The sequence below is a fragment of the Xyrauchen texanus genome, chromosome 1 (assembly GCF_025860055.1).
Source record: "Xyrauchen texanus isolate HMW12.3.18 chromosome 1, RBS_HiC_50CHRs, whole genome shotgun sequence".
NCBI classification, from domain to species: Eukaryota; Metazoa; Chordata; class Actinopteri; order Cypriniformes; family Catostomidae; genus Xyrauchen; species Xyrauchen texanus.
This window is the reverse complement of record NC_068276.1, coordinates 5,592,162-5,664,250: the sequence shown is the minus strand read 5'-3', so window position 1 is coordinate 5,664,250 and position 72,089 is coordinate 5,592,162. Positions and strand designations below refer to the sequence as shown.

Genomic DNA, 72,089 nt, shown 5'->3' with positions numbered 1-72,089 from the left:
GCATCTGTGCATGCGACTAATGCGTTTTGCCTACACCATATCACATGTGGCCGGCAAAGACATTGCAACTGCGGATGTGCTGTCCCGAGCTCCCATCAGTCACATAGCAGAAGGATTGCAAGAGGAGGAAATCAACCTCTATGTTGACTCTGTTGTAGCGAATCTCCCAGCTACAGAAAAGAGGTTAAGAGAAATTCAGAGACACCAGGACGACGACTCCACACTCAAGCACTTGAAGAAATTCTGTGTCGAAGGATGGCCAGATAAATTTCAGTGTTTCAGCCATATCTGCAATTTTCAGGTGAGCTCACAATCCAAGATGGTCTACTGTTGTATGGCAGCAGGATAGTCATCCCAGCATCACTCAGGGCGGACATTCTGTCAAAGCTGCACGAGGGCCACCTGGGAATAACTAAATGCAGAGAGCGAGCTAAGTATTCAGTGTGGTGGCCAGGGCTCAGCAGAGAGCTGACAAACATGATAGAGAAATGTGATGTGTGTAGCCGTGAAAGAGTCAATTTCAAAGAAAAGATGATGTCTACTGAGTTTCCGCCAAGACCATGGTCCACTGTAGAAGCGGATTTATTCCAGATAGACAGCAGACAATACCTGGTCATCGTGGACTATTTCTCCAGATATTTTGAAGTAGCCAAACTGACGTCTACAACATCTGGAGCTGTGATTGATCACGTCAAGTCTATCTTTGCTTGTCATGGTATACCTGAAGTGGTCCGCTCAGACAATGGCCCACAGTTTGCATCAGAGATTTTCAGACAGTTCGCACAGGATTGGGGTTTTAGTCATGTGACATCCAGTCCCCATTTCCCACAGAGCAACGGGGAGGCGGAGCGTGCTGTGAGGACAATCAAAAGTCTTCTCAAGAAATCCAGCGACCCTTATCTAGCCCTGATGGCTTATCGAGCTGCTCCCCTGGCGAATGGATACAGTCCCTCTGAACTTCTGATGGGGAGGAAAATGAGAACGCCAGTTCCTGTCATTCCATCCAAGCTCAACCCAGGGTGCGCAGACATGAATAACCTGAAAAGGACAGAGCAAACGTACAGACAAAAACTGCGACAGAATTATGACCAAAGACACAGAGCACGCGACATGCCGTACCTTCAACCCGGTGATCATGTGTGGGTCAAAGATACATTGCAAAGAGGCACGGTGGTGTCTACTGCCGGCACGCCGAGGTCATACATCATTGAGACGCCTGGGGGCACTCTGCGAAGGAACAGATACCATCTTTCACCAACCCCTGTGGCTCCTGGAGAACCTGCTAACTTAATTGAACCAGCACCCGAGAGCACAGTTCCTGACACACACACTCCTGTCACACCCGGAGCACAGTGTGTAGCCAGTCAGCAGTCTCCTGTGTGCGAAAGACGTTTCCCAGCCCGAATAATGAATCCTCCATCTTACTTGAAAGACTTTGTTCGTTCTTAGGAATGGCACCCGAGAGGTGGGGGAGGGCAGGGAGTAGTTGATAGTCGCCAAATTATGTTGTTGATAAAGTGTTTACAGAAGCACATGTTCATAGTACTTCACAGCCAAACTTATGAAAAAAAAAAGAACCATAAATGTGTGTTACGGCTGTACTGATCTTGATCATCATTTTAGTGATGATATGGGTTATATTTTCAGTATAAGTAATCGGAAGAACCTTCTGTTAAAGTTTAGAAATGCTCTTAATGTTATTAATGTTTCTGCATCTGCACATAGTTTATCCTTTGCTTAGAAAGGGGGATGTAGTATCAGGTTAACTACTGGGGTAGGAACCTTGTGTAGGTGGTTGTAAAATGGGGGAAGAATAAAGCCGTGGGTTCAAGGGACGTACTGTGGTTATCCTTGTGTCGAGCCTCCTTATAGTGTACTATAACCCACATAACAGTTGTAACAGTGAGACAGCAGAAATAGTGAAGAAGTTGTGCTGTGGCAGTAGCAGTGAGGCAGTTGTTTCAGTGAGGTAGCTGTAACAATGAGGTAGATGTAATAACGAGACACTTAAGCAACTAATTTAATTAGCAATTAAACTCTTTCGCCATGCCCGCAAAGCAGAAAGGGAATCATTGCTAAGGTAAAAACAACAGACTAACCACTGGTTCCTCAAAAATTACACGTATAATTCAATTATTACATTAACCCTACTCTGCTCAGACACTCAAGTGATTTCTAGTCTCAAACTCTGCTAAATAACCTGCTCCGCCCCTTCTCTGTCCACTGGCCCATCAAAACAACAAAACACTTGTTGAAAATGTGGCTCATGAAATGAACATTCTCCTCAGTAAAGCATGAGAGCACGTGCTGGTAGGGGCTCTGGCTCAAGACCTTAAAGATTAGTGCTACAAATCTGAGTTAGGGCTCTTTTTGTGGCCTCTGCAGTTATTCAGCGCGCTTAAGCTTCCTGAAGGCCCCATGTGATTTGACCCCTCTCTGTATCTCTATGTGTCTGAGCAAACTGAATAACGTAGTCCAGCTGTATGCAAAAATTAATACATGAGGTTAAAATATTGAGGTTAAATTCGTTTTTCTTTACCCCTAAAGAAATGAATAATTCTGTTGATAAATACATTTAAAATGCTGTGCTTTCACATAAAGAGTTTCCGCATTGGCTGATGTTCATTACCCTCTCGGTTTCACTCATGGGAAAGGTGTCCTATTGTTTTCTTCTTCATTATTCCTTGTACGTTCTCTCGCTGGGGCACATTTACATTTTTCTCAGTGTAAAAAGAGAGGGTATTTGAATTGAGGGTTTGAAATAATTGGACAATCATGGATTGTAATTAATCAGCTGGAGTGAGGCCACGTCACTGACTCGTGCACTCTCTGTCTCTCTTGTGGAGGTTTTGTGTGCACTTGTTTTGCTCCATCTGTCAGCAGACGGATGCAATGAAAGAAGAACATTTAGAGAAGAGCAGAGAGGAAGAATAGAGAGAAATTAATTATGCTTGGAATGAGGGATGACAGTGCCAGTGTTTGAAAGTGTTTAATCAAACCCTTTTACAACTTTAACTGAGCCAACACAAGCACACGACTCCCATCTACCAGAAAGAGACAGAGAGAGAGAGAGAGAAAGAGAGAGAAGCTATATGCTAAAAAAGTGAAAACTTCCTTTTGTTACCTAAAGGATATATTTCTACTTGAACTAACCCATAAAAATTAAGCTTGTCGCTATAACCTAATTTGTCAAGTTGTTTTACTTAGATTAAAAACCAAAATCAATTGTTACTTTTTACTAGATATTACATGAAGTTATGAAATTAAGCATACTTTTTTAGGTTATCATATACAGTGCATCCGGAAAGTATTCACAGCACTTCCACATTTTGTTATGTTACAGCCTTATTCCAAAATGAATTAAATTCATTATTTTCCTCAAAATTCTACAAACAATACCCCATAATGACAACGTGAAAGAAGTTTGTTTCAAATCTTTGCAAATTTATTAAAAATAAAAAACGAAAGAAATCACATGTACATAAGTATTCACAACCTTTGCCATGACACTCAAAATTGAGCTCAGGTGCATCCTGTTTCCACTGATCATCCTTGAGATGTTTCTACAACTTGATTGGAGTCCACCTGTGGTCAATTCAGTTGATTGGACATGATTTGGAAAGGCACACACCTGTCTACACAAGGTCCCACAGTTAACAGTGCATGTCAGAGCACAAACCAAGCCATGAAGTCCAGGAATTGTCCGTAGACCTCTGAGACAGGATTGTAGATTGTATCGAGGCACAGATCTGGGGAAGGGTACAGAAATATTTCTGCAGCATTGAAGGTCCCAATGAGCACAGTGGCCTCCATCATCCGTAAATGGAAGAAGTTTGGAACCACCAGGACTTATTAGAGCTGGCCGTCTGGCCAATCTGAGCGATCGGGGGAGAAGGGCCTTAGTCAGGGAGGTGACCAAGAACCCGATGGTCACTCTGACAGAGCTCCAGCGTTTCTCTGTGGAGAGAGGAGAAGCTTCCAGAAGAACAACCATCTCTGCAGCACTCCAGCAATCAGGCCTGTATGGTAGATTGTCCAGACGTAAGCCACTCCTTAGTAAAAGGCACATGACAGCCTGCCTGGAGTTTGCCAAAACTCTCTGGTCTGATTAAACAAATATTGAACCCTTTGGCCTGAATGGCAAGCGTCATGTCTGGAGGAAACCAGGCACTGCTCATCACCTGGCGAATACCATCCCTATAGTGAAGCATGGTGGTTGCAGCATTATGCTGTGGGGATGTTTTTCAGCGGCAGGAACTGGAAGACTAGTCAGGATCGATGGAAAGATGAATGCAGCAATATACAGAGACATCCTTCCAGAGTACTCTAGACCTCAGACTGGGGCAAAGGTTCATCTTCCAACAGGACAATGACCCTAAGCACACAGCCAAGATAACAAAGGAGTGGCTATGGGTCAACTCTGTGAATGTTCTTGAGTGGCCCACCCAGAGCCCAGATTTGAACCAGATTGAACATCTCTGGAGAGATCTGAAAATGGCTGTGCATGCTCCCCATCCAGCCTGATGGAGCTTGAGAGGTCCTGCAAAGAAGAATTGGAGATACTGCCCAAAAATAGGTGTGCCAAGCTTGTATCATCATACAAAAAAAGACTTGAGGCTGTAATTGGTGCCAAAGGTGCTTCAACAAAGTATTGAGCAAAGGGTGTGAATACTTATGTACATGTGATTTATTTTCATTTTTTATTTTTAATAAATTTGCAAAGATTTCAAACAAACATCTTTCACTTTGTCATTATGGGGTATTGTTTGTAGAATTTTGAGGAAAATAATGAATTTAATCCATTTTGGAATAAGGCTGTAACATAACAAAATGTGGAAAAAGTGAAGCGCTGTGAATACTTTCTGGATGCACTGTATATATGTATGTATATAAAGTATACACTCACCTAAAGGATTATTAGGAACACCTGTTCAATTTCTCATTAATGCAATTATCTAATCAACCAATCGCATGGCAGTTGCTTCAATGCATTTAGGGGTGTGGTCCTGGTCAAGACAATCTCCTGAACTCCACACTGAATGTCAGAATGGGAAAGAAAGGTGATTTAAGCAATTTTGAGTGTGGCATGGTTGTTGGTGCCAGACGGGCCGGTCTGAGTATTTCACAATCTGCTCAGTTACTGGGATTTTCACGCACAACCATTTCTAGGGTTTACAAAGAATGGTGTGAAAAGGAAAAACATCCAGTATGCGGCAGTCCTGTGGGCTGAAAATGCCTTGTTGATGCTAGAGGTCAGAGGAGAATGGGCCGACTGATTCAAGCTGATAGAAGAGCAACTTTGCCTGAAATAACCACTCGTTACAACCGAGGTATGCAGCAAAGCATTTGTGAAGCCACAACACGCACAACCTTGAGGCGGATGGGCTACAACAGCAGAATGACCCACCGGGTACCACTCATCTCCACTACAAATAGGAAAAAGAGGCTACAATTTGCAAGAGCTCACCAAAATTGGACAGTTGAAGACTGGAAAAATGTTGCCTGTTCTGATGAGTCTCGATTTCTGTTGAGACATTCAGATGGTAGAGTCAGAATTTGGCGTAAACAGAATGAGAACATGGATCCATCATGCCTTGTTACCACTGTGCAGGCTGGTGGTGGTGGTGTAATGGTGTGGGGGATGTTTTCTTGGCACACTTTAGGCCAATTGGGCATCGTTTAAATGCCACGGCCTACCTGAGCATTGTTTCTGACCATGTTCATCCCTTTATGGCCACCATGTACCCATCCTCTGATGGCTACTTCCAGCAGGATAATGCACCATGTCACAAAGCTCGAATCTTTTCAAATTGGTTTCTTGAACATGACAATGAGTTCATTGTACTAAAATGGCCCCCACAGTCACCAGATCTCAACCCAATAGAGCATCTTTGGGATGTGGTGGAACGGGAGCTTCGTGCCCTGGATGTGCATCCCACAAATCTCCATCAACTGCAAGATGCTATCCTATCAATATGGGCCAACATTTCTAAAGAATGCTTTTAGCACCTTGTTGAATCAATGCCACGTAGAATTAAGGCAGTTCTGAAGGCAAAAGGGGTCAAACACAGTATTAGTATGGTGTTCCTAATAATCCTTTAGGTGAGTGTATATGCATGATGCAATAATAAACATAATTACAAGCAGCATTTATTAATCTTTGTTAATGTTATATTAACCTTCCTGTGCTTTTTGGTAATTTTTGGCCGATTTCAGATTTATTCTTTATTTATTTATTTTAAAGGTTTCCTCAATCCAAGTGGTAAAAGACTTTAAATTTTCCTAGCCTTGCAATCTGAAAATACCACAAAAAAAAATTTGAATCTGGATTCGAAGAGTCTATGTGGTATTAAGAAAAAGTGACACCTTTGATGTTTGCGGTCAAAATTGTCCGATCATAGGAAATGAATGGGATTGACCCTAAAACATTATTCTTTTTTTTTTTTTTAAGATTTGTCGAATAAAATCAATAAATCAACCACAATGCTGAACAAAAACACAAATAAATGAAGAGGTGTAACTGCATCAAGAGTGCAAAACATACACACACAAACACACTTTCATACACACACATAAATTAATTGATGAGACTAGAACACATATCATTATTATAATTTTTTTATGTCTGAATTGAACGGAACTGAATCGGTGAGACTATCAGCCAGAAGAGACAACTGATCACACACACACACACACACACACACACACACACACACACACACACACACACACACACACACACACACACACACACACACACACACACACACACACACACACACACACACACACACACAGACACACACACACACACACACACACACATCAAAGAAAAAAACAACAATAACAACGTCTGTGTCCAATGTATTTGCTTAGGTGTGGGAGCCACACCGTCCAGACAAAACACTGCATATTTCTGCAATAAAAACAAAGAAAGTACAGTGAAGCAGTAAACTAATTTACTTAAAATACATTTTCACATAATTGCAAAATAGACACTTCAAAACAATTAAAAAAATGCTAAACTTGAATTATGTAATTGAGAAATTTAAAGGTAAATAAGATCTAAATAGCATAAAATCCCAAAGTGCATAATTTTATTGTTTTTACTTTACACCGTTACAATGTAACACCTGTAATAGTGTTACACCTCTCTCTGTCTCTCCCGACAGCAGCTCTGGTTGTGGCTTTATCCCTCACCTGCCAACACCACAATCACCAACAGCTGGGCGAGATCATTCTCCCCAGGTGTCAATCCTAGCTCCACACCGTCGTTGCTCGGTCCTGCCACACTTGCTGTATTCCCTACAGATACCCTCTCTCTCTATCATAAATTGACATACACACTCTCACACATACAATGCACACTTGACAAATCTTGTGTATGTCTGTCTTAGTTTTGATGGAGCTGGTTTGATTCAGGTGGAGAGAGTGACCAATGCTCTGCTCAGTTCTCCTGGATTTGGAACATGCTGCATGAACACCAACACCATACCGTGAGTACACACACTGTAAACACAAGTTGGTCAGCAGTCATTTTGTCAGTCATTATAGGTCAGCAGAGACTGAATTTTGCCGAAACCAATTACTAGCCTGGGAAAACACACCAATAACCGATTAATTGGCCAAAGCTTTTTAAAACCAAAAAATAAAAAGATTTCTCACAATGAAAATAGTGCTGTACTTTAAAAAGAATTACACTAATGACTCAAGCTGCATTCACACTGCCAGCGACACGCAGCGACAAATTGAACTCATCTCATTCATTTTCAGAGCAGGCGACTTTCGGCAACACGAGCGACGGAGACCATTTCACCCAAAAATCTCTCATTAACTCACCCTCATTATATCCCAGGTGGGCATGACTTTCTTGTGCAGAACACATTTGAATGAAAATAAAATGTATGTATATCTATATCTTAGCTCAGTAGTTCCTTAAAATGCAAGTGGTGTCAAGAAGCAAAGATGAGGACCTAAACGCAGAGAAAAAACAAGGGATGTATTTAATACAAAACAATGGCAAAGCCAACATAAAACTCCCACGAGGGGGAAAACAACATAAAAATACCCCGTAGGGGGAAAGTAATCCAGGACTGGGGCAGAGGGTGACGGGGAATCAGGACTGACTGGACCATACAGGACTCAGGGAACCAGATTGACATAAGAACTAACAGAGACAGACTGGAACATGACTAACAAACAAGACTGGAAACAAGCGACTGGAAACGAGATGAACTGGCACTGGTCAGCAAACACGAGGAGACTTAAATAGGGAGAGAAATCAACAGGGTTAACACAGGGCAGGTGTAATAAATGAACTAATAATGGGCAAACAAGGAGGCGGGGTATGACGTAAGACAGAGAGGCACATGGTGATACAGAAACAAAGCCACGTGCTCTCACAAGACAACAAACACCCGAATGGCATGAGGGCAGATCATCAAGACAATAAAGCAATATACGCCCATGCCAACCGACAAACAAGATGAGAGAATGCATAGCAGTGGCAAACTAGACAGGACACCAGTGCGATAGTTCGGCCACACACACACACACACCTGAAACCTCAGACCGAAGTGACTGAACCTCAGCACAATGTGAAGACAGCTCGCAACCCAGGCATGCGGTGCAAAGCGAGTGCAACGCATGTCCACGGTCATGAAAGACAGATTTACATTGGATATAAAAAGTGTACACACCCCTGCCAGGTTCATGTGATGTAAAAGAATGAGACAAATCAAACATGAGTTTGAAATAAAATGTCAACAGTGTTGGATGTAATCAGATTACAAAGTAATTAGTAACTGTAGTGTAATTACTTTTAGTAAAAAAGTAGTTTGACAAATATTAAAAATACTTGTAATCAGATTACAGTTACTGAATTTACTGAAGTACTTTTAAGAACAATACTAGGGATATTTATTTATGTAAAATACATTTAAACATGTATTACTTAAACAATATCACATGAGCAAGAGTGCGATATGACTCTACATCAACGCTGCTGTGAATCGGAGATATGGAGCGTGTGTTATCACTTGTGGATGATGCTGTTGTGGATGTAGTCTGTTAGTCGGCTTTCTGAAAAAAATTTCTGAGTGGAAAAATGGCGTCCAAGTGGGAGAATTCCTCCCTATTTCGCAGTAGCGGTCCGCAAGAGTCTGTCATTATAGAAACTGCAATCTCCTCTGCCATTTTAAACAGTATGTCCTCCCAAATGTGGAAAGTACAATAAGACGTAAGCGCCTTGAGTTGTGTAATTAATCAGTCTGTTGTGTCTCTCAACTGTGATGAGCCTTAATGCTGAAATTGTTATTTTAAAGCCGTTTAAAGCTATTTCCTAGCTTTAGTAGTGTAGTAGTAATACAAGCGATCACAGAGTGCTGTTGAATATAAACACTGACTGATGCTGACTCACATAATTACATATTATTACTCACAAAAATGATCTTTTGCCTCCACCTCCTGGCTAAACTATGTAATGCGACAAAGTTAAATGTAAAGAGACACTTATAGCTCTTAACACATCTGCACTGCTCTTACACTTTAGTTTAGAATGGCACGAACACAAGCAGAGTGATGGAACGTCTCTCGTCCAGTCAGATTTGAGGACCGGAACTAACTGTTGCATGTAGTATTTTTACATCTTCGTTTCTGTTTGTTTTGAATTTGTTATATGGAAAATGTTTTTGGAAGTAACTTTAAGTAAAGTCATTTTGAATGTGAATATATTATCAAAGAAGTAATTAGCAATCTGATTATAATTTGTGGTGGATTACTTTTTGAGTAATTTACCCAAATGCCTGAATGGCAGTGGCTCACTTATCATAAAAAAGTATCATAAGAGCACTTCATGCGACTTGTACATCTTATTCAAAGTCTTCTTAATGCATACGATCGGTTTTGGTGAGAAACAACAGAATGGGTGAACTATTCCTTTAACTCACAACAGTCTTTTAATGTAACTCTACTCAGTGTAAGAGAGACTGAGAGAAAGAGTGTTTGATGGTGCAGATGCAAACAGTATACATTAATATTCGAGTGAACAATGTGTGTGAAATGAAGCACATAAATGATTAAACATCAAGTGATCAATTACAATTTGAGTTTTTTTCCTCATTGAAACAAGAGAACTGAAGTGAGTTAGTGTGTGTACAATACACTCAAACATAAATATAAAACAGTGTGGAAATGATCTTGTTTGTCCAACCTCTCAGAACAGAAAGATTCATCTGTAAGTTTAATGAGCTGTACATTAACTGTAATAGTCAACAAAGTTTTGCAGCATTGCCATCAAATTGAACATTTGATTCAAGTCAGAATACATTAGGTGAAATCATCACAAATTATTTTTGAATCTAAATTCATGGCACATAGGCTACAAACAAAACTTTTTATGTAACATGTCCTTAATATCGGACTTGATGAGTTGTTGTGCCAGCAATATCCTACTTTAGGGGCCTGGGTAGCTCAGTGAGTAAAGACGCTGACTATCACACCTGGAGTCGTGAGTTTGAATCCAAAGCGTGCTGAGTGACTCCAGCCAGGTCTCCTAAGCAACCAAATTGGCCCAGTTGCTAGGGAGGGTAGAGTCACATGTGGTAACCTCCTCGTGGTTGCTATAATGTGGTTCTCGCTCTTGGTGAGGTGCGTGGTGAGTTATGCGTGGATGTCGTTGAGAATAGCGTGGGCCTCCACGTGGTACCCGTGGTAACGTGCTAAACAAACCCTGTGATAAAATGCACTGATTGATGGTCTCAGGCGTGGAGGCAACTGAGATTCGTCCTCCGCCACTCGGATTGAGTCGAGTCACTGCACCACCACGAGGACTTAGAGCGCATTGGGAATTAGGCATCCCATATTGGGGAGAAAAAATGAATAAATCCTCTTTAAAGTTATAATCTCCTCCACTCGTTTATTTAAGATTTCAATCTGTAAGCAAGTGTTCTCTAAGTACACACACAGAGCTGACCAATTTGCAAACATTTACTGAAGGGTAAATGGTTTTAGAAAATTTTGATTAAGTGAAGAGTTCTTCATACACACACACACACACACACACATGCACATACGCACACACATATGCACACCTACGCACACACACACACACACATACATGCGCACACATACACGCACACATACACGGACACACACACGCACATATACATGCGCACACATACACGGACACACACACACATATACATGCGCACACATACACGCACACATACACGGACACACACACGCACATATACATGCGCACACATACACGCACACATACACGGACACACACACACATATACATGCGCACACATACACGCACACATACACGGACACACACACGCACATATACATGCGCACACATACACGCACACATACACGGACACACACACGCACATATACATGCGCACACATACACGCACACATACACGGACACACACGCACACATACATGCGCACACATACACGCACACATACACGGACACACACGCACATATACATGCGCACACATACACGCACACATACACGGACACACACACGCACATATACATGCGCACACATACACGCACACATACACGGACACACACACACACACACATACATGCGCACACATACACACACACATACACGGACACACACGCACATATACATGCGCACACATACACGCACTCACACACATATATGCACACATACGCATACACACATGCACACACATACGTACATGCGCACACATACACGCACACGCACACATACATGCGCACATACATGCACACACACATGCACACATACATTGCCGCACACACATGCGCACACATACACACAAACACACACATATATGCACACGCACGCACACACACACATACATACATGCGCACACATACACGCACACACACACGTGCACACACACATACATGCACACATACAAGCACACAAACATGCACACATACAAGCACACATACATGCACACATACAAGCACACATACATGCACACATACATACATGCACGCACACATACATGCACACATGCACGCACACACACACATGCGCACACATACACGCAAACACACACATATATGCACACGCACGCACGCACACACACACACATACATACATGCGCACACATATACGCACACACACGTACACATGCCATGTTTTTATATAATTGTGGGGACTCTCCATAGACTTCCATGCATTTTATTAAGCACACACACATACACAATGTTGTCGCGGTTATCCTTATAAGGACTCTCCATAGACATAATGATTTTTATACTCTATGAAATATAGACTCTATCCCCTAAACCTAACACTCACAAAAAACTTTCTGCATTTTTACATTTTCAATAAAACATCGTTTAGTATGATTGTTTTAAGCGATTTGAATTATGGGTACACTTGAAATGTCCTCATAAACCACATTTATAGCATAATGCCCTTGTAATTACCAGTTTATAACCTAAAAAATTTCCTCATAAACCACCCAAACCCACCCACACACACACACACACACACACACACACACACACACACACACACACAGAGAGAAGATCTTTCTCTGTTAACACAATCATGGATGTATTTGGTTTGATGGAGGCTGGAGGAATATTATCCACTGCCTGAGGGTTTCAGACACATCAAAATCTGCTTTAATTAGACCAGCGGCGCACAGATACTGTACAAAAGCCCTGAAGGGTTTGGTGGGGGAAAAAAATGAAATATTGTTTCCTGCACAATTACCCGAGGTGAAAAAGCTGCATTATGATGATAAGCAAATGCTTTTAATTAAGTGTCAATCTTACCAAAATATTACTGACAAAAAAAGTCAGTCATGTGTCGGTCAAACAGGACGGGGGTACCGAATTGGATCAGTAGTCGGCACTACCGTACTGCAGAAACACTGGTCTTTTTATTTTAGTATTGTATCAACTTGGTACCAAAGTACTGGATTATTTTACATTGCTAAGAAGAACAATGAGGATTCCATGATTTCAATGTACTGTAGAGTAATGGGGATTCATTGTTAACAATGTAGAAGAACAACAAGTATTCCATGATTACAATGAAGAAGAACTGTGCACCCCCAGTTTTAAAAACGCTGTTCTACATTGCAGTCATAGATTCCTCACTGTTCTTCTGCATTAGGAGGAATGATGATAAATTCACTAAGTAAAAAATAAACAGTGTCAAAAATGGAAATTAGAATATTAAAAATTATTAATAATAATTGGCCCAAAATTGTCAGTTTAAACCATAGCGCTGCCACTTTGAATTTATAGACTCCCTCTGGTCGCGAATGTGGTTTGGTGAAGAGTAAAACGCATAAGGCATTGTTTTCTCTCTCTCCAGAACTCGTGAAAATATGTGAAAATCTGAAAATATACTGAACAAAATCACGACGTGTCAACTGAGAATGGCCAGACTGGTTTGAACTGACAAAGTCTACAGTAACTCAGATAACCGCTCTGTACAATTGTGGTGAGAAGAACATCATCTCAATGTTATCCTGAGATGCGGGTTGTCGCTGTTTTGGCAGCACGAGGGGGACCTACACAATATTAGGTTGATGGTTTTAATGTTGGAGCTGATCGGTGAATATCCAGATTATTGGTGCGATCACTCATTATTATTTCATGCCTGAAAGCCCGCTGACCCCTGTGTATTAGTTGCGCCATTGTATCAAAGTTTTTATTTCGTTTTTATTGTAACTGGAAACCTATTACCTTTGATTAGGTGTAAGATTTAGTCTCAGACGTAGCACTGTGCCTAGAAGGTGCAACAGGTATAAATTCTACTTAAGACTTGAGGTGAATTTTACATCCAGCTGGTGCATCCAGCCCATTGTTTCTCAGGAGCCGACGAGGCATGCTAGTGGGAGAAGAGGGGAGTGGCTTTGGCTTTCAGAGCGAAAGCATTTAGCCGGATACAAAACATGTTGAGTTTCATGTGTTCACCATGAACACAATCAATCTAAACGAGCACTGTGTCAGCGAGGGCTAAGCCCCAGCCATATACAGCGCTCGTACTGAACAATCAAACCGCTCAAAAGACGAGCGGTTTCGGCATTCAGAACGAAAGCCAGCTGCTAACGTTATCAGTTACATGCACTCACATTGAACGCAATCAGTCTCAATTAGCGCTGTTTGAAAACAGCATTCAAGCCCGTTAGTACGAGGGATGTATCGTGTGCCAATCGTGTGGCAGCGGTGCATAAAATCATGTGGATTTACAGGTCAGGAGTTTCAGTTAATTTTCACATCAACCATCAGAATGGGGAAAAACAGTATCTCTGTGTTTTCGCCTGTGGCTTGATTGTTGGTGCCAGACGGGCTGTCATGAGTAATTACATTTAAAGTACTTGCATTTAATTACATTTGCAGTTACACTCTTAACTTTACCCCTAACCCAACCCTTACCCCAAAATCTAACTCTAACCCCTAATCCTAACCCTAAACCTATCCTTACCTCTAAACCTACTTGTACCTCAACCTCAGTAGCAGCAAATGTGAGAATTTTGCCAAACAACATGTAGTTTCACAGTAAATAGATAGTCTTGTATGTTTTTAATGTTAGTACATAGTAGTTAAGGCCACCTAAAATAAAGTGTGACCAGTTTTTCTTTTCCTTTATGTAAAAAGATGGATTTTCTGTACCCATAATCAGTCAATAAAACCCCTTTTCTTCACTTTAAACAACACAAAGTATCAAAACACAAAACCAACATAGAGTTTGTTCGAGAACATTGTCAAATGTCAAATGTTTTGTTTTATATTTGTATAGGGCTCTGGTTGGTATGTAGTAAATATAAATAGATTTATATTAGAATTTCATTTCTAATGTTAATTTAGTTCATTCTAGCATATTGTTCATGTCTATGATATTGTTTGACAGGATATGCAGTGTTTTTACACTCTCTTCTCTTCATGATTGAAGGAATGTTCCGGGTTCAATACAAGTTAAGCTCAATCCACAGCATTTGTTGCATAACGTTGATTACCACCAAAATTATTTTTCACTCATCCCTCTGTGTTACAGTGAGAAACTTACAATGGAAGTGAAAATGGCCATTGTATAAACATTAAAATACTCACTGGTTCAAAAGTTTAGCCAAAACACATAAACAATATGACTTTTAACATGATTTAGTGTGATAAAATCCCTAACTAACATCCAATTTCACAACTAAGTTGCCATGACAACGTTATGCAGTTAACCCTAAAACAACAATGGAAATTAGTTCAAAAGGAAAATATGGTTTATACAAATTATTAAAATACAAAGTAATAAATCACTCATTATATGTGTGTAGGCATGTCTGTGGGTGGTGTGAACTCACAGATCAAACTGAATGAGACCGAGATTGCAGCAAAAATCACAAATCTCAAATCACTTTTGAACATCTCACAGGTGAGAGTGTGTGAGCGCCAAAGAGAGAGAGAGAGAGAGAAAGATAAGAATGATTGAGCCGATTGTCCTCTAAGCAGTGGCTTAACCGTAAGGCCTGGGGTGAGAGTGGGCTTGGAGTTCATCGCTTTTGGTCCCCCAGCCATTTTTATAATTCCCTTTTGGCCAGTGTAGTGCTGAATTTAGACTCCCTAAAATCCTTGTGTTTAAAGGTAGGTGTAGGTATGGGCTTTAGAGGTATGGACCAATGAGGTTAGGGTTAGGTTTGGAAGTAGTGGTGGGCTTAAGGGATAAGGGCCCTAGTAGGTAGTGGGGAGTCCGAATCTGGCAGGCAGTCTCCATAAAGGAAGGCGAAAATGACCTAAGGGGACATTCCCCCCACCCAACTGGTGAAAAGTGGCCCAACAAGTGGTTTCTACTAGGGCCCGTAAGATCCACATTACACCACTGCCTCCGTGACAGTTAGTACATTTGCATGCACTTTAAATATAATGAAATGTCTCGCTAACCTCCACCACTTCTCTGTTTACCATAATATATCTGACAGAATGCTGACTGTTACTTTGACTTATGATGCACTCCAACATTTGGGAAGCAATGATTTTGACCACCTTTCCAATTTGTATTGAAATATGCTAAAGATTTTTCAGCTAATATTGCCGCTGCTCAGCATGTGCAGCACACACTCGCTAGAGAGTGCTGCTCTCTCAATCTGACCGAAGCAGTGAATGCAGATTAAGGCTGCATCCACACTTACACATTTTAGTTTAAATACGCATTCAATACCCTACTTTTACACTTCTCATCAACACTAGAATGAAAACATTACCACATAATTTGGAGAACAATGATGTTAGAAAACTGAAAACTGAGTTTTCTAATGGAAATGGATTAGTGTGGGTGTTCTGCCCTTTGAGTTAACTGTTTTGGGCTCCTCTCATGGGGCTCTTATTTTGATAGAAATTTGTACTGAGCAAGAGAGCAGCCATCTTATTTCATGCTGCACAACTCTCTCAGCAATCAGGTTCCTTGCAACTCCTACGCCATTTTATGCTGCCTTCGGAATTATCCTACTTTCCACTTCTGAAGCGGTAATTACGAGTGCGTTGTTTTTACATGTTTTGTTGTCGGAAAGAACAGGAAACATGGACGACACCAGGTTCATTCATACATATTTCACGAGGAACTTTTATTTTGACACCATTTATTTTGAAACTGTACTCTCCTCCGCCATGTTGAAAGTGTTGTACTCCTCCCGTCTCGTAAACTTAGGTAATAAAATTATCTCTGGGTTTCCCAGTCATAATTACGACTTGAGGGGTCATTCATGTGCAACTTCCGAGTGGGAAACTCGTATTTACTATAGCAGGTGAAGGCAGCATTAAAGTTCATGCCTTCGAAAGCATTGTCTGTGAGTATTGATTTAAAATGTATAAAATTAAGTATTCCATATTTTAAAAAAAATAATCTTATCTACTGTGATTTTGTTAATTAACCGCTCAGCTGTTAACTTAGCTGTTTCAGCCTCGAAAGCACTATGCATGCATTTGTATTTGTGCATTGAAAGCCTTAATTTGTGTGTTTCTTTAATAGTTTCAATCTCATTCAATTGAAAGTGGAGTAAACAAGGAGTTTTTGGAAAACTACATCCTGGCTCCAGTCTTTATCTGAACGGAGTTTCCGCTAGTGGTGAACCTCCGGCTAACCTTTGGCAACAATGTACAATTTGCCATAAGTTATCAAAGGTCATTTGCATGTGAAAATTATCTGAAAATTTGCAGTGAACTCTCAGTTTTTATGTTGTGTTCACAACAATATACACCCTTAAGGAGAGCAGTACAGTGGGCGTGGCCTAAAACACAGCTTTTTACGGTTTGGCGTTATCTTGATTTGATCATGTTTGTGCTGCTGTAATGGATGCCATAACGATGCCTCCGAGGTCAATGTCTGCAGTTTTCAAAGTGTTTGGGATTACTTTTCCTATATTCATGTCCATTTTTGTCATGTTGGTAATGCAACTTTATTTCCCATTCTTAACTGTTAATAAACAAACATTATCTAGCCTGATTTTATTTTTTACAAAAAGTAATTTATTTTTATTTGTTATATTTACTTATATACTCCGCATAAAAAAAAAGTTAAATTGCAACTGAAAGAGATACAGCAGTATCACAAACACAAAGATCTTCCTATTGTAACCCGCACACACTCACACCAGATGAGACAGTCACAATGTATATCAAAACTGCGTTTATTTGCAGGCAAACAAAAGTACAGCACGGAAAATCCAGAGGGAGAATGGTCAGGGTAGCGTAGGGTCAAAAGCCGGGGAAACAAAGTCGAGTAAGGGGCAAATCCGGGAGAGAGTGGTCAACGAGAGTGGGGAGGTCGAAGCCGGGAAACAGGATCAGAGTAGACGGGACTAGTGGGAGCAAAAGACAGGGGAACAAGGGGAGCTGGCAAGCTAAGAGGAGGACAAGAGGAGATCAAAACTAGATGAGACTAGCGGGGGGCAAAGACACGGGAAACTAAATACAATAACCAACACCCATGCAGCGAAAGGGTGGTGATATATATAGGGGCGAGTGCAGGTGTAAACCATGACAGGTGATGAGACGAGTGCAGGTGAAACTAATGTGCAGGAGTGCAGATGACGCGAGTGCAGGTGGTCATAATGTTCTGGGGATTGGAAGCGCGTGAGAAAATCGAGGAAGGGAGATTGCCTACGAGCATGTGAGCGAGTAGGAGCAAAGTGGGCGTGAGGGCTCGAGCCAGCAAAAAGAGCGTGAAAAGCTCGAGGGGGCGGAGTGAGGGAGTGTGCGTGTGTGTGCTAGACGATGCGGGGAGAAGCAGAGGAGCGGGGTTCGTGACTCCTATGAATTATGTGGAGTTTTGTGTGTTATGGAAAATTACTGTCCTGAAATCATAAATACATCAAAAACATTGTACATTTTAAAGAAATAAACAGATGGGCAAAGCAATGGAAAGGAGATTCACTGATATTGCTCGTAACTGTTCTTGCAATAATACCATTTCAGAACAACCCAATCTTCAGGACGAATCCTAGCTGATACTTTCAGATTCGGGTGACCACTCTGTGACCACTTGTGATTGCATTTGGAGGATCGTGACAACATACATCAATCACTATATGTCAGTGTGTTCCTGAATGATAATAAACCGCAACAAAGTCATAAAAGACAAAGAAAGTGCGAATAAAAATGGCACGCTATTTATCCCTGATGCAGCTAAAATGTAATCTAAGCACAATATCAACATTTCGAGTAGAGTTGTCCCTTATTTTGGTGGATTATTAATCTGAGCTTCAGATGTTCATGCATGTTGATTTCAGACACACCAAAGAAGATCCGTGAAGTTCTCACTCTTGTGTTTATATCTGCTTTTTATATTTTTCCAATCTGAAATTTGTTCAATCAGTGTTCTAATCTAGACGTCCGATCTGCCACTAAATGTCCAATCAGGCTAAAGTCATGCTTAAAATGGCCCGCCCCTTTTGAGGCGATTTCAGTCAGGTTGAAAATCACCCCAGAAGTCTCTCATAGACTCTCATGTAAAAAATTGTTTTTTCAAATATCAGAGCTTTCAATACAATCTCTATAGGTTCTGGGAGGGCTTGCACTTATGCGCTTTCATCATACATAACGTAACCATGAACGTAACTAAGAAAAGAGCGGGTAGCAGGGCCAATCAATTCACGTACTACTGTCAAGATAGCTAGCGTTCAGTGCAACTCGATTGTCTCTTTGAAAGAAGTTCCTTTTAGTTGGCGAACAAATCAAGATACATTTTCAACGAAACAATTAGGACCTCCCAGACCAAATGTAATCATTCAACAGGTTTCAACTAAAGGGGCAAAGTCCTACACCTGAGAATTTTCAAAAATTGGTACGAACGAAAAACCTGGCTAGCAGGCTGCGACGTAGCCAATGCAGTCTTCTGCTACCCCTGCCTGCTCTTTCACCCTGAAGGCGGCTCAGCAGACAGCACTGCTTGGACAGCGACTGGTGTAACATACATGCACCATCTTTCAGAAAAGATAAAGAAACATGAGCTGTCAAAGACCCACATGGATAGTTGTTTGAGATTGTCTGCTTTGGGGAGAGTGAACATTGCCACTCAACTGGATGAGGGATACAGGCTAGCTGTCCGTCGCCACAACGATGAGGTTAGCAAGAACTGCCACATCCTCAACCGGCTAATCCAGTGTGTGAAGTTTTGCAGAGTGTTTGAGTTAGCTTTGCGAGGCAAAGATGAAACTGAGGGCTCCACCAACCCTGGTATTTTTCTTGGACTGGTCAACTTTGTGGCACAGTTAGATGAGGTGTTTGATGAGCATCTAAAAAATGCTTAAGTTTTCAAGGGCACATCAAAGACAATTCAAAACGTGCTACTGAAGTGTATGCTAGCGGTCGTGAGGGAACATATTATGGAGGAGGTCAAGTCGGCGAACTTCGTAGCCATCCGAGCTGACGAGACCACGGACGTTTCTACACTGACACAGCTGGTGCTTGTGCTGAGGTACATCGATACCAACAATAAAGTGCAGGAACGCTTTTTTGAGTTTCTTCCCATCTCGGAATCAACCTCAATCTCAATTGCCAGTGTGCTTTTGGAGAGACTGAACGGTCTTTTTGCAGAAGACGAGAAAGTCAAATCACACTGGAGCCAGTGTGATGAGGGGAGAGAAGGCTGGTGTGCAGCAAAATGTGTGTGAGCATTTCAAGAATGCCCATTATGTTTATTGCTATGCGCATCAGCTGAATTTGATCATGCAGTAAGCTACTTCTCACATCAAAAAAGTGAACATTTTCTTTTCCAATCTGAGCGGGATTGCAACTTTTATTTCCTGGTCACCCAAATGGACCAGCATTCTTGACCAGACTGTTGCACGAAGACTGCCCAGAGCTTCATCTGCACGGTGGAACTTCAACAGCAGTGTCGTGAGAATCGAGACGACCGCATACAATGTTTTGAAGCCATCAGGACAGGTTCATTGGGTTCATTTGACCAGCCCACCGTAAGAGAGGCATCTGGCTACGTGAGGATGCTACACAATGAAGATTTCATTTTTTTTCTGTGGCTTTTTCACAGAATCATGCACCACGTCGATACTCTGTACCAGAAGCTCCAGAAGAAGGACATCGATGCTGTCTTCATCAAACGTGCCCTCGACAGCTTCACAAGCAGTGTGCAGACCATAAGGTAAGATTAAACAATATCATTTGATCGTTGTCAAAGCGGAGCTTTGTCATTTGAAAACGTATGCATGAAAGGAGACTGCATTTGTGTTAGAAATTACATTATTATCATTATATATGGCTAGTCGTGTAATCTAGCTTACTTTATAAACTGTATACTGTGCTGAACATCCAGGCTAGGTGAGACACAAAGGCTAACTTAAACACTGAAGACTTTATGCATCCCCGCCCATTTTAAGTGGAACTGAAATCTTTGTACTATACATGGATAAATTGCATATACCTGTGCATCACATAGACTACAGTACTGTATGCCTTCAGGGACTCCTCTCAACAGCAGCTGCAAGTAGCAACAGAAGCCAAAAGACCCAGAACGGCTTTGAGAGAAGAGGAGAAGCAGAGGCTGTCTGAAGAGGTCTGCAACACCATCCTGGATCACACCAAAGCAAGGTTCTCTTTCACTGGCCACCTTGTGAGTGCTACCTTACTGCAAGCAGATATGTTTGAAAGGTACTGCCATTCATTTACTGATGAGGCTCTGAATGCCACTGTGAACGCATACCCCATGCTGAACAAGGCAAAGCTCAAGACAGAACTCTCTCCGATCTATGAGAATCCTGAATTCAAGGGCTGCTGTGGTGCACTGGCACTGTACCAGGTTATCATGAGCTACAACCTCCTGGAGACATTCTCTGAGACTGTGACTCTGTTGAACATCCTCATAACTACTCCCATGACAACAGCTGAAGCTGAGAGATGTTTCTCAACTTTGACACGTTAAGACATTCCTGCGAAATTCAATGGGCCTGGAACGTCTAAATGCACTGGCCATGCTTTCCATGGAGAGGGAACTCGTCCTCAACATGCCTGATTTCAATGAGAAAGTGATTGACCGCTTTGCTGCATTGAAAGAGAGAAGAGCACAGTTTCAGTACAAGTAATGTAGCCTCTCTCTCTCTCTCTCTATCACCGTTCATGTTCATTTTCACAAATCTATACAAGAGGGCAGAATATGGAAGTCTATACATATTGCTTATTACCAATAACTTGCATCAATGTTTTCAGTAGCCTCTATCAAAAGCTCCTGCTCGCTTGTTGTGAATTATGCTCTGATGCACATATTTCCAATTCAACCATGAGGCCTTTTTGAAGTGCTGAGGAATGTGAAAGAACACCCTTGATTATTTGTACTGTGATAACTTATTTTGCTTTTGTAAGCCAATACTTTTGAGATCAGTCTCACTTATATGCTGCCCCCATCTTTATGTTGTTGCTGGACATATCTTTTTAAAAATGTGTCCTGCTTAGCTATTTTACATCACACAAAATTGGATTTACATTTATGCATTAGGCAGACGCTTTTATCCAAAGCGACTTAAAGTGCACTTATTACAGGGACAATCCCCCCGGAGCAACCTGGAGTTAAGGGCCTTGCTCAAGGGCCCAACAGTGGCATCTTGGTGGTGCTGGGGCTTGAACCCACAACCTTCTGGTCAGTAACCCTGAGCCTCAACCACTGAGCCACCACTGCCCCAGTTGGAAAATTGGATTAATTTAAGTAATGAATAAGTGGAATAATTAATTGCGGAGCCATGTCATTTTTGCTTATGAAGGCTCCTGGGTGCTAATTTCTTACATAGCTTTCCACCTGTAACTTATGTAGCTAGAGGGGAAATCAGTACCCATTGAATGGGTCACCTTAATCATTATCAGAAAATTCCCCCCCCCTGAGAATTTTTTCAGGAGCCGCCACTGTGTTCAATTATATGGAAATACAATAAACAATATATTGACTTCTAAAGCCAGTAATGTTTTTTCCCCCAATGCTTTACTGTCTGCCAAAGAACGTCTTAAAATTTTCATTTGGTGGCTTTTCTCATCAAATATCGATATACTGTATAAACCGATTCACTAAAATCAATACATTTCCCAACGCTAAAATATTTTATTCAATATTCTATTACCGAATGTCAAATGATGAATAATATTCTTTTTCCCTTTTTTTAAGGCATTATTACCAATCATGTTTTTTTATGACTTTCAGCTTCATTTTCTGTTACAAGATAATTTCATGTTAAGCTGCTTTTAAACGATCTGTTTTCAACATTGCTATACAAATAAAATTGACTTGACTTTTTTGGCATGTTTAATTCTTACTTCAGCTCGTATGGCTGTAAAACCGTGTGACCAAAACATTTTGATTTTAGTCTTTTATGATGTTACACTTCTGCAAAAATGTAGCTTGTTACTGGAAAAGCTACACTGTTTTGAAAAAAGCTGAACTGTAAAGATAACCCTTGTGCTGTGTTCCTCATCGGCTACCACTTTTGTGTTCCCGGGTCAAAATGACTGACCCATTTAAATGGTTTATGAATCTCACATACTACCAGTATTATCACTAAATATGGCATTAGATCTTTTTGAACTTGATTTCTAGTAACTAGAACAGGTTTTTTACCTCTTTTTGGAATTTGTTGACAATAGGCCTAAATTAACTGAAAATATGCAAATATATTTTTGCGATAAAGCATTTTTATTGTTATTATACTTTTTATGGATAATTTGTATATATTAAATACCATACATAAATTTTTTCTGTCTTGTTTTTCACACTTCTTTATTTTATTGTTTAACAAAAAAAATTAAAAATCTTTTATTTCGTAAATAATGGCCGAAAAGCACACTTGTCGTGTTCCCGGTCAAAAATGACCAGCCCATTCAAATGTATATAAATCTCTCATTCTGATTTTTTTTAAAATTGTATTTATAATTATAATCTAGTTTTACTAGATATTGCATAATATCTTTTCTACTAATTAGAACAGGTGTTGTACCAATTTATTATAAATAGGCCTAAATTACCTGAGCTAATGCAACTAAATTTGTGTTAAAAAAAGCATTATTAAATATTTAAAAGCGTTATTTAACTATATTAAGTACCATGCATAAAATGTTCTGTCCTGTTTATCACACGACTTTGTTTTAATGTTTAAACAGAAATTCTTTATTTTAACTCATTTATTTACAAAAAAAATGGCAGTGTATCATTGGCAAGCAATGAAAGACAATGGTGATGTGAGAACCTAAGTGCAGTGTATTTACAAACGTGAAATCAAAAACCGTAGATTCAACGTAAAAACAAAACAGACATAAACAACTAGGACGGATGAGGCTTGCAACGCTGGCTCTGGGACGGACTAGGCTTGCAATGCTGGTTCATTGGCCGAGGTAGGCGTGGGCGTTGGCTTGTTCGCCGTGGCAGGTGTGGACGTTGGCTCGTTCGCCGTGGCAGGTGTGGACGTTGGCTCGTTGGCCGTGGCAGGCATGGGCATTTGCTCGTGTAGCAGAGGCGAGCCTGTGACATGGCATGGAGTAGCCTGGCGCTTGGCTGTGACATGGCATGGCATAGATACAGGGGTGGCTGTGACATGGTATGGAGTAGACTCAGGATCTGAGGCAGAAGGTGGTGCAAGCACTGAGACCATGACGTGGCACTCTGGCTCGGCAGCCATGACGTGGGACCCTGACCAGGCAGCTGTGATGTGGGACCCTGGCCCGGCAGCCATGACGGGGGCCCTGGCCCAACGGCCATGACGAGGGACCCTGGTTAGGTGGCGATGACGGGGAACTCTGGCTTGGCGGCCATGACGGTGGATGGCTCTGACATGGTAGTCACTGTAGAAGTGCATAGTTACTCATCCGCCTCCACTACAGTGAAAGATGAACCACACAACTGCAGGGCAAAGTTGAGGTATTGGGCCAGACTGAGGGTAATTCGACCGCCAGGCATCATGGAGGAGATCGGCTCATTCAAGCCTGCACAGAAAATGTCTCTGAGGGTGATCTCATTAAACCCAACCTGGTAAGCAAAGTCCACAAAAATCAGAAACATAATCTCAAAGGGGACAATTCCCCTGATGTAGGCACATGAGCTGAACTTCTGGGTTCATAGTAGGTTGAGTATTCTGTAACATTGGCTGGCAATGACAGGCAGACGAAGACGATGATGTGAGAACCCAAGTGATCCCAAAACTGTATTCAACATGAAAACAAAACAGACATGAATGAATGACTTGACAGAACAAAGACACAACGTTACACATATAATACTAGACAAAGGACATTGGCAAACATGAGGGCTTCAATACATAGACATTGGCAAACACATGACAATGACAACCAATAATAGACAGAACTGTAAACAAGATAACAAGACCTAAATCCAACATAAAGGAGCCAAATGGCTGTTTTTTGGTCGCCAAATCATATAATTGCTCAATTTAGATTGTTGTTAAGAAACAAGATATGTAGCAGAAGAAAAGGAAGACAACTGATATCAATGATTTAATAAACAGCATATATAATTTAGATGATACTTAAGTTTTCATTCCCCTATTGTCTCAGCAATGTTCATACTTTATACAAATATAATAAAGAAAAAACTATTTTGTAGTGCCCGTCAGAATCTACATTACAGATATTTACATAAAGCATAGTATGCATATAGTAGTGTGTTGCCTTCTTTAGCATCAAGGAATGTTTTCACCTTGGTAATAGTTGCGTATGAGTTCCTCAATTGTCCTATGTTTCAAAAGCTGGATCTCATAAAACAGTGGCGGCCAAAAGTTTGGATTAATGTACAGATTTTGGAATAAATTGGTTCTTTAATTCACCAAAGTGGCATTCAACTGATCACAAAGTATAGTCAGGACATTACTGATGTAAAAAAACACCAGTTTCATGTACAACCGTAAAGAGAAGACTCAGGGAGGCCTTATGGGATGAATTACAAAGAAAAAGCCACTTTTGAAACAGAAAAACAAAAAGAAAAGGTTCGAGTGGGCAAAGAAACAGATATTTGACAACAGATAATTGGAAAAGAGCGTTATGGATCTTAACCCCATTGAGCTTTTGTGGGATCAGATAGACTGTAAGGTGCTTGAGAAGTGCCCGACAAGACAGACACATCTATGGCAAATGCTACAGGAAGTGTGGGGTGAAATGTCTCCTGGGTATCTGGACAAACTGACAGCTACAATGCCAAAGATCTGCAAAGCTGTCATTTCTGCACGTGGAGGATTTTATGATGAGAACTCTTTGAAGTACTTTAATAAGTTCTGAATAAAGGTTTTGAATGGTAATAGTCATTTTTCATGTTCTTGATGTCCTGACTATACATTGTGATCAGTTCAATACCACATTGGTGAATAAAAGTACAAGTTGCTTTCCATAAGAGCAAAATCTTTACATTATTCCAAACCTTTGGCCACCAGTGTATATAAAGTGATGCAGGACTTTTAATTATAAAGAAGCCTGAAATACACAAGGAAACTCCTATTTTGAAATGTCACACTGACGGATGATTGGCTGAGAAAGTGACTCTGATTCAAATTGCTAACCTGAGCTCCTGTGTTCACACCATCAGTTCTTTTCGGGTGATTCATTAAAAAAGTAAAGAGTAATTTGTTCATGACTCTCTCGCTCTGGTTTTATTGTTGCGTGCGGTGCAGCGAGCTCATCACAACAGAACGGCGAAAAGTGATGCGAGACACACGTGGTGTGCACTCTAAAGATGTATTCAGTAACCCACTAGATGATATCTGACAAAACCGCATATGAACGCACACAACCCGACTGTAGTCAATGTCATAAATAGGAAAACAGCCTCATGGAAAGCTGTGAGTGGATGAGTCGGTGTACCAGGTAAAAATAGACTACGGAAACATGTATAGCTTATGTTTGGAAAATAGACGACAGTATACAAACGGGCCAAGGACTGTATACTTTGATTTTCTCTTCTGCAACAGGTGTACACTTTAGATAAACAGAAAATACAGTGTTTTGTGTATTTTGAATGTTCATTTGTAGCCCTCCCATTTTAATTATTGATGTGATGTTATTTTTACTATACCAATTTTATAATAAAAATATGAAGTAACGTGCAGTCTGTTTTTTTTTTCGTCATTAAAAAAGGCAGAACTCATCAAATGTGGAGACAGGTGGCAAGAAACCATCAATATTTACAATTACATTGTTTAGCCTTGATACTATCATTTTACATTAATATAAAAACAAATAGCTTATTACGATATTTATTGTTATAATACATTTTATGAAAATGAGTGTGTGTGTGCACACATGTCCGAGTAGTTTATGAATGCAAGTACACATGCACATATGTGCTCATCAGATGATTGGACAGGATTCTTTTTTTTTTTGTATCCCTGCCCATTCTTTTACAATGGCTGGTCATTTCTGACCGGGAACACAACCGGCTTAACAAAGTGAGATAAAACCAATAAAATGGTCCACTTTTTTTGTTTTCAGATACCATATGTGAACAAAGTCAGGGAATTTAATTCCAATGACTAAAGTAAAAAAACTTAATTAAAAGGAAAAGTTGTCTGGGTCAAAATGACCGGAACACAACAAAAGGGTTAGGTTAGTAGCATCCTTATTTTTAGCAAGTTACTACCCAATGTGAAACAAGTTCCCGATGGTCATGGAGAACCTGGTAATGTAAAGGAATTTTATTGCATTTCCAGGCCTAGAAAATAATGAAAATAAAAAAACAAAACAAAAAATAGAATAAAAAAAATCTTACATATATTTTACATACATTTTCAAGTTTTGCTTAGAAACCACATGCATTTACACTATTGTAAAGTGTGGCAAATTCATACCAGAAGATTCACACAAACTGTAGCATTTATCTACCAACCAATGAGAGACTCTGGCATTTGTGCTGTGTTAATCCAAAACTGTGATTTCCTAACTTTAACCTCTAACCCCATCCCTAAACCGAATCATAGAGAAAACATAACCATGATGTAAATGTTAAAAGCCTTAAAGTGTAAGATGGGATTAAAGCAACACTTTTAGTTTCCGAATGAGTTTTCATGAAGCGTTTATAATTGGTTGATGTATAAGTTGTAGGTTTTTGCACTAATTAGTACGAATTTGCCACCTCGTATTATTGTGACTAATTCTCATGAGACTATGTTGGCTCTGCACTAAAATATTTCCTTGGCTAGTGTAACACAGTTCAATGAAAAGGAGGAGCCGAGAACTGACTTAACAATATAAATCATATTTTAATAATAAACTAAGCAAAAAGACAAAAACACACACACACAGGTGTTGGGCAGCTGCCCGTAACTCTCTCTCTGTCGCACTGCCATCTCAGTTCGCCATTATCCTTCTTTGGCTTAATCAGCCTAATTAGGGGCCGGGTGTGGAATCCGGGCCCCACCCTCCACCCTGCCACATTCCTCCCTTGTTCTCTCAGGCCGGGTAGCCCCAGGTATGACGTAACCCCCCTTTCCGGGGGAGGGCGTGCCCTTACGGCCCTGTCTGCTTGCAGGTTATCCCCGTCTTCCTGGATCTGGTAGGGGACAAGGGGAGGGAAACAACAATAATAATTAAAAAAAAACTGTGGTACTTACACACTGTAACAGGGATATTACCAACATAAAACACAATAATAATAAGTAAAAAGAGAGGGAAAGGCCAACACGGAGCGGGAGAGAGAGAGGAGAGAGAATAATAATAATGTTTACTCGGCAGTTCTCCGATATGCCGTAGCTTGGTCCTCGGCTACTCCTCCACCGCCTAGTGGATGAAAGCTATGCCTCCCCTGGCGGATCGGAGGCAGTCCTCCGGCCCCTGGTGGACGGAATGCCCTGTGCGTTTTCTGTGGATGGAAGGGGGTCTCCCCCACCCCTGGTAGTGGTCCTCCTGCTCCAGGTGGTCGGCCAGGAGCCGCTCCCCAATCGTGGTCGGCGGTTCTCTGACCCCGCCGCGTTTTAGCGGCTGGTAGGGTTCTCCTCCGCCCTTGGCAGCGGCCCTGACAACTCCAGGCGGTCGGCTAGGAACCCCTCCTCCCCTTACGGTCAGCGTCTGTTTCTCCGCACTCAGGCGGCTGGGCTCCTCCGTCCCTTGGTGGATGGCTGCGGCTGCTTTGTTGGGGTGGATAGCAGTGGTGAGGACTCCACTATGGTGCATCCCTCCTAAAATTCAATGGAAAGGTGGTGGCAAGAACCAGTTTAACAATATAAATATTATTTTAATAAACTTAAGCAAAAAGACAAATGCACACACCCAGGTGTCGGGCAGCTGCCTGTAACTCTTTCTGGACTTAATCAGCCTAATTAGGGTCCAGGTGTGCAGAAACACGGCCCCGCCCTCCGCCCTGCCACAGCTAGATATTGCTCTTGCGCAGAGTAAAATCTGCTCACAGGCTGTAGTGATTTGTAAGCCATTTGTTCATTTGTTTGTTCATTTGAGTCGACTCTTTAAGTGAATCGGTCAAACCAGTTCAAAAATGGGTCTAAATGATTTATTTGCAAATCAGTCTGAATTTGAATTATTTTTAAACACCCCTATCCGCAATCACAAACAACCTTAACGGTCATAGAAAATCACTGATTGTAAAGTGTGGGAACTTGTAGAGCACAAGCAAGGGCGCAGTGTATATCTCTGGCAGTGTGCCAGTATCGGCTCAGTCTAATAGGGTTTTAATGCTGGTTAGCTCTTTGATGGACAGATGTAATGCTAATTGCAGAACATTAGCACCCTCCACTCCCTCTCATTCACACGAGGACTCCAGAGCATTTGGCACATCCTCTGTGTGTATGTGTGTGTGTGTGTGTGTTTGAGGAAGGTTATTTGTGTCTATCTTTATGTAGAATGGTACCTAGGAAGCGGCAAACATTAGCGTGTAAATCACATATTTATCTGCTTTTGTGTGTGGATGTATACATAATCATATCACACTGGCATACATAAAAGCAAGGGTATACTATATTATGAAGGCAGGTTGGGGCAGTTTGAAAAAGTCAGTTGACAATATATTAATTACAATATCTGTTGGCCCAAACAATGTTTTGATATTTTTTATGTTACCTTTTCAAGTTGTGTGGTTTCATGAATCATTTGGTGCCCCTTAAATTTAAGTTTAACGCATATGTAGATTTAAACAGAGGCATAGATTTTGTATGCTATTGGGGCAAGTTGTCACAAAACAAGACAGTAGTGTCTACTAGGCTGTATCCTTTTTACTGTGGATACATTTTTGCAAAATGACATTATATGGTTCATTAGATGTATTGCAGCAGTTCCGAGGTGAAATGTTCACTATGTGGAGCTAAAAGTGAGTTAAACGTTCTCCCAAACAGATGGAGTTCATAAGGTTAATGCTATATCAAGTTTAAAATTGACAAAACCAACCTCCCTACCCTAAACCTTAAAACCTCAATTAAACTCTACAAGGCGCAGGCTGATTCTTTGAACTTTTTATCTGTTAGCCAATCGGCTTGCTCACATGTGAATGTGTTAAGCCAATTGGCTGGCATGGTGTAAGCTGATCATTTAAAATGTAATCAGTTAGCCTTTTAAACTCTAAGTCAGTTTAGCTGATAAGCCGATTTCACTGCAAAACGTTTTTCTCTGAAACCCTCCTCCTCCCCAGCAGCACCTGTCTAGATCTGCTACATGTGGATTGTTTGCATTTCTATATTTCTTACATGCTTGATGCTACATGTCTTGCATTTTGTCTAATTGTACAGCAGCAGGTGTCATGAAAGCAAGCATGAGATAAAAAAGGCAATTGCTGAAGCAATTACATCACTTTGTGCTGCTTCTGTGACAGTTAGGCTAGCGTGCTCTTTGGGACTCCTGTCCTTTGCATTGCAAGTGCAAAACTCTATCAGTTGAGCTACTGTGCAATTTGATTATGATTGAACGAGCTTGCAGTTGAAAAAGAAATGCAAATGTAAAAATGTGTCGCCTTACAAGTCATGCGCTATAGTAAAAGTGTTTTGATGTCTAAAGAAAGCATTGTGTGAGGAACAGAGTGAAAAGTATGAGTTTATGAGCTGATAATCTGCCATTTCCTGATTGTTGTTGATGCACCTCTAGTGTTTATTTTAACAGGAAACTGCCACAAGACAAACAAAGAGCCATGTAAAAATAATTTCTCAAGAATGTAGGTATACTGTAGTAACATCATTCTATTAGACCAGTGGAAAGAGGAGGAGGGCGTGGCCAGGCCGTGAGGATACATGTCCGGTGCTAAGTTGCCTAATCAATGGGATGGAAATAAGGGAAGATCCGGGGATGCCAGAGAGAGAGAAAGACGCACGTGGCCACCCTGTGTGAGTGTTTATATTGCTGTGTTTTCAGTTTGATGTTTTGTTTGATTAAAGTTTTGTTATTTGTTACTCCGGTTCCCACATCCTCCATTCCCGACCTTTTTTTTTTTGGGTAGTGGAGAAGCTGCTGCCATCTGCCAGGAGGAGGAGCCATCCGCCAAGGGACAGAGGAGTCACTGCCATCCACCAGGGAACAGAGAACTCGCTGCCATCCACCGGGAGGCAGAGGAACTGCTGCAGTCCGCCAGGGGGCGGAGGAGCGGCTGAGGACGGGGTTGGTGGCGTGTCCGCGGGAGCCGAAGAGCATTTTTTTCTCTCCTCTCTATCTCTCTGTCCCTCCCACTTGCTCTTTCTCTCTCTCTCCCTCCCTCCCCTCATTTCTCTCAGATTCTCAGGAGGTGGGGAGGACCAACGTGTGGCAGAATGGCCAGAAGGGCAGCATCTCCCCTCCAGAGATGGGCGAGAGTAAGCCAGTTCAGATGGCGCCCTGCTCTCAATCGGGTGGTGGAGGAGTGTGACTAGGAGGAGGGCATTGCCGGGCCGTGAGGATACATGCCTGGCACTGAGTTGCCTAATCAGCAGGAGGGAGTTAAGGAAAACGCCGGGGATGCCAGAGAGAGAGAGAGAGAGAGAGAGAGAGAGAGAAAGAGAGAGAGAGAGATGCACGCAGCAACTTCCCAATGCTTTGTGAGAGAGAGAGAGAGAGAGAGAGAGAGGGGACGTTGAAGGAGAGCGTTTGATCATTGGCTCAGTTCGCTTGGCTGTAAATTGCAATCATATTTGACAAAAATGTCACTTTACAAGTTCACTATTACTTATTGAAAAATGTGCTTATTACTGGAAAAGCCATAGTATTATGGGAACAACTAATGTCATGTAACTGAAAGTCGCATCACTTCTTTTAGTTAGTTACACTGATAACACCACTGGCATGTCGATTAACACTCTCTCTCTCTCTCTCTCTCTCTCTCTCTCTCTCTCTCTCTCTCTCTCTTGATTACTTTTATGATGACTTTATGTTACGTTAACTCAAACCCATAATGTTTCTACAAATTACTGATAACTTAATTTGAAAAGTAATCGCAGTTCTAATCACATTACTTTTACGTTACTTTCTAAAATAATTTCCAGCTCTATTACTACGCTATTACTATAGTAAAACCATAGTTCCAATCAGTTGGATAGACAGTGGTGGGCTGGGGTGGGCCTGGGCTTGGGCCCTCCAAAATTTGTCCAAGGCCCACCCAGAATATTAGAGATAATTTTTTTAACATCAAATATATATTTATACAATCATTAAAAAAAGCATAAATTCTACTTTTTGAAAGTGTGAAAGAACTATTTGAATGTGATGCCTTTCTGTTTTTAAGACAATTTTGCCCATGCATTTTTAATGAGGTCCACCCAAATGTAATTTCCTGGTAACATCCTTGGTTACAATATGGATACCACATTATTTCTGTAGTAAAACCATGGTAAATTGAATCATAGACCTGGTTTCTGCCAAATAAATCAACAAATACATGCATACTACAGATACTAGTAGATTTTGCGAGGAAAGCCTACTATTATAAATCAACAACTGTAAGTTCTGTCATGAACTTCTACAAGGCGCAAGCTGATTCTTTTAACTTTTTATCTGTTAGCCAATCTGCTTGCTCACATGTGAATGTGTTAAGACAATTGGCTGGCATGGTGTAAGCTGATCATTTGACATGTAATCAGTTAGCCTTTTAAACTCTAAATCAGTTTTGCTGATAAGCCGATTTCACTGCAAAACGTTTTTCTCTGAAAACCTCCTCCTCCCCAGCAGCACCTGTCTAGATCTGCTACATGTGGATTGTTTGCGTTTCTATATGTCCTACATGCTTGATGCTACATGTCTTGCATTTTGTCTAATTGTACAGCAGCAGAATGTCCACTTGCTAACACAATATATCTGGGTATGCTCTAGCAGTAGAAAGCCTTTATATTTGCTCTGCAGCAGCAGCAGCGTTGCTGATCTGGCCCGCCACGACCAATATCCTATCAATATGTTCTACTTACATTAACATGCTAAATCATTCTGAGAGTTGCCATGACTGAACATAAATACAGAGAGACTTGGAAATGTTTTAGAAACATTTGAACTGTCTAGTTTTAAAGATTGCGTCTGCAATGATTCTCTTTAAATGTTTCTCACTGCTTCTTCCTGAATCTGTCTTCAAATCTGAAGTGGCTTCACAGCACCCCATGCTTCCTTTTAAAAACATGCTTTGACAAGATCAGAAGATTCCATGCTGTGATGTCATAAAGAACTGTTCCATTTTGTCCTACAGGCATATCTAGTTTCTTCTGAAAGAAGACACCTGAGATAATTTTTGAACATAATTAAAGTCTTAAAGAAAAATGGTTATAAAAGATTAAATTTGCCATAACTGAAAAGACTCGATAAATTAAAAAAAACCTTTTAGTTTTGTGAAACATTTTCTAAGACCACGTTATGTTGATTTTTAGAGGACTGTCCAAATATATATATATATATATATATAGAGCAAACTGAAGTTAGCTGTATAGATTAATATAGAAATGTAATGCCGTACAGCAATATAGAGTACATAAGGTTGTCATTTTACAAGGTTATAATTATTTTATTTAATTATCCTAGTGCATTGTATTTATGTGATTGTTTTTGTGTGGATAGAGTTGTTGAGACATTTCATATTTTACCACCAAACATGGAAATTGCCCATATTTCTGTTATACAGGCTTTTTTTACACTGTCACCCACAACTCCTACACTGTTTTAAACATGTCTAAAATGCTCAGAATTGAAGAAGTATCTAGATTCTATTTTGACCTACATAGGCATTTAAGGGGGGTGAAGTAGCATATGCATTCTAGCGAACGATTCGATTGACACCAATGGTTCTTGAGTCAAAGTTGTTCAGAATGAAGAGATCTGTCATATAATAGTAATAATGTCTGTCTGTGTAAAACCTGTGAATGTGTATGATGAGGAGGAGGAGGATGAGGCTGCACGGCCAGCGCTGAATCATCTGATCAGCGAGAGAGCGAGCTAAAGGGGAGACGGAGATGCAAGTTCGAGAGAGAGAGAGATGCACGAGGATGCCCTGCATGTGTGTTTGTCTTACATTTCATGTTCTATGTTATTATAAGTTAATTTATACCATTAAACTTTACGTTGACTGTTCAGCCGGTTCCTGCCACCTCCTTGCCCGTTCTTATACGGTTACAAAATGCAACCATTTAATTACATGTGAAACGCAATAGCGCCTCTCGTGGCTTTTTTTCTTCACATTTTTAAAAAGGCCCACCATGTTTCATTACGATAGGTCTTTGTTAACCTTGTGTTAAAAATGTTTATTGGTCGATGGTGGCCATGTTTTTCAAGATATTTTTAGGTTTGTCATAGGTGACCATGTTTTTTTAGCTAATTTTGGTTGATCATTGATGCAGCGGAACGAATAGGTATAGGCGTTTGTTTACAGACTGAAGCCGTACATAAGTGTCCCAAATTTGGTAAATATATATGTCATTCTGTTCAAGAGTTAAAGACATTTACGAAAAATGAATCGAAAGTTCAAACCTTTTTTTTAATTATAGCTATTATGACCCCAGAGCATATTTCTGCAGTTGTTTGGTTCTGATCGAGCGAACGGCCTAGGACTAGTTCAAACTTCAATGTAGGTTTTGCAAAAATCTAATTTTTTTCGTGACGAAAATTAAATCGTAGACAGCTTAGGATTCCAGTGATATAAGGCACATGAGTCTGTAAAATGTGGTTTAGGAAAATGCATTTGTCTTCATTAAAATGCCCACATTGGCCGATCCGTGTGCATGTGTAGCCAGCCAGAGAACCACCATTCTCCAAAGTATTATGTCTATACGCCTTATGGTTTTGCCTCCACAATCATTTTTTTGTAAATCCTGACAATTAAAAGACGGTTTCAGCACTTCAATTAAAAGAAAGAGATCCCCAAGAGTAACCATAACTGTAGTAACTATTGTAACTAAACTATGGTAGCCATGGTGAGTTTTTGTGACTTCACGGCAGCATATAAAGACTGTAAGTAAATACACCATTAACCTTATCTTACATCCACTGCGATATCTTGATTTCTAGGGCATTGACCTCTACAGATGTGGTGGTGATGATCTATGTGATCTTTGCCATGTCCTTCATCCCAGCAAGCTTCGTCCTCTTCCTCATCCAGGGGCATGTCAGTAAAGCCAAACACCTGCAGTTTGTGAGAGGTGTGAATTCAACCATATACTGGCTCGCCAACTTCAACTGGGACAAGGCACACCCACTAACAACCATCCTAAACAAGACACAAATAACCGTGTGTGTGCATAAAGCTTTACCAACATTGTGCCAACAACCAGCCAACAGTCCCCATAAGGGTAACAGCTTAATAAACATACTATATAGTGTCTTAATGACAATGTATTGCAGAACGGTTTGTGTAAGAGTTAGGTTGAGGGTTGGGGCAGGGTTTAGGGGATATAATATATAATTAACTCAAAAAACAATCTAGACAATATTATCTAGATTTTAAATTTTTTTTGTTGCTGTTTTAATGAATGAGAACACATGGTCTCTGCTGTAAATTTAAGGTCATTATACAGTCTGATGATCTCACCACGTTAAAGTCCTGTCAGTGAGTTTGTGGGAGCCTCAGCTCACAGCCGGAAGCACCGCAGATTTCTTTGATGTGCGAGACCCTTCTGGTCAGAAAGATGGATGGAACATGGAAGGACAAGAGGAGAACTAAAAAGAGCAACTGAGATAGCTAATTAAAACTCTATCAATTTAACGCTGAAGTCCAATTTTCTAGACAGCGAGACACGTCTCTCATATATTATGTTGTCAGTGTAGAGAGCTGACTTGGTGTCGAAAGCTCTGCTAATAAAGAAAGGATAGAGAGTGTATATGTTTGTGTGTGTGTGTGTGTGTGTGTGTGTGTGTGTGTGTGTGTGTGTGTGTGTGTGTGTGTGTGTGTGTGTGTGTGTGTGTGTGTGTGTGTGGAGGATAATCATGAGATTAATTCATATTATTTTAATTAACCATTGTGCATCAATAAAAAAGTTTCTCAGAGGTCCTTTGAGGACAAAAATGTCCACGTCAATAAACTGCCATTATAATATGATATATTAATATTATTTTCCACTTTCAATTAGTTAATATTTTAACCAACATCAGTTCCAATCATAACTACCAAATATTCATTCATTTTCAGGATTTTAACCCTTTAAATGCCAGTTTGTTTATCAAATCATATACATAAGGACATACATAATTGTTAAGCCCAGACAGGGTTATGTTCCTTCATGGCTCAGTTGGTAACCTTGCATGCTCTCTCTCCTCAAAGAGGCATTTATTGAGTCGGATGAGTCACAAACATTGCATATGCTTTGTCCAGTAAGGAAATTGTGCTTATATGCTGACGGTGCAGCTCTTTGTTTGCTTTTGAGGCTGTTCAAAAGGTTATCTCCAAGCAGAGACGATCTCATTAGATCTTTAATGTCATTGTGCTTACAGTTTCCACAATGCATACAGTGTCCCATAGGGGACAGAGTTCACTCTACCACGGACATGGCTTCCTCCTGGGCATGGGTGAATTGTGTGTCCTGAAGAACATTTGTCTGGAGGCAGGCTGGGCTACCTCTAGCACTTTTACAAGGTTCTTGGATTTCTTTCTCTTCGAAGTGCATTGCTGCGAAGAAGGGTTGAATTCTCAATGCCTTGCTACATTGTGTATTTTTACTTGGTGTATGACCCTGCTTCTCCTTAATGGTGACTAAGCACTGTTTTATGTTTTCTACCCTGCTGGTTAGTAGCATTGTTTCCTATGCCTGTCGCTGACCATCCTATTTGTTTCCAGACCGACGTATGGTAGGTTTTATGCTGTGTATATACACCAAGCTTTGCTACCATTAGCCCCATTTATACATGCTGCCTAGTACATTGCAGTAAATCATTGGATTGCTTTTACTGGTAAATGTACCACATTTGCTATTCACACATGCAATTTATTTTTGTATTTTTTTCGTAAAACGGCCATTCACACATCAGCACCAAAATGCTGTTAAACTCAGAGATGTAGTGAGTTATTTTATCAGTTGATACAGTTTTTGGGAGATTAGGCTAGATTATGCTACACACTTCTAAAATCTGAGCAGAATCTAAAAATATTAGGTATCATATATCCTAATCCTAACCCTTATCGATTATGTAAATAAGAATAGAGAAAAATTGGGCATCATACACTAAACGACTGTGGATCACTCCGGCTGACAAGTCAATCTGATCACAAACTTACATGGAGACACATGACAGATGTAAACAAGCATGAAAGTACAGGAGTGCGGCCGTTGACGTGTGTTGATTGGTAGTCTGTTCCAAATCTAATATAAAACAGGCCATGCCATTACGAGATTTCATCTACATTCCACTCTACAATATCAAATATTTTTTATATCCTCCACCTAAATGGAAGTGTGTCACTATGTGTCCAATTTGATGCCATTTTTATTGACTCCAGAGTAACTGAATCCTCTCCGTCTGCGCTCAATACGAACGGAACCTTTCAGATTATGTTACAACTTCTCAAGTAAATAGCCATTGGAAAATATAACCAGTATTTTCGAATGGGGCTTGGTCAAACATGACCTCTGAACTGAAAATGGCAGGTAATTTTCTGGAAAAGGCTGTATGTGGGAAAGCAACTATTGATTAGTAGCATAACTTATTATTTACTTCTAAACCATGTGTGGTTTCCTTTTGGCCCTTGTCTTTCTCTTGCCCATATGAAGAAGGGGATTATGTCCACGTTGTTGCACTACCCTTACAGCCAGTGAGCGCAGCTTTTATGATTATCAGTAGCATGGCGCATTGGCATACGAAATCCCTTAGCGTCTACAATATACATAGCGTCAAAGTGACTCATTTGAAAGGGAATGCTCAGGTTACGACTGTAAACTTGGTTCCCTGAAAGGAGGGAACAAGACGCTGTGTCTGCTGTCACAGTACTGATTTCTCACTGTAAAGGGACAGAGAGATACACCCTCTTCCCTTCAGTCAGAAATCCTTATGATTTGGTGTTGTGCTTTAGTTTATATGCTTGCAATGACAGGCATCAAAGGTATCATACGTTTTGTGAGTTTTTGAGAGAATATGCTTAGAGGTTGTTAAGTTTGAGTCGTGTTTGTTGTGAATGAATGAATGAACATTACATTTATATTGCACTTTTCTGTACTACACTCAAAGCACTTTACACAGTGAACAGGGGAGTCTCCTCAAACACCACCACCAGTGTTCAGCATCCACCTGAGTGATGTGACAGCAGCCATAGTGCACCAGTACGCTCACACCATCTATTGTTGGAGAGGAGAGAGTAGATTGATAGAGCCAATTAATGGATGGGATTATTAGGAAGCCATAATTGATAAGGGCCAATGGGGGGAATTTGGCCAGGACACTAGGGTTACACCCCCACTCTTTTTGAGAAGTGTCCTGGGATATTTAATAACCATAGAGAGTCAGGACTTCAGTTTAACATCTCATCCGAAGGATGGTGCCTTTTTACAGTTTTCCGACAGTGGTTGATGAAACACACCTGATGTTAATAAAGCTTCCTCATCGCTGTCTTTAAAACTCAGAGCGCACCTCTTCTTGTAGAGCCGGCTTCGTGTGTCTCCATGTGTGCACACACTGGCATCCTCGCAGATCCTGGAGTAGAGCTGGGAGGGTTTCAGCCTAATTAGATGCATGCCGGACCCTTACCAAAAGACCCCTTGCGTGAATTAGATGCGAAGCCGGGGGATTGAAGCACACGGCGCAGCCGACGGCGTCATGGAGGATCGCTGCCCAGCTGGCCGAGGACCGAATGGCAGCATTTTTCTTTAGTTTTTACTCTATCTCTCCCACTATCTTTCTCTCTCCCCTCCACTCCCCTCGCCCTACCCAGGTACCCAGGAGGTAGGGAAGACCAGCCGGTGATGGAACGGCCAAAGGGGCAACTCCTCCATTCCTGGACATTTCTGAGGTTTCCCCAGCCTGAATCAGGTGGTGGAGGTTATATGATGAGGAGGGCATGGCCGGGCCGAGAGGATTCACGCCTGGCGCTGAGTTGCCCAATCAGTGGGAGAAAGATAAAAGGAGCCGGGGATGGCAGAGAGAGAGAGAGAGAGAGAGAGAGAGCGCATACAGCAGTGTTTTGTGTGGGTTAAGTCTTTGTCAGTGTTTATTGAAGTCTTTTTGATTGTAAATCCAGTTCCTGCTTCCTCTTTTCCCGATCCTCATTACAGATAGATACCCACAGTTCTCTCTGGTGTGAGCTGATGTTTTATTTCTAATATAATTTCATGGAGAGGCAGTGCTGGAGCTCATTTTACATTACTGGCAGTCCATTTAAACTTCAAGAGCACCATGTCTTTTTTTCTCCCACTCTCTCTCTCTCTCTCTGTCTGTCTCTCAGGGGGATTGGTGTGCAGGATAAAGAGATAGAGGAGAGAGAAAGGTCTGTAGAAATGTCAGGAGTTGGTGTAGAAGTGACACGTACAGTAATGAAAGTCTGTTTTATACTTGAAACCACACTGCCAGTGTTCTGTCCAATCACAGCCGCCCTCTCTCTGTCTCCACATCCAATCACTTCCTGTTTTCTGAGAATCAATAAAGTGTTGTTTAATTTGTTTATATGAAGTGCTAGGGTCATGTCAAGAATGGCATATTCCGCTCAAACCAAAGTATGGACGTGATTTAAAATGGACTAAATTGTGATAAAAGAAAACCAATATGATTTACGTCTTTAATTATTGCAATATTTCTTATGACACAAAAATGAGGACATGAAAATGTATTATATAGCAGGAATGACCCCTGAATAAGTGAAAATGTTTCAGTTACAGTTGTTGTAATATTACAGAAAGATGCTCAGCTTTGATATTGTGTGTGTGTGTGTGTGTGTGTGTGTGTGTGTGTGTTAGAAAATATGGGTCAGGGTAAATCCCGAGAGATTTCTCCATCTCTCTTGGCGTTTGTGGTGATTTATGAGCTTTAGGCTTGTACTTGGTGGGAAAACTGTCCTATGATTCCAGCAGCTGTGTGAGAGTGTGTTTGATGAATCACACGCTGCTGCAGACAGACTGACTGTTTCTCAAACAATTCTGACTATATATTTTATATGTACGTTTTTAAATTAGTATCTTGGGATTGTTTCAGCTGAGGTTTGCTTGCTGCCATCACTTAGGGTCTCCCATGATGCTCTCTGGCTTACAGTGATTGATTAATTGATGTGAGGAATGTTATTGCAACTATATCGCACTTCTTGGATTTGTCTTCGTAGTTGATTTGATCCTTTATAAGCTAATGATGAGTAAATTATCCTTTGCTAATGCTGTGTTCGTGTCATGTTTGAATTACAATAACTACATGTAGAAACTCGAGATTCTACCCGGATCTGTTCTTGTCTAGTGTTGGGTGTAGCTTAGCATTGTGATTACAAAGTGTAATTTAATTACTACTTTAGTCAAAAAGTAGGATAATGTATTACATTTAAAATGTTTGTAATGGGACGAGTTACTCACCTTCTGACTGGATACTTTCAAACAGGCCTCTGTCCATTTCTCCATAAATCTATCAAATCTCCCATTTAAACCACTTGTTCAACACATTTTTACACAAAGAAAGTGGCATGCATTGAATTAATGTTAGCATGCTCGCTAAAATATATTACGGTGTCAAAATAAGAGTCCCTACCAAAAAAAATTGTAATTTCTTTATTTACAACCCCAATTCCCAAAAAGTTGGGACAGTATGAACAATGCTAATAAAACTATTTTTTTTTAAATTTTTTATTATATTCACCCTTTGCTAGATTGAAAACACAACAACTACACATAATATGATGTTTTACATTGTGAATTTATTAAAGAAGCCTCCAAAATCAGCCTAGTCCTTCAAGAGCAAGGATGGTCGAATTGTCAATTTGCTAACAGATGCTTCAGCAAACAATCCAGCACTTTGAGAACAATGTTTCCCAAAGACAAATTGGGAGGATTTTGGGCATTTCACCCTCTACAGTGCACAATATAGTTAAAAGATTCAAGGAATCTGGACAAATCTCAGTGCGTAAAGGGCAAGACGAAAACCACTTCTGAATGCACATGATCTCTGATCCCTATGTCACGCTTATGTGTTTTGTTTTTGATTTCATGTCTTTTATTTTAAAGTTTAGTTCCTGTTCTGGTCATGTGGTGTCATGTCATGTGAATTCCTGTTCCTTCATGTGATGTTGTCATGTGTGTCCCCTGTTGATGTGTCTTGTTTTCATTGGTTCATTGTTTGATTACTTTGTTATTAGTCTTGTCTTTTCATTGGTTTAAGTTAATTTAGTCTTGTTATCTTGTGTATAGTTTAGTCTTGTGATGGATTGAGGTATTGTCTTGTTTACCTGTTACCCATGTCCTTGTATTTAAGCCCTCATGTTTGCATCATGGTCAGGTATTGTTAATGTAATGTTGTTTCCATGTCAAGTCAAATCAAGTTGTTCATGTTCATGTTCATGTTCATGTTCATGTTCATGTTCATGTTCATGTTCATGTTCATGTTCATGTCCATGTTCATGTTCATGTTTATGTTTTGTTAACGTTTATTGTTAGGGTTTCTGGTTATCACGATTGGAAATAAACTGCACTTGGGTTTCTCACTTCATAATCGTCTTTGTCATTGCCAGCGCCAGCAACAACCTTACAGAGTACCTGACCAACACAAGATGAACCCAGCAGTTCAGCTCCTTTGTTTGCGCCAGGCAAGTCATCCCCTGGAGGATTATGTGGAGGAATTCTGTGCTCTGGCCTGCAGGGTGGATTTTAATGAGGTGGCCCTCAAGGACTGTTTCTGTTTTGGGCTGAATGAGCCAGTTTTCTCTCTGATGCCTGACGGTCGGTGTGCCGATGTCCTTGCTCAGTATATCGACCTTGCCCTACTGATGTGTGGTTCATCATTCACCCATGCCTGCCACAGCAAACGAGCCAATGCCCACGCCTACCATGGCCAACGAGCCAATGCCCATGCCTGCCACGGCCAACGAGCCAATGCCCATGCCTGCCACGGCCAACGAGCCAATGCCCACGCCTGCCACGGCCAATGAGCCAATGCCCACACCTGCCACGGCCAACAAGCCAATGTCCACGCCTGCCACAGCCAACGAGCTGGAAGCCTCGTCCATCCCAGAGCCAGCGTTGCCAGCCTCATCCATGCCAGAGCCAGTGTTGCCAGCCTCGTCCATGCCAGAGCCAGCGTTGCCAGCCTCGTCCGTCCCAGAGCCAGCGTTGCCAGCCTCGTCTGTCCCAGAGCCAGCGTTGCCAGCCTCTTCCATCCCAGAGCCAGCATTGCCAACTTCCATGTCGTCTCCTCCCATGCCCATAACCACAAAGGTCATTCCTGAGTCTCTGCCAGTTTTCTTGACCACAGAGGTTGTTCCTGAGTTTCTGCCCATGCTCACGAACACAGAGGTCATTCCTGAGTCTCTGCCAATATTGGCCAACCTTTGTTTGTCAACACCACATGCCGCTGTATCCACAGATACAAGTTAAGACTTTACTATGCAAAGCAGAAGCCACACATCAACATTGTCCAGAAGTGCTGCTAAATTCTCTGGGCTCAGTTTCATCTTAGATGGAAAGAAGAACAGTGGAACAGTGTTTTTTGGTCTGATGAGTCAGTGCCCATGGCATGTGTAACTCACACATCTATGATGGCACCATTAATGCAGACAGATATGTACAAATTCTGGAGCAACATTTACTACCATCTAGTGCCATCTTTTCCAGGGATTTTTCTGCATTTTCAACAGGTCAACTTCAAACCACATATACTGGCTGAATAAGCAGAGAGTGCAGGTGCTAGATTGGCCTGCCTGTGATCCTGACCTGTCTCCAATTGAGAATGTGTGGTGCATTATGAAACGCACAATAAGGCATTGAAGACCACATACAATTTTGCTGCTGAAGACCAGCATAATGGGTGAATGGGGGAAATTCCACTTTTTAAAGAAGAAATGGTGATTTTTTTCACAATGGTAAACACTCAACTGTCCCAACATTTTTGGAATGTGTTGCAATAATCTGATGTGAAATTACTGTATATTAAAAAATAACTATGAATTTGACAAGGTAAAACATCATATAATATTTAGTTGTAGTGCTTTCAATATAGAAAAGGGTGAATATAATTTACAAATCACTCCTTTTTGTTTTTATTAGCATTTTTCACACTGTCCCAACTTTTTCGGAAATGGGTTGTTGCAAAAGCATAGAAATAAGTTACATATGGGAAAATATAATAAAATTCTTCATATTCTCCATTAAATTACTTAAAATACTAAACTTAACTAGAAAATCTATTTTTTTCTTTTGAAAATACATATTTGTTTTGTTTGTAATCATACAAAATCTAAATAAAAATATAGCCATAAGCAGCAATTAGCGGGGTCTGAGCACATGTGGAGAAGATGACCAAATTAATAAGAATTCAATCTGACGGAATAGATTCTATGGATGCTGGTGACAAATTTCAACTGCTTTGTTCACAGTTAAACAAATAGGATTTTCTTAATTATAGCACCACCTATCATCAGAAATTGATGAAAGTTTGCATGTGACATCATAATGTTCTGTTGATCATGTGTACTAGATTCTGAAAAGTTTAAGTTTGAATATTGCACTCACAAGATGCAGACCTGTTAGTCATAATATGCCACACCCAAAAGTGTTATAGATTACATCTTCAGAATGACTTAGCAAATCAAAATTTCATTACGTTTTATTCAGGAGGGTCTGTAGATGATGGATACGAAATATCGTGTGAATCAGATAAATGGCCCAGGACGAGTTCGAAAAAGAACCTTTTAGGCATGATTCAAAATGGTTAATGGACAATTTGGCAAACCACTGTAAAATTGGTATCTGTGTACTCATTATGTCCTAAGGAGCCTGCAAATTTGGTGTCTTTAGGACTTACACTATTTGCTGCCCACACTCTTTTTGGGCAGAAAAAGGCAGTATTAATAATAAGAAAATCTTAACAAATAAAATAGGGTTGGACCCCTAATTAAACAGGTACTTTTTCTAACAGAAGAGATGTCTTGGTAGATTTCTTATTGAGTACCCCAAGACATGCAATAATGAACTTGCCGTCCACCATGTTTCCATTCTCTCCGACCGCAAACAAAGTGAAATGAATGTGACATACTCGTAATTAGGACTTCAGATGTGGGAAAGTAGGATAATTCTGATAGCACATCAAGACTAGAACACACACAAAAACATTTAGATATTAAAACTTTCCTAACCCCATTTCCAATAGTATTATTATTATTATTTTTCTTGTTTGATGCATAAATTTAGGTTTGGGGATCAGGGCTTAGTGAAGGTACCAATTAATGTGTTGTCTAGACATTGTATGAGTTGCTTTGAAAGAATGTGTCCGCCTATGAAATATAATAAGATCACCAGAAGAGAGGATTTTGACAGATATTGTGTTATATCTTGTGTGTGTGTCTCTTACTTAATCTTCACCTCCAGAAATAACAAGTATTGAAAACATAGTAAAGCAGGCTCTGCTGGTGTTTCCTAATTTTTGTTTGGACAGAGGACTAATGGATATGGCCAAAAACCAGGCCATGGGCACCCTCTACAAAAATCTGGGTAAAGTGTGTGTGTGTGTGTGTTTGTGTGCATTCGAGCGCGCACTGGATTATGTGGTAATGGAAGGATGTGGTCCTGTACTGAAATCTAAAAGGGAAGATAATTTGCGGTAAGAGCTCTTTCTTTCTCTTCAGGTGAAGACCATCTCAGCTGGAACATGGTGGGCAAGAATCTGTGTGCCATGTCCATTCAGGGGACTGTTATGTTCATCCTGACCCTGCTCATTGAAAACGCATTCTTCTGCAAACCTCTGTGAGATATAAAAACTAACACTAACGCTACTTTTGACACTTACAGACACCTGGACACAATGAAAAGCCTAATAAGTTGACTTCCAATTGAGGGAATGAGTTTAATCAATCATTTGAGTAATGGTGTATCTAAAACTTGTGTAATTAAGTTCACTTAACGCTGTGTTTTCATGTAGAATGAACTTAAATATTTAAGTAAAGCTAACTAATAATGCAAGTACACCTAACTTAGAGTTGCTTTTTAAATATTGTTGTTTCTAATGATGTTAAGTTCATGAACAAATCAGTCTTTTTGAACAAATCTCTTCAGTACTCAAGTACTGAAGTGCCTAGCAGCTACGCTGGAGAGCAGATAGACAGCCATCAACGCCCTGCCTCCACAGTCATCCCATCCTGCATCGGCAAGAGAGTTTGTCCGAGAAGGTGCAAAGCAACCCAAGGCCGGCACTTCAAAACCAGAGCCCGGGCAGCTGGGAGTGGCAAGGGACTGGAAGCTACTGGCAGACCAGGAACAGAGGTGCTGCTTCCCAACTAAGATCACCATGACCAACCTCAGACTGGACCTCATGCTTTGGTCCACCTCAATTTGCACCACCTACATCATAGTGCTTACAGTGCCCTGGGAGGGTGATGTGGACGAGGCCTATGAATGGAAGAGGCTTAATTACGCTGAGCTGGCAGCCAACGCTGAACAACATGGCTGGAAAGCTATGGTTTGTCCAGAGGAATTTGGCTTTGTAGGCATGTCAACTACCAGACTGCTTAAGGACACTGGAATCCGAGGCCAGGCCCAACGTCAAGCCATCAAAGCCCTCTCCAGTGCAGCTGAAAGGGCAAGCCAGTGCCTCTGGATTAAGAGGACAGACAACACCTGGGCTCCAAAGTAACAGCAAGGACGAGATGACGTCGAGGGGGGTGAGTCTGGGATGTCAGGCCTCACCGCTGAACCCTCTGGAGGTTCAGTGGGCTCATCAGTGAAATGGCAGTAATATTAAAGTCCTTTTTTTACTATAAATTCTCCACCCTGCACAGGCAACTTACACACATGCTCTGCTGCAGGTTGACAAAGACATTACCAACATCAGTGGAAGAGAATTGTCACTTGTGAGCATACTCATGTGCACCAGTGAGGTGCTCTGAATCTGTGACTACACCTCCTGTTTCTTTGACTTCAGTGGGTTACTTTTCATTTGTGACATCACTGAGGTTCTTCCCGTTTCTGAGACTTGCATTTTTTTCTGAAACCATTTTCCCAACTTCTATAACCTCAGTGGGGCATTTCCTGCTATTATGTTTAACTGTTATAAGGTACTTATTTTTATATAAACTCAGTGTCAGGGTTGTGTAGGGAAGAGGCGAGAGTGTTAGGATCCAAATCCCGAACTTTTCATTATAAACAAACAGAAGAGAATACAACTCTGAAGGATTCTTAACATAACAAACATAACAGCAGTATGCTGGTTAACGAAGTGCTACATACGAGAATACCAACACGAGAAACATGGACAAGAACTGATGAGAAAGAACTGCTGAATGAGAAACAGCTGAAAACAATGAGGAAGGGAAACAGAAAACCAACTTTAAACTTTGTGTCGGAGGAGGTAAGTAAAGTCACCAAAGAACAGATTAAACTTATGGAACTAATGGATGAGGTGAAACTCCTTAAAACGCTTATCAAGGAAAAGGATAAGAAGATTGAAGACTTGGAGAAAAGAATTGATGACATGGAAGACTTGTGGAAGACTTGATTATAACAGGTCTGGAGATCAAGGACAAAACATATGCTAGGGTGGCATCAGTCACAAACAATGGCGAGGATGCCCCCGCATATGTGTTACAAACACTGGAACAACAACTCCTACAGTTTTTAAAAAAAGCTAAATATGACCATTGAAAGCAACGAAATTGCAGCTTGTCATAAACTTCCCTGAAAGGACAACAGAATAAAGCTGGCAATCATTGTTCGTTTGGTGAATCGAATGAGCAAGATTGAGCTATTAAGACAGACTAGGAAGCTGACAGGATGGGAGTATCACTGAATGAACATGTCGCCAAAAAGAACGCTGACAATTTGAGGCAGGCATGCATTCTATGGAAGCAAAACAAAATACAAGCCATTTGGACAAGAAATTGCAAAATCATGATTCGGCTGAATGGATCTCCCAAAACCGCAAAAGTGGTCATGGTGAGAGAGCTAAAAGACCTATATCTGTACAGATGATAACTTGAAATTTTGCTCTGTCCCGTGGAACAGAAGTCATCAGTAGATAGTGACGTTGATGAACATAATGCAGCTGACATTGGAACAAACTGAGCATGAAATAAATGGCCAAGACAAAACTATTTTTTGTGTGGGAATATCTGAATAGACAATGACAGCTAAGACGAGATCGGATGATGACTGATGATCAGTTTGGAGAAATAGTATCATCAGACTGTGTGGATAACAAATTACCTGACCATGAGAACTACAGTAGGAAAAGCTGAACTTGAAAACTTTTGACTTTACAGAACACAAAATGTATGAAATTGAGAATGACATTGATCCTGGCATCCTTTACTGGCTCAGTAAAGAGAAGGTAGCTGATATGGAACTTGAGGGGTATGAGCTATTTACAATCAATAGATCAAACAAAAAGGGAGGAGGAGTTGTCTTGTTTGTGAATAATGAACTTAACTGCAAATGTGTTACTGTAGAAATAACTGTGGATGCATCTAAGAATATAATAATAAGTTGTGTATATAGGAATCCAGGATCCTTTCTTGACATATTCGATGATTAAATGGTTGATATGTATGATAAGATGAATAACAAAAAGGTGGTCTTTGTATGTGGGGATTTTAATGTAGATTTGTTAGACCCAAATGAACACAAAAAGAATAAAGACTTTTTGGACATGATGTATAGTTTATGTCTATTTCCAACTATCTTAAAACCAACCAGAATAACAAGTGACAGTACTACATTTGTAGATAACATTTTATTCAATGAAACTGGGAGTAGAGAATTAAATGGACTGCTTTATAATGACATAAGTGACCACCTTCCTGTCTTTGCACTTTTTATGACCAAAACTCAGAAATTCTGATACTTATAATTTGATATGACACAGAACACCAGAAGCCATAGGGGCACTGTGACAAGGAGGAGGGCAGGGCCGGACCGTGACTATGCACTCCCGACCCCCAATCTGGCTAATCAGCCCAGAAGAGGGATAAGTGCAACAAGATGCAACAGTTAGAGAGAGAGAGAGAGAGAGAGAGCTACAGGCAGCTGCCCTGTATACGTTTACATTTGCATGTCTGCCAAAACCCGGGAAGAAGGAGGGACGCTCCATCGTAGAGTTCTTGCCACTTCTATCCACCTCAAATTTGATTCTTGATAGTAATTTTTGTATTGTTTTCCTGTAAAAATATTTAAAAAAAATCCTTAAAACAAGATCAGTTAGATTAATCTTGTTTTAGAAATAACACGGCAAAAGATATTTGGGTTTTTCAGAGAATGTATTTTTAACATGTATATTTAGTCTTACTGTACTGGCAGAGTTTTTATAGTCAAAACAAGTGAAAAAATCTACCAGTGCTGAAGAAGTAATCCAAAGTATTTAGAATACGTTACTGACCTTGAGTAATCTAACAGAATATGTTACAAATTACATTTTACAGCATGTATTATGTAATCTGTAGTGGAATACATTTCCAAACTATCCCTCCCAACCCTGTATAAATTGTACTGTTCCTTAATAATTCCTTACATTACCTAACAAAACAAATAAACAAACAATTTATTTATAAACTGAAATGCTCTCAAATTTAGAGATATGATGGAGTTCAAAACTGCACAAAGTAAAAAATAAGATGCTTCCAGACTGTGTCCAGAGGTTGTTCCAAATTAGAGTGAGTATATGAACTAACAGGAATCTGCAGATCAAATCCAAAACAAAGATGCATAGTATAGGTTTGAACACTAGTGTGTATATGAATTTTTGTTTCAGGAGTTTTGAGTATATAAAAATACATATTTTCAGTGTATAAATCTAAAGGGATCTATACAAAATAATACATGTATAAAGGGTAGGATTAATAAACTAAGGTTTCAGCCTTTGGTCAGTTGTATATATGTATTTATATATTTACATGACTATTTGAGTTGTATGACTGAAATAAACTGAACTATACTATACTATAAGATACTTCATGCTTTTAAAAACCCTCAGTGAGATTTTTTGTATAACCGCAACAAGGTAGTTCTTGATTTCATCTAATTATGTTGAGCTACTTTGTTTTATATAACCTCAGTAAGATACTTCCTGCTTTTATATAACCTTATTAAGATACTTCCTGCTTTTATATAACCTTAATAAGATACATCCTGCTTTTATATAACCTTATTAAGATACTTCCTGCTTTTATATAACCTTATTAAGATACTTCCTGCTTTTACATAACCTTAATAAGTTACTTCCTGCTTTATATAAAGCCAAGGAAGGTGGCGCCGTGGGAGGTCCACGAGGCGACGACCTGGCAGGCTCTGTAGTCTCGAGGGGTAGAGCCGTAGGAGGCCCGAGAGGCGGAGCCGTAGGAGGCTCTAGTGGCAGAGTCCTGGAAGGCTCGAGAGGCTTGGGGGCGGAGCCCTGAGAGGCTCAAGAGGAGGAGGAGCCCTGAGAGACTCGAGAGACGAAGCCGTGAGAGGCTTGAGGGGTGGAGCCATGAAAGACTCGAGGGACGGAGCCCTGAGAGGCTCGAGGGGAGGAGGAGCCCTGAAAGACTCGAGAGGGGGAGCCCTGAGAGACTCGAGAGGGGGAGCCCTGAGAGGCTTGGAAGGAGGGGGAGCCCTGAAAGACTCGAGAGGAGAAGCCCTGGGAGGCTTGAGAGGCGGAGCTCTGGGAGGCTGGAGGGGTAGAGCTCTGGGAGGCTCGAGAGACTTGAAAGGCAGAACCCTGGGGGGCTTGGGAGGTAGAGCTCTGGGAGGCTTGGGAGGAGGAGCCTTGAAAGACTCGGGAGGAGAAGCCCTGAGAGGCTTGGGAGGAGGAGCCTTGGGAGGCTTGTGAGGCGGAGGCCACGAGGGCTCTGAGGGGCGAGCAGAGGCTGGCAGAGTCGTGGAAGACTCTGAGGGCCAAGCAGAGCCCGGCAGAGCCGTGGAAGACTCTGAGGGCGGAGCAGAGCCCGGCAGAGCCGTGGAAGACTCTGAGGGAACCTCTGCGGTCTTGAGTACAAGACGAGACTGGGGAGAAGGGGCCCTCTTCCTTCTCTGACGTCTTCGGCCAACAGGGGATGTGGCCATGGGGATGGTCGAGGCTACAGGCTCTGGCTCGCTGACCGTGGCAGACATGGGCACTGGCTCGTTGGCCGTGGCGGGCATGGGCGCTGGCTCGTTGGCCGTGGCGGGCATGGGCGCTGGCTCGTTGGCCGTGGCAGGCATGGGTGTTGACTCGCTGGCCGTGCCAGGCTTCGAGGTTGGGGCCGTGACAGGCCTCGGGAATGGGGCCGTGTCGGGCTTCAGGACTGGGGCCATGACAGGCTTCGGGACTGGGGCCGTGACAGGCTTCGGGACTGGGGCCGTGTCAGGCTTCGAGACGGGGGCCGTGGTAGGCTTCGAGACGGGGGCCGTGGTATGGAACGCTGGTTCAGTTTCTGCCTCCCCCACAGTAAACGAGGAACCAGCGTACAGTAGGGCGAGGTCAATAAACTGAGCCAGGTTGAGAGAGCAGCGACCACTAAGCATGAATGATGAGGCTGGCTCATTCAGTCCATATTGAAAAATGTCTTTCAGAGCCACCTCATCAAAATTCACCTGGTTAGCCAGGGCACAAAAATCCACAACATAAGCCTCTAAGGGTTGGCTCCCCTGGCGCAAAACCAAGAGCTGCTGGCTCCATAATGTCAAGGGTGGGGTTATGAGTTACATAACCGCTGCCTTACACAAAAAACTCTTGGTAAGCGCCCGAAGAGCTGTCAAACCTCTCAGGGGGTTGAAGGCTCACTGCGCTCCGAAATGCATAAACGGGCTCAGGGGCAGACACAGGTGAAACAGGGTGAAATAAATCAGAAATAGTGCATACCTGCTGCCCCTGGGCCGTGAGCGCATGGTCATCTCTCCAAACAGTAGCTCCTCGCGCTGAATGGGGCATTGTGACTGTCTACGGTGAGGTTGGTTATTTTATAACCCGCACACACACACACAAGATGAGACAGTCACAATGTCGGAGGAAACTGCTTTTATTAATAGCAGTGCAGGCAAAAGTACAAACAGGGTAAATCCAGAGAAGATTTGTCGAGGGAAGCGTAGGGTCAAAAGCCGGGGAATCAAAGTGGAGTAAAGGGGCAAATCCGGGAGAGAGTGGTCAACGAGATTGGGGGGGTCGAAGCCGGGAAACAGGATCAGAGTAACTAGACGGGACTAGTGGGGAGCAAAAGACAGGGGAACAAGGGGAGCTGGCAAGCTAAGAGGAGGACAAGAGGAGTTCAAAACTAGACGAGACTAGCGGGGGGCAAAGACACGGGAAACTAAATACAATAACCAACAGCAGTGAGACGAAAGGGTTGTGATATATATAGGGGCGAGTGCAGGTGTAACCAATGATCTAGTGATTGGGACGAGTGCGGGTGAAACTAATACTGGTGATAGGAGAGCGGGCATGCGAGCCCGAGGAGGGAGACCTGCTAACGAGCATGAGAGCTCGAGGGAGCAAAACGAGCGTGCGAGCTCGAGGGGGCGGAACGAGCGTGGGAGCTCGAGGGGGCGGAACGAGCGTGGGAGCTCGATGGGACGGAACAAGCGTGGAAGCTCGAGGGGGCGGAACGAGCGTGGAAGCTCGAGGGGGCGGAGCGAGGGAGCAGGGTTCGTGACAATTAAGATACTTCCTGCTTTTATATAACATTAATAAGATACGTCCTGCTTTTATATAACTTTAATAAGATACTTCCTGCTTTTACATAACCTTAATAAGTTACTTCCTGCTTTATATAACCTTATTAAGATACTTCCTGCTTTTATTTAACATTATTAAGATACATCCTGCTTTTACATAACCTTAATAATATACTTCCTGCTTGTATATAACTTTAATAAGATACTTCCTGCTTTTACATAACCTTAATAAGTTACTTCCTGCTTTATATAACCTTATTAAGATACTTCCTGCTTTTTTATAACCTTAATATGACACGTCCTGCTTTTTTATAACCTTAATAAGACACGTCCTGCTTTTATATAACCTTAAGATAATCCCTGCTTTTTTATAACCTTAATAAGACACGTCCTGCTTTTATATAACCTTAAGATAATTCCTGCTTTTATATAACCTTATTAAGATGCTTCTTGCTTTTATATAACCTTTTTAAGATTCCTCCTCCTTTTATATAACCTTATTAAGATACTACCTGCTTTTACATAACCTAAATAAGTTACTTCCTGATTTTATATAACCTTATCAAGATACTTCCTGCTTTTATATAACCTTATTAAGACACTTCCTGCTTTTATATAGCCTTAATAAGATACTTCCTGCTTTTATATAACCTTATTAAAGGGTAACTAAACCCTAAACCAACTTTTTTTAGTTAATGATCTGTAAGAATGGGGCTTTATTAGTACTGGTCATTGATTCAAGTAATTTTTTTGACATTTGTGTATAAAGTGTTTTAATTCTACAATATATGGTGTAAAAACGTCTGAGTGCTGCCCTCTTCAGGTTGAACGGTGGCTACTGCAGTTGAATTGGCTGTTTGCGGTACTTCGTGATGTAAGCGGTGACAGCTGACGTAAGCAGGTTCCAGCTCAGCACGCCCTTGGTACGAGCTACCACGCCCATGGCAGTATAAAAACCATCTTGTTTCGTCAAAACCACTGTAGCGAGTCAGGAGCTGGAATTGCGAGTATTGAAAACGATCAGGATAGAGTATTTTAGCATCTATTTAGCATAGCATTTATATAGTTATTTAGATTATTTCGTGTAGCCTAGGTAGTTAATTAGCATATTTGTTAGTGTAGTATTGTTAGAAGCATAGTTAGTAGCATAGTATTGCGTCAGTTAGGATAGCTTCAAGTTAGCGTAGATTATCTGTATTTAGTACAGTGGTCAGGATGGTACGTAGGTGTAATGTTGCTGGTTGCAACAGCACTGCTGGACTGTATTGCTTTCCATATAGACTTGGAAATTAGGCACCAGGGGTTGCACGTCCTTGTTCTGGAAGACCACGAAGTTCCCGCCTAGAGCTGTAGGAGTGTGCAAACTGCATTTTACGTGGGATTGCTTCTCCAACGCAATGGAGGTGGAAATGGGCTTCTCCAAACAGCTCGGCTGAAAAGCTGACGCAGTGCCAAACGCTGCTCCTCCTGCATGGACTCCACCACCTCAGCGGCGTCTTGAGGTGAGTGATCATATATATTTGAATCACAATTTATGGTTAGGCTAAAGTTAATCCTCTGGGGCCGACAAATGCGTGTTCGCGATGCGGGACTGTTAAACGTATTGCACCTTTATACATTGTATTACGGTATTGACTACCTGTATAGTTTTATTTTGAGGTATATGGTTTTGTACATGATCACGTTACGCTTTACTTCACATTCTTCTAAGTTGAGAGAACAGCTAACTGATGTTATGTTCAAGTGAAGCTTGCTAAATAAAAATCCTGCTAAAAGGATAAACATCACTGAACAGCGTTTCGTTTGTTTTTCCTGCACGCGAGTGAAGGTGAATGCGCACTCGGATGCTCAGCAGGGAGTTAAAACCGCAGTTTGAGCCAGCGGCTCGAATTGATATGGCTCGGCCCTGTGTCCACAGACAATTCACCCTCCTCCACTTCAGGTGAAGGTGGGGAGAAAGGTCCTCGACTTCAAAAGACCGCTCCGTGGCAAAGCTACTTGTGTCACTCTCCATTTAAGAGTCTGACAGCATCTGTCAATTAATCTGTCACTACTGAGTCTCAGGTGCACGCCCCAGCTCATCCCGCCCTCGGTTCGCCCCTCTATCCTCGCTGGGGTCTGCCCACTTTTCGAGCATTTTTCAAATATTGCTAGTGGGTGGAGTCAGACTCTGAGCAGGGGTTTAGTTACCCTTTCAGATACTTCTTGCTTTTATATAACCTTAAGATACTTCCTGCTTTTATATAACCTTAATAAGATACTTCCTACTTTTATATAACCTAATAAGATACTTCCTGCTTTTATATAACCTTATTAAGATACTTCCTGCTTTTATATAACCTTAATAAGATGCTATCCTGCTTTTATATAACCTTATTAAGGTACTTCCTGCTTTTATATAACCTTAATAAGATACTTCCTGCTTTTGTCTTACAACATTAAGGTACTTCCTGATTTCATATAACTTTGGTGAGATAAGGTATGTCCTGCCTGTTAGTAAAAGGCTAAAATACTTTGCTAAAATAATATTTTTATATAAATGCAATAAGGTACTTCCTGGTTTCATAACATTTTGTTGATATACTTTCTGCTTTTATATAACTCATAAGGTACTTCCAAATTTCATATAACTTCAATGAAATCTGTTTTTCTATGAGGTAGCTACAGTGAGGTATATAACTGTTATGTATACCCTGTCTTGTTCCACCGTTGCCCTTTTGTTTACCATTTTTGTCACTTTTGTACTCCTTAGTTTTCACTTTTGTCCCTTTTGTAGCTCCACAGTCTTCTTGTTAGCGTTCGTGTTCTCAGTCATTGTTTTCACCTGTCCTCATTAGTTTGCCATTTGAGTTCTGGTTGTTCATTGGCCCCTTTGTCCCTTGTTCATGTATTTATACCCCGGTTTTTGGTTCAGTCCTTGTCTATCGTTGAATGTTTGTGAATGTTGTTAGCCTGCTCTGTGTTCCCTGCCCGAGTTCTCTATTTATGTTTATTTCCCCACTGAGGGTTTTCCTTTTTTGTTTTTGTTATCAATAAAGTAAGCTGCATTTGGATCCTCAACCTTCGTCAGCCTTCATTGCCTTACATTCGTGACAGAACGATAGACAGGCTAACTACCGGCTGCTCTGCTTGAGGCAGGGGGACCGACCGATTGAGGACCACGTCCGGGACTTCCTTGAGCTGGCTTTTGTGTCCGATTTCCCGGACTCCTCTCTGGTGGTCTTCTTTCGGGGTAATCTGAATGCCTCACTAAGGGAGCGGTTGCCACCGGCGACGCGCGGCTGGACTTTGGAGGAGAAACCTGCCTCACCTCCCACGGTGGCGGCCTTCAGCTCGCCCTTGGCTCTTCCTGTCATACCAGTTCCACCTGTCAACGAGGTCACCCTCACGCCAGTCGCCTTCCAAGAGCCAGCGCGTTCATCTACGTCTGCCCGGAGGAGGGAGAGAAGACGGGCTTCCGCCTCCCGGTTCGCGCCTTCCCCGGTCTGCGAGCCTGAGCCCACGCATGTCACGGTGAGCGAGCCAGAGCCCACGCATGTCACGCCGAGCGAGCCAGAGCCCACGCATGTCACAGCGAGCGAGCCAGAGCCCACGCATGTCACAGTGAGCGAGCCAGAGCCCACGCATGTCACTGTGAGCGAGCCTGAGTCCTCGTCAGCCACGGTCAGCGAACCCAAGCCAGCGCATACCACGGTCACCCAGCCAGTACCTGTCACCTCAGAGGTCAGTGAGCCAGCGCCTGTAGCCTCAACCGTCCCTGAGCCAGTGCCTGTTACCTCGACCGTCCCTGAGCCAGCGCCTGTAGCCTCGACCGTCCCTGAGCCAGCGCCTGTAGCCTCGACCGTCCCCAAGCCAGCGCCTGCAGCCTCGACTGTCCCTGAGCCAGCACCTGTGGTCTTGTCCGTCCCAGCGCCAGTAGCCATGACCGTCCAAGAGCCAGCGCCAGTAGCCATGACCGTCCGAGAGCCAGCACCCCCCCGAGCTTTCCAGAGCTCCGCCTCCCGAGCTTTCCAGAGCTCCGCCTCCCGAGCTTTCCAGAGCTCCGCCTCCCGAGCTTCCCAGAGCTTCCCCTACCGATTCTTCCAGGGCTCCACCTCCCAGGCCTCTCGAGCCACCCAGGGGTCCACCCCCCGAGCCTCCTACGGCTCTGCTCCCAGAGACCCCAGGGCCTTCTAGGGCTCTGCCTCCCGAGCCTCCTTCAACTCAGCCTCCTGCGGCTCTTCTCCTCGAGCCTCCTACGGCTCCACCTCCAAAGCCTCTTAAGCCTCCTATGGCTCCACCTCCAGAACCTCCCACGGCTCCGCCTCCCGAGCCTCCTACGGCTCTGCCTCCCGAGCCTCCTACGGCTCCACCTCCAGAGCCCCCTACGGCTCTGTCCCCAGAAACTCCAGAGCCTTCCAGGTCCCCGCTCCTAAAGCCGCCCACGGCGCCACCTACCTTGGCTCCGCCTCATGAGCCTCCTTCAGCTCCACCTCCGGAGCCTCCCTCAGCTCCGCCTTCTGAGCCTTCCAAGCCATCACCCCCCTCAGCTTCGCCTCTCGAGCCTCCCTTGGCTCCGCCTCAGAAGTCCCCTTTGGCTCCGCCCCACGTGGCTCCGCCGGCCTCCCCAGTGGCCACTCCTCCTCCCAGGCCCCCTGAACCGGTCCTTGCCCCACGGCCATCTCCTAGGCCACCAAGACCGGCCTCTGTCCTGTGGCCACCTCCCAGGTTCCCCAAACCGGCCCTTGGCCCACAGCCTCCTCCCAGGCCCCCTGAACCGGCCCTTGCCTTATGGCCAGCCCCGGCCATCTAAACCTGTCCCTGCCCGGTCGATACCACCCCGCCTCCTAAACCTGTCCCTTTGTGCCCCCGTGGACTGCCTAATTGCCCCTTGTGCCCCCATGGACTGTCTCATCTCCCTTTGTGCCCCCGTGGACTGTCTCATTTCCCCTCGTGGCCCCCCTTGGACTTCCTGCCTGCCCTTTGTGCCCCCTTGGACTTCCTGCCTGCCCTCTGTGCCCCTTGGACTGCCTCCTTACTCTTGTGCCCCCCCTGGTCTGCCTGTCTGCCCCCGGTGCCATCATTTTGTTCTCTGTGGGTTTTTTGTCTTTTGTCTTTAGTTTTTTAGGATCGCCTGGAAGCCGATCCTTTGAGGGGGGGCTCTGTTATGTATACCCTGTCTTGTTCCACCGTTGCCCTTTTGTTTACCATTTTTGTCACTTTTGTACTCCTTAGTTTTCACTTTTGTCCCTTTTGTAGCTCCACAGTCTTCTTGTTAGCGTTCGTGTTCTCAGTCATTGTTTTCACCTGTCCTCATTAGTTTGCCATTTGAGTTCTGGTTGTTCATTGGCCCCTTTGTCCCTTGTTCATGTATTTATACCCCGGTTTTTGGTTCAGTCCTTGTCTATCGTTGAATGTTTGTGAATGTTGTTAGCCTGCTCTGTGTTCCCTGCCCGAGTTCTCTATTTATATTTATTTCCCCACTGAGGGTTTTCCTTTGTGTTTTTGTTATCAATAAAGTAAGCTGCATTTGGATCCTCAACCTTCGTCAGCCTTCATTGCCTTGCATTCGTGACAATAACTAAGTCTGTTTCTCATAGTGTTTACTTCACCGAGATCTTTAACATTTTGTGACACAGAGGGCCCATAGTTCCAGCTGTGTGTGAGTGTACAGATGTTCATCGGAGCTTTAGTTTTAAGAGTTTTCTTCCGCTTCTGATTTTTTGCAATCAGAGGTGTGCGTGTGTGTGTCCTCAGAGATGAGCAAACATCTCTTAGCACTGAGCAATAGTGGGCAGAGAGCAGCTGTCTCTACTCTAAGAAAGTCTATGTATGTATGTGTGCATCACATGCTGCTCTTCTGAAGGAAATCTTCAACAGTCTGTGACGCTTTCTTCCTATACATCTCAGAAACAGCCGAGCCCCCATATGCACACATCTGATAACCAAGACCGAGGAGGAATTTAAAGGAATATTGTGGGCTATGTACAACTTAGACTGTATGGACAGCATTTGTGGCATAATGTTAATTTAAATTAGTTTCAGATTGTAAAAATAATAATACAAATAATTATAAATGTGTGTACAGTAATGTGCTTACATTGAAAGTCTATTGTGTGAACACACAGCACCACAAAAGGGATAACTTTACTATACAGTACAGTTACCCTGTTATCCTGTAACCCCACATTATGCGTGAGGCTAGTATGCTAAAATCACTTACTAACCTTATCTCTGGAAATTTAGGCCTATATTCAATATTTCAACTCATGTCATGAAACAAATAAAGCCACAAAAACTTTATAAGCAAAGCCAGTAACTTCTGCATTATACTGTATGCTCAAGGATACCAGAAAAGGGATGTGACAGTTTCAATCTGTCAGTTTACAGCTCACTTTAGTCTGAATTTTATTTATATATATACAGGAGCTTTTATGACATCCCATTCTAAATCTATAGGCGTTAATATCGAGTTGGTCCCCCCTTTGCAGCTATAAAAGCTTCCACTCTTCTGGGAAGTCTGTTGGAATTTTTGCCCATTCTTCCAAAAGAGCATTTGTGAGGTCAGACACTGATCATTAGAGGGTCCGTTCTAGTTCATCCCAAAGGTGTTCGATAGGGTTGAGGTCAGGGCTCTGTGCAGGCCAGTCAAGTTCTTCCACACCAAACTCATCCAACCATGCCTTTATGGACCTTGCTTTGTGCACTGGGGCACAGTCATGCTGGGACAGAAAAGGGCCTTCCCCAAACTGTTTCCACAAAGTTGGAAGCATTGAATCTTCCAAAATGTATTGGTAAGCTGAGGCATTAACATTTCCCTTCAGTGGAACTAAGGGGTCTAGGCCAACGCCAGAAAAACAACCCCATAGCATTATCCCACCTCCACCAAACTTTGCAGTTGGCCCAATGCAGTCAGACAGGAAACGTTCTCCTGGCATTCGCCAAACCCAGACTTGTCCATCAGACTGCCAGATAGACAAGCGTGATTCGTCACTCCACAGAACACGTTTCCACTGCTCCAGAGTCCAGTGCCGGCGTGCTTTACACCGCTCCATCCAACGCTTGGCATTGTGCTTGGTGATGTAAGGCTTGCATACAGCTGCGCAACCATGGAAACCCATTGCATGAAGCTCCCGGTGCACAGTTTTTGTGCTGATGTTAATGCCAGAGGAGGTTTGGAACTCAACAGTTATTTAGTCAGAAGAGCGTTGGTGACTTTTAAGCACTGTGCACCTCAGCACTCGGTGACCATGCTGTGTAACTACGTGGTCTACCACTTCGTGGCTGAGTTGCTGTGGTTCCTAAACACTTCCACTTTGCAATAATACCACTTAGTTTAACGTGGAATATCTAGGAAGGAAGAAATTTCACAAACTGACTTGTTGCAATGGTGGTATCCTATTACAGTACCACGCTCGAATTCAGTGAGATCTTTAGAACGACCCACACATGTTTGTAAAGGCAGACTGCATGGCTAGGGGCTTGATTTGATACACTTGCAGCAATGGGACTGAATGAAACCCCTAAATTCAGTGATTAAGAGGTGTGACCCAATACTTTTGTCCATATAGTGTGTGTGTATATATATTCCACTCAACATTTTCAGTAGCCAAAATCCTCCGCCGCACAAAAAAGTGTAAAGGCAACAAGAGACTTTAACTGCATGCATTTGCTGGGACATTTTGTTTAAACGAGAATGAAATGAGTTTAGCAGGACATGTGATTTTAGTCATCTCTTGGAATATCTGATAGCAAACATGAATGGTCAGAACTAGTAGAATCAAGTAGACGAGTAGATAACTTTTCCATCATAATACCACTAAAAAGTGTAAAGGTGATGATGTGTAGATTGAAATGATGTTGGACTTCCTTCAAAGCGCTGGAATGTAGAACTCCAACCTGAATAATCACACGTATTTTGCCATTTATTACACTATCCAGCCATTTCTGCAGCCTTCGCTAACAATAGCTGGACGATGTCAAACTCTCTCTCTCTCATTATATATAATTGGTTGTGAGATTCATATGGTCTGTGTTGAGTCTTGTTGGTTGTTACACTTTCTCAGATGGTACAAATGCAGACTGCCATTTCTTTCCCTGTAAGAACGTCTCTAAAATATCCCAACTACTTCTTTCAACAGGAAATGCATTTCAGGAATCATGTGGTCTTTCAACAAAAGTAGTGAAATTACCCCTTTGAAACATTTCAACAATGTTTCTTAATGGCTTAAATTCAGATATGGTTGAACGTTCTTGTTGAACTTTCAGCATCTGTACTGACATGCAGCCAGTGAAGCAGAACATGGGTTACTGTCCACAGTATGATGCCATAGATGACCTTCTGACAGGGAGAGATCACCTGGAGTTCTGCAATCCACTCCGTGGGGTTCCGGAAAATGAGGTCGCCATGGTAACACAGCCGGCGGACTTTCTTTTAGAGACCCTTAATCTTCATAGCTAAACCTGTTTGAATGGGGATTCGGTGTGTGTGTGTGTGTGTGTGTGTGTGTGTGGTTTGTTCTATAGCCCTTAGCAACACAAAGATGAAATCTCACACAGGGGTGAATTCACTGAACAATTGCGCCACTTTTGTGCGAGTTATTGCAAAGCAAAAACCTGTATCTTATTTACTATCCAGCCGCAATCTAGTTTAAGCAGATGCTATCATATCGAACCGAGTTAATATCGAATCGTTAACCTCAGATTGATATCGAACCGAATCGTGAGACAACCATCTTGTCCCATCCCTATAAGTGTTACAATTTGGTTAAAACCTTTTTACATGAACGTTAGAATCCTGTAGTATTTGACACATGTCCCTTTTGCTTGTATAGACTGTATACTGTACACTCAACCTGGCGATGACTTCAGAAATGGTCCAGAACCTGATGATCCATGCTATTTGAGAGCATGATTTGAGAATGCTTCATTGGAAGTAAAGAAATCTGACCGTTTGCACAAAGTGTGAAATCACAGTTAGCATGTTGCATGTCACACATTTGATTTTTTGATTAGCGACCAATATTTCTTCTTTATTTACGCCATATCTTATATTTGTTTACATTAATCCAGTATTTCTAGGTCTCAAATTAAATTTGGAAGTAATTTTAAAGTATTCAAATTTAGATGACAAGTCAGTAGGTTTGGTGTTGGTGGACTAGATCTGTTTACGCTGCTGTGTGTGTGCGTGTGTGTGTGTGTGTGTGTGTGTGTATTAAAATATACTTTGTCTCTTTGGAAATGGCTTAGTTGGGCATTCAAAAGCTCGGCCTGTTGACCTACAGCGGTGGCAACAAATGCAAACTCTCCGCTGCCATGGTTCTGATTGGCTGTCCTCCTCTGGTCTTCCTTGTAAGACACACCCACACACTACTCCAAGCCAATTCATGTGTCTCACACTCACACACCTGGCACTCCAAATCACTTCACCATCACAGTACAGACAATCAGCAATGATTTGGATGTGTGTGTGTGTGTGTGTGTGTGTGTGTGTGTGTTTCTGCAACAAGTTTACCTAGTTATCTAAAAGAGGACAATTTATGTACATCTATAGTTATTATGCACACATGTAATCAATTGTAATGATTACAGACTAAAGCCAGAAACATACTTCACACGTACTGATACACAGATGCAAATGCTTGGTCAATACATTAACATATAAGGTGTTAGGAAGAATGTTAAGATCTGACAGCCTCGGTCAACTTTCAATGCCATTGTAATATGAAGGTAAATGGTGACTGAGACATTTTGCATAGTGCTTTCTCTTGAGGTCCACAGAAGAACGTTCAAAGGGCCTATTCCTTTAAAGTTTAAGGACATCTCTAAAAATGGTTTTGTCAGATTTAGGTCACATCTACAGACAATTTTGTCCACAAAATAAAGTAAAGCCACACATATAAAGCACACACACACACACACTCTCGCAGACTCTAGTGAAAGTCCTTGAGGATGAAGGATAAAATGAAGAGCAGAACAATGATAGAAAAGATTAAAGGAATGAAGGTCACTTTCAGGACATTTTTAAAGTATTTTCAGCGAGACATTCAATTCCACACACACATTTCTGTGTGCTGGCATTAAAATCTCATTCAGAGTCTCATATGAAATAATCTGCATTCATATCCCGCAGAATAACTTGTGATTTACTCTCCACGGATGCTAATTAAAGGCAGAATTTTGGATCCGTGGCTCACAGCATGTCCATGATCCATCCCGCTTGGAATGGAGAAATGTGCCTTCCTGTCCTGTCAAAGTTTACATCTGAAATATTCAGTTTGTAGCTATGTTCGGAAAAGTATGCTACAATACTTCAACAGTCATGGAAAACCTGGAAATATCAGGTGATTTGACTCATTATTTGACTGGATGACCATAAGTGTTTTTTTTTACCCAAAATTGGGTTATATAAAAATGGAAAATAACCATATTTTGAAGACACGATAATTAAATGCCTTAAAATGACTTTAGATTTAGTCAGTGTATCACGACTCAGCAGAGATGTGTGTGTGGGTGTGTGTGTGAAGGATGAACCCACCACAGGCATGGACCCCAAAGCTCTGTATTTTTTTGTGGGACTGTATCCTCAGTGTCACTGAATAAGGGCAGATCTGTCACACTCAACTCACACAGGTAACTTTTTAAACATTAAATTAATGTCCTATATTAAACGTTCTGCTTGTGGTAATTTAGTTGACTTGCTACTAAATGTCTCAAACAAAACTCTGAATACAGTGACTAGTTTTGTGACGAGGAGGAGGGCTGGGCCGAGATGGAGCACGGCCGGCAGTGAATCAGTGGGGAGCAAGATAAAGGGCTGCCGGAGACGCAGGTTTGCGAGAGAGAGATGCACATGGACATGCTACATGTGTGTCTGTGTTTTATGTTTGTTTTATGTTGAGATTTATCATTAAACGTTATGTTTACTGTTCAGCTGGTTCCCGCCTCCTTGCCCATCCTTTACCTGTTACAGTGGTGCTGAAACCCGGGAGGGAGGAGGGATTTGCTGTCGCGGAGTCCTTGCCGCTGCCATCGGCCAGGGGAGCAGCTGCGGCCATTTGCCTGGGGACGGAGGGGTTGGTGCCGGCTGCCATCTGCCAAGAAGGGAAGGAACGGTTCCATCCGACATGGGTCGGAGGACTCGCTGCCATCTGCTGGGGGATGAGCGAGCTTGCATCCACCAGAGAGTGGAGTGGTTGAGGACCGGGCGACAGCTCATCCGGGAGCTGACAAGCAAGTACTTTTCTTTCTCTCTCTCTGTGTCTCTGCTCGCACTTTCCCTCTCGCCATGCCTCCCCTCGTCTCTCCCCCAGGTTTGTATGAGGTGGGGTAGACCACCGGCTGACAGAATGGCCGGAAGTGCAGCGTCTCCCCTCTAGAGATGGGGGGAGTTGGCCAGACCAGTGGTGCTTCGGCCTGACTTGGGCGGGGGAGGAGTGCGTGGACGTGATGGAGCATGACCGGCGCTGAATCGGCTGATCAGCGGGAGAGCGAGATAAAGGGCAGCCGGAGACGCAGGTTCGAGAGAGAGATGCATGTGTGTCCGTTTATGTTTGATTTATGTTGAGTTTTATGATTAAACGTTATGTTTACTGTTCAGCCGGTTCCCGCCTCCTCCTTGCCCGTCCTTTACCTGTCCTTTAAGTTGTTTCTCAGAAGTGTTCATAACAGCAGACTAAACATGACTTCTGTTTCCAGATGGAAAAACAGATAATCAGATTAGTGCTTGTGATTTTGAGAAAGCTCTTGCCATTTTTGATTGCAATAAGCATCAGACGGTCCAGGGGCGTGACGACTGAAGGCTAATTTATACTTACTGGGCGAACAGGCTGTTAGTGCACCCAAAAATGATGATGAAGTCCAGTGACATTTTTGTTCTGCCGAGGTTATATTTCGCTTGTTCACGCACATCTCTGATATTGTTGACTTTGGAGAACTGGGCTGGTCGAAGAATGTTAATGATTAGTTAAAACAAATCATGGGAGCAGAAAGAGCTCTGTGTCAATTTAAATAAGGTTAACGATGCAATACAGCGCTAAAAGCGGCGATCCATGGAGCGAAAGACCATTACTTTCGTGTCTGGAACAGTATGTAACATGTTAGTTATCTATTTGTAACACTATGTTTAAAAAGTCACATATTATTTTAGTTATTTGAGTAAACATTTACTCAAATAACTAAAATAATATGTGACTTTTTAAACATCATGCTCAAAGTTGATTGTTACAACTGTGTGAACTCAAGCGTTTGTAGCTACACAAATATGGCAGAATTAAGTTCATAATGCATCTCAAGTATGCTTTGGATTTTCAACATTGATATGAGACATAATCTTGACCCTTAAATGCATGGTTGTTCACCAACTTTATTACACACCTTGGGCCTAATTTCAGTAGTAGCCAAATGGCAATAGACATATCTTACTGTTTGTGTGTTAAACTTGCTATAGTTTTCTTCCATAATGCTTCTTTGTCAAGTAGCAATGTCAAATGCTAATCAATTCAATCACTGAAACAACAGCGACACCTTGAGTAACAAATACCATGAATAATATGAATGTGTACAGGCGTATAGGATATTGATAATTCACAATTCATATGATTTGTATGATTATACAGTAGTACTCATGTGTGTTGTAATAAACAAAGAAAAAATACGATTTGTGTGTGCACAAATGTAATGTACATGCCGATACTATTACATATCTCTGTCAAAATTGGCCCTTTTCGCTTTTGGAAATTTAGCAGTTAGAATTAAAAAAAAAAAAATTATCGATAAACATGTTTGGTACCATTTTGGGTCACAACTTGATGTCTACTTTAAAATGAAAACCAGCTGAGAACCACTTGCTTTGATTATGTCACAGGCCTCACATTTAATTTGTGGCTGAATTTAGCTGCTGTTCTCTCTCTCTCTCTCTCTCTCTCTCTCTATGGCTGTAATTAATGATTCTGGAGGTGTGGGCATTAATGAGTGAAGAGGCAATTAAGAACTGCTCCTCAACACCCCTCCCCCATCTTTTCTTTTTCATGCTGTCTAATAGAGCAAAGCAGCAGGACTAGAGCTACACCTCCATCACCTCATCCCTGCCCCTTTATTACATCACTTTATCTTCCTCTTTCCTTTCTCGCTTCTTCTTTTCTTCCTGCAGCGTGCTTCTGCTGCCATCTTTAGGGCTCCTTCAGCCAAGCTGCATTTCCATTCATAGGGTTTCTACACAGCGTTTACTGCTCCTTACACACTCAGCAGGGAATGTATGTAGACCTTCACTTCACTCGAAACAATTCATTCATTTGGAACGACCTGCAACACTTGAGTCACGCAGTTTTGAGGTTTCCAGTAGGATTATTCGGTATTCAGTATTATCTCTCAACTGTGGTAAAATCACTGATAGCTTATGGCTTATGTTTTGATCTAAAAGCAAAAGCTTTGAGTGACTTTCTGTCAGCTTTGTTAGTTACAATCATGAGCAAAATGTGTGATGTTTCAACTGTTTCAACAAAATACAATATTTTGCCCATTGTTAGGTACTCATTTAACAATGTTGAGGACATTAAAAGTGGCATAGAAGTAGGTCTATATGTGCCCTGTTACCATACAAATAGACAGGTTTGCCCCAGTTTGTCTTCAAATGAAAGGAAGGTCTTGAAAGATTTATCTGTTTGTGGGTGTAATTAGGGCCCCAATACAGCACATTTATTTATTTATTTATTTATTTATTTTTAAATGTAGAGACCAGATGTGAAAACATTTGTACTCTGAGGAAACTCTTATCCATTTGTACTTGAAGGACACAAGTTTGTCTATGTACTTAACAATTTGAGGCCAAGGTTCATCATTTTGGAGATATATCCTAAACATGGCTGCCAAGATAAGATTTTTTTTCTCTTGTAAATAATATATATAAAACACCTCAATCTGATTCCAGATTCTCCAACAGCCCTATCTGATTGGAGATTGACTCCAGTGGCAACAACAAAATGCTCAAAGACACCAATGTTCAATAAATAGTTAGGCCTATATTTATTAAAAATAATAATCGGAATTAACTATTCTTCCAGCTATAACACATTTTCCCCACCAGCCTTCATTTTAGCTAGCCTACGTGTAACCAATAATAATACTGAGGTGATGTGCAATGACTGGTGGGTAAACTTCCCAATATATGTTCCCGACTACAGATAATATATTCACATTTTATACCGCATCGCAAATCTGTGGATCTCAGCTCTCCAACCCCACCTAGATAAAGCTTCTAGTCCACTCAGAGGCCGAGATATTCGACTAAACAGTGGGAAATGTGCGTATGGGATCACAAAAATTGACTACATCTCTATGAATGAGAAAATGGCAAGTGCTCAGCTATGTTAGAGCACCACGTGCATTTCAGACATGTATGAGGAAAGGAAATCGTTTTTTTTTTTCTGAAATAGTTGCGAGCCCTCGCAATAGTTTTGTGTTGTCTCGCAATAAATTTAGCATGGTTTATCTACAGAAACCACATTTTAACCTTGATATTCATAGTTAAACTGTAGCAATAAAAATAAAAAAACATAACAATGGTAATAAAAAATCATAATTTTATGGGTACTATGGTTTCACTACAAAAACCTTTGTTTATATAATTAACTAATGAAATGCTCACACCAAACAAACGTGCTTAAATTGTTCAAACGCAAGAGCTTATGGGTATTCCCCACAACAAAGTTGTATTTAAAATCTTAATTTCTATGGATTTGTAAGCTAAAGAAGTTCAAGCAACTCATGATTATTAATTTACAGTATTTTGTCCATAAGTTCAACTTAAAAATTGTATTTTGTGTCGTACAATTGAATGAAAATGAGGTAAAGGTAAATATATTTATAAATATGTAGATTGAGTAGAAGCTATTTATTTGTTATGTTTGTTTAGCCAACAAATATTTTTTTTTAGTGTACAGTAACAATAGGATAACTATGGTATTTGTAGTAAAACCATAATAACCACAAGATAAACCATGGTTATTATATAGCAAAACACATATCTATAAATCGTCATCTAATCTGTTTTTATTATATTTTTTGACAATTCTGTTATAATACAATCAGTCATAGAAGTGACATCATCTAAAAGCCTCCAATGAAATAATGTGACAAATTAGGACATTTCTGATAATTGGAAAGGGACATACAATTTAGAATGTGCCTTTCTAGAGCTTCAGCAAGTAAGATGCTGGATGTAGGAAGTGATGTCAAAATCTAGATATTTTTCCAAGCAAGGGTGTTAGGCTTAGCATTAACACCAGTGACGTGACTCCAGGGGACAACTATTTCCATCATATTGTCAAGGTGAGAAAACTCAGAGGCAGAGGGTTGGAATCAATGGCGGGTTTTATTGATGAAGGGAATGGGTGAGAGGTGAAACAAACAGGTGAGGGTGATACAGTTGTTCACTCACAGATTAATCACCCGCGGGTAATCCAAAGACTCCCTTGAAGTGCTTGAAGAAGGCATCCAATGACTGGACCATCCTGATGCCATAAAGTGTTTTCCCACTGCAGAGCATGTCCGGAGAGTAGAGAGATGACGTAAGCGATCTTGGCTCTATCATCACAAACCATGGAGACTGCATCTCGAGCATCAGAGAACACTGCAAGAGGAATCCGCGGCAATCCCCCACCGCACCTGAGTGTAAGGAGATGGGTTCACCATGGGACTGACCTGGTGAGAAACCGGTGGTGAAGGTGCGGATATGGAAGTAGAAGAGGAACTGGCGTTCGAGGCTCCCGGTGGTGTGATAACTCGACGAAGCTCATTGACCAGCTCCTCTAAGATGGTGCTCGTTGGTGGTGGTGATCGGTGAGGAGCCCCTGCTGAGCCCATATTGGTGGTCTGTTCTTCTGTCACGGTGAGATAACTCAGAAGCAGAGGGTTGAACTCAATCGCAGGTCTTATTGATGAAGGGAATGGGTGAGAGGTGAAACAAACAGGTGAGGGTTCCAAACACTGGTATGGCACAAACAGCAGGTGAGTAAACTTCAAACAAGGTATTGTGACAATGAACAGATGATCAGAACACTCACAACAGTCTTTTGGTCTTTGTAGGAAATGTTGCAACACAGAAGAACAGAATACGTCGCTGGAGGAATACACAGAAGATGAAGCCGTAATCTCGGGAACAGGAAACAAACGACAAGGTAAGTATTTCAACAGGTATGTATAGAGGGGCTAGGGAGACCGTAGTCTTTGTGAGATCATTGATGAGAACAGACAGTGACTGAGAGTGTGAGCGGGGTACATAAGCAGTCCATGATTGGCGTTCTGATGATGTTCAGGTCCAGGCAATTAAAACTCGTGAGAGTGAGCGCAGTGCCAGCAGTCAGGGAGAGAGGGAATATATATTGGAATATTATTTAGTTATTTCATCCATGTAATAAATGTGACATTGAGGTGTACATTATGACATTTAAAATGGGAGAGAAAAGTATTTTTAAACTCAAAATGGAGAACTGAACCTCGAAGTACCATTTTTATGGTAGAATTTTATATAATTGATAAAAACAAATATTGCCTAATTCATGGCTAAAACAGGTATAATTGTTCAAAGAACAGCTTATAATTAAACTATGTATTTAAAGTGTATAGATTCTGTAAAGTCTGGGGACAGAAATCTGGAAGTTTCAGTAGAATGACCCTCATAGTCATGGAAAAACATTACGTGGTTACTACAATCACGGTTAATAAAGCATTACTATTGTAAAGCCAATGTTTCCACATTAATAATAAAAAACATGGATACTACATGTTTTACTGCAATATTACTATAGTAAAACCATTGTAAATGTATTGCGAGGGAACCCAAAACTATTGCGAAGGGACGCAAAACATCTTGGAAGGAAATGCAAAAGTTATTGCGAGGGCACAAAGAACTATTTCAGAAAATAAAGTCTTGCCCTTTGCTCTAAGGGGCTCCGTAATATTGTGACAGTAGTTGATGGGGGTCCAAGTACTTTATGCTATCGATTGTAGTGACGTAACAAGTTTTGCAGGGACATCACAGGCTTTCAAAGATAGGATAAAAAACGTTTTATTCGGTGGCCTTAACTACTATGTACCATTTTATATAATGTACTTGTACAGTACGTACATGTTGTTGCATTGTACTTACATTTAAAGTACTTGCATTTAATTACATTTGCAGTTACACTGTTAACTTTACCCCTAACCCAACCCTTACACCAAAACCCTTATCCTAACTCTAACCATACCATTATTCCTAAACCTACGTGTACCTCAACCTCAGAAGCAGCAAATGTGGGCATTTTGCCGAACAAATATAGTTACACAGTAAATATATAGACTTGTATGACTTTAATGTTAGTACATAGTAGTTAAGGCCACCTAATATAAACTGTGACCAAAATTACATAGTGTATGTTCATCAAAACATACAATACAATATTATTTATGAATTATTGGAAGCTTTTGGAAGCCAAATGAGACCAGTATTTTACAATTAGTCCACTGTATGTGTGAAAGGTGTGCTTTAAAAATGTGGCTGGTAAAAATGCAGGTGGCATCCAAAATATGTAGCAGAGCTGAAGTGTTTAAGGGGCTGTTCATGCATGACGTGTTCTTGTGTTTAAACAAAGGTGCCTTGAGATTACAAAGAAAATATACAAAATTATTGACATAGTATCTTAAAAATGAAGAGCAATACACTAATCAAACATTGATGCCAACTACACAGACAAACTATTAAAAATATCCCAGTGGAACACAAGAACACAGTATGAATAAATGTGTTAAGAGCCTCCAAGATGGCCGAAAGTAAACTTGGAATGTACCACCAATGTAAACTAACTTTAACACACACACAGTCCATTGTGTGCTTTTATTATTTACTCTGATAAAATCATATTGATGCTAAGTGTTCATAAACACAAGCCCTTGAGTAAACAAACAATATCTACATGAGCTTCTGAATAAAGAGCTGTCCAATAAAAACACTTGTAAGCCTGTCAGTCTCTAATTAAATTGCTCCATTACTAGAGTCACAGCACGCTTACGGGAAGTGTATTAGAGGTTTTTCGTCCAATTCACACTGAGCCTGTGTGTATGTGTCTGTCACGCCTCTTTGTATCTGTCTTTTTTAACAGGAGGTATAAAAGTGCTAGAGTGCTTCTAATGCACGTCATTAATGTAGAAACTGCAGGAAGTTTTTTATAAGATCGTAAATTTGATTCTACTTTTTACACATATATGTGCTTTGTTTTGAAGGCGACTGCAAAATGATTCATACTTTGTGCTGATGTATCCATGTGTGCTATGTTGTGGTCTTGTGGAATAAAGTATCCTGAGTGACTCCATGGCTCATTTTCAGCCAGCATCGTACACTTTGCATTCTTCAGCATAGAGGAAGAGTAAAAATAGTGCTGCTTTCATCAGAGGCTGTGCAGACATGTCCCAGACTGAAAAAAACTCAAACTTTTTTCTTTGGATTCTTTGATTCGATTCTGGTTTGCTGTAATTTAGTTGAATCAAGCGACTCTGTAGGAAGTGATTTGTGGTTGCTGTGTTCTTTGATCACAATCACATCCATGTTGTGAATAAAGGGAATAGAATAGTTCCCCAAAAATGAAGATTCATTCGTTGTTTACTCAAAAATCATGCCATTACGAACCCATATGCTGCTGTTAAATGCAGAATTTTTGATCTGATCGACAACAAAGCTTTCAAATAGTTAAAGAGGACTTATAATATAGCACAATAGACCAGTTCTATAGTGTTTTTTTTTAATAATTTTTTTACATGATTGTCGTGTTTTGGAGCTTGTTTATGGAAACTAACTGTTTGAGAATTCTTCAAAAATCTTTTTTGGAGTTCCATGCACTCAAAAAAAATTTCCTTAATTAAATCATCACACTTACAGTGATTAAGTATAAAGTTTTATTTACAAGAAATATAATGTTTTTTTTTTTAAATTAAGATTAACGGAGTAATATGTAACATTGACATCAAGCGTCAAAATTCGAAAATATTGGAGAGAGTTGTCTCCCCTGCCCCCTCCTCACAGACGAGGACACGCAACAGGAACGAGCAAACTGACAGTGGCAAGCGACAAGCCTTATACTGTAAGTTGATCAGCTAATGTATACGTTTGCCATGTTTTTATTGTTTGCAAATTATAAACCAGCTCATAGGAATTCCATGGCTTCTGTGTTTGCCCGCTAACTTACTAGTATTGTGAAATGGGCAGTAGGCGGGATCACACAGGCCAAAACACAAACAGAACTTCCAGCCCTGAACAGACATTTCAAAGTAGAATATACTGGCTGTAGCATTGTTTTCGGCGAAGCCAATATTTCAACTTAGCATGTTTCCTAAATCTCTGATAACATATTATGATAATTTTATGCTTTTGTTTTTCATCAATAGTAAATGCCTAGTGAGCAAGTGTAAGGACAGTGAAAGTGTTGCACTGTTTCTTCACCACAATGGTAACCCCCAAAATATACCAAAACAAACAGAACATGCAACTTTAACAAATCGCCTCATATTCTATTATCTTACTCAAAAATGTATAAAGTAACACTTAAAATCAGCACTCAAGTTCTTATACTATATTATATCTAGACTATAACTAGTCCCAATCAACGCATGCTGGGAAATGAAGATCCCTTGCCCAGTTTCATCAACGCTACATTAACACCACCAAACGTTTTCATGTAATCCCAACTCAAATGGAGTAAGTAAACTTCCATTTTACAAACTTAAATAGATAGAATATCAAGTTGTGACAAAATTATCTTGAATTGCGTTGCCTTGGTTCATTTTAATTAAGTAAATTTAACGAGCAGCAAAAATCCTTTTCTACGTCTGGGAAAAATTATGAACTATAATTTAAACCCTTAACTGAGTGTGTTGCAGATTTGGGGATGGCTACACGGCGATCGTGCAAGTGTGTGCTGATCAGGCTGAACTCAGTGCAGCCGAGGTGTTTGTGCGGGAAACGTTTCCTGAAAGAGAAACGTCACAACACCCTGCAGTACCAGATACAACAGGAAGAGGATGCTCTTGCACACTTCTTCAGTTAGCTGAGCAAACACCAGCAGGTGCTGGGTGTGGAGCACTACATTGTGTCACAGACTACTCTAGACCAGGTAAACACACACACACACACTGGCATCAACAGCACTGGCAGACACCTGGCATGAGTAGATATGAGCGGCAAGGTGATGCAAAAAGCTTTCAAATGTCAAATATCCTTCTTTCGAGACAAGAGCAGCTGTAGACATGAGAAAACACAAGGCGGGTCATATTGGTATGCACATTTTAGGGATTTCGCATTAAGAATGCTGAAAGGAAACATCAAGAAGCAAATTAAGTTTCCAAAATGGACAAAATATCTTTTTAAGGCTACATGCACAAAAACTATGATGGAAACACATTTACTGATGATATTCGTATTGAACTTTTATAGGAATATGATTGCGCAAGTAATGTATTATATTTAATAAAATAGCTGC

General features: G+C 41.4%; 1 pseudogene; it reads right to left on the bottom strand.

The window, feature by feature from the left end:
* Positions 1 to 71,811: 71,811 nt before the first annotated feature.
* LOC127625895 (uncharacterized protein K02A2.6-like) overlaps positions 71,812 to 72,089 on the bottom strand; it is a 6,749-nt pseudogene continuing 6,471 nt past the window's right edge.